Source organism: Acipenser ruthenus, chromosome 3, assembly GCF_902713425.1.
Source record: "Acipenser ruthenus chromosome 3, fAciRut3.2 maternal haplotype, whole genome shotgun sequence".
Classification (NCBI taxonomy): Eukaryota; Metazoa; Chordata; class Actinopteri; order Acipenseriformes; family Acipenseridae; genus Acipenser; species Acipenser ruthenus.
In genome coordinates, this window is record NC_081191.1 from 39,683,254 (window position 1) to 39,755,342 (window position 72,089).

A 72,089-nucleotide genomic window follows, 5' to 3' on the forward strand; every position below is an offset into this window, starting at 1 on the left:
TTTTATACGCCTGCCATAACAGTATACTAAATTGTAAAACCACGTAAGAGCAATTGTTGTACTTGTAAAAAGTAATATATTTCAATGTTTGTAATATTTACTGTACTACAGAAAATTCCGGTATCTAATAGACAAACTGAAACGTGTAATAAACACAACTATGGTATATGTCAGTTTACGTTAATACTAAAAGTCTTTTCGACTATAAGTACTTCTCAATCTGTTCGTGTAATATATGCTGTATGCTGCACAATACATTTATAATAAACTACAGTATTATTCTATTTAATACCAATACAGCTATATATACTTTATTCCATAGTACCACTATATTCCAGAGAATACCGTGGTACTCAATTGGGTGTGCACAGAGTTTACAATATTTTGTGAGGTTGTCGAGCTTGCATTAGGTTCTTTTATCAGCTTCCAAAGTAACAGCTCCTCCTTCCTGATCTATATCATATGTTTGCTAGACTCACACATGAACAAAGTCGCTGCCTTCCTGAACTGGTCAGTTTATCAGAATACAAGCTGAGTGAAGTGGATATAGTTGCTGGAGTTGTGAAAACCTTGCCTGCACCAGTCGAACAGAAGCGCGAGCAGGATTTCTTAAAACATGCAATAAAAAAACCAAAGCATATCTATTAAAAAACAAAACAAAACGTAAACTACTAAATAAAAACCGACCCGTCACTGAACTAAAGTGTGCCCATTGTTTGTGTGTGTCGAAAACAGTAATTAAATAAGCAAGACGCTTAACTTTTTTTCCTCTTTGGAAGACGAGTTTAATGAAGTAAAAAGAAAAGATAAACATAAAAAGCAGCCCATTCCAGTGGCGGTGTGAGCGTCTCTCCGCCCAAGAGAGCAGACTTCTGAAGTGGGTAGGGAATTTCATCTTAAGTGAGATGCTTTCGGGTTTGACGGCATTGGGACTCAGCAGTTAAACCTGGTACAGTACTGAACTGTTGGAACAACCACAATGTAATATAAAAAGGGCAGAACCACGTGGACGTTTAAGAAGGTGAGGCATTAAAGAACGGTCGGTGTGGTGATTGGGTTTTGTCTTTCAAAAATCCAAAAATGATTCCACCAAGCAACACGTTAGAAGATGCAGACACCATAGAAAAAAACGAACATGAGCAGACGGAGCAGCCACAGTCACCGACATCAACGGTAAGTAAACTGGAATCTATTCAGGACACACTGATTCCCTTTTGACGTAAAACATATTTAATACTAATTATTTATTCCATGTACCGATAAACAAACTGTGTTTAATTACAAATACAGAAGGGTATATCGTAGGATTTGTGCTTTCCAATGTAGTACAGAGTACAAACACGATGCTTATAAATGATTACACATATTGTAATTAATTTAAAGGTACCAATTCCTGATAACATATTATATAATATAGTTTAAGGACCACTCAATGGTCCTTATTATACAATATACACGCGGTCTATTGAGCTGGTGTAGAATAGATTTTATGTTATGTACTTGTGAAAGCACGGTGTCAGATTTTGTTTTGCAAATATGTTTAAAGGTTCCAGAGATGGTGGAGTTTTGCAAAGATGCAGTTTTTAAAATAGCTTATACGAATTTAAAATAGCTTTTACATATTGAGGGTGTGCTGTATACCCCATGTTGAAAATACTGACTATATATGGCAGATGTTTTCTATACAATAGTATTAGTATAACGATATTTTTCTCCACCAAACTTTATAAAGATGTAATATACTTAATGAATAAGTTAAACTCAATAATGAAATCTGTATAAAAAATAGTAAGTATTTTTATGTGTCAATGGTAAAATGGTAATCAAGCTCCTCAGAGTGCTGCTCACAGATTTTAAGGTGGGAGGAAACTGTTGCACCTACTGCCAATAAGGACTTTGAAGATTGTAAACAAACTGAACTGCTGTCTGGATTCTGATACCATAGCAGGGCTGTCCAAATAATAGCTCTTGAGCTCTATATGGCTCATTGAGCTCCACAAAAAAAGCTCTTTTGAAGTATGGATTTAATGGGTTTGAACTGCGAGGATAATCTGTAGCCTTGAGTAATAGCAAGTAAAGTCAAAATGCAGCAAAACTGATGTTTAAACATGCAGTGTTTAGTGAGAGGAAAACTGCTGAAGCTGTGTATTTTTGTTTGTCATTGAGGCCATTTTTAAAATGTATTGATCAAGAACCTGTTCTTAAACCAATCATTTTTGGTATGTGTCTGCTATGTTTGTTCTTCAATCAATAATCGTTATTTCCATATTACTGTGAAACATTGTTTTAGTTTTTTCATAAATTTATCCTATTTCACTGTTATGATATACAGTCATGAGTTTATAGGCTGGTGAAAATGAACTATAATCCACATGACAAACACATGTCTTAATCTTTAATGGATTGCATCAAAATATTTTAGCTTTCTTCTAATTGGTAATGTGATATTAGATTGCATTTACTTTAGTGTTTAAATTAACTCCTCTTTTTTTCGAAAATTAAATGGTTGCTACATACACTTTGGATTATATTAGTTGTTTGTTTCTAGTTTTGTAAGTATTTTTTCTCCTTTAAAAAATAGGTTAATTAAAGATTGTTAAGTAAATGCTTTGAAAATATGGCCCATTGTTTACTGATGCCACAAAAACTGTGGTAGTAGCCTCCTTAACACGCAAATCAGATGTTTTAATAGTTCAGTTTTGATGAAGAGAATCTAGTCCAGGACTGAAGCATTTCAATAGATTAAGGTTTAATTACCTAAAAAAAAATGTGCATGTCTCTTTTGTAGCTTTTAGTCTTTTTTGTGTTATTTAATGATATAATGGGGGTTATTTTCAAAGGAGATCCGCTGGAGGATCACATTATTTCGATCGTTTTTTTTTTTGTCTGCACCCATGTTTTTCCCACCGATTTCAGTATTTTCTAAAGCGTCAGAAAACACGACGGGACTCTGTCTGCTAGTTTGGTTCATTAGTTATTATGACGGTTTCTTTTGGTGGAATATGTAATGATCTAAGAATCCATGTCTATTTTCTAAAGATGAAAGGGGTGGATAATGTAAACTTCAACCAGTTAGTTTGCCAGCATCAGCACAGTCAATACGACTATCCACCAGTAAAAAATAGTGACAGCAAGTCGGACCGAGTCTCCCTGGCATTCAGCTTCTTATTCGCATCCCATGTTCTTATTCGCTAATATGCACAAATGTAACTAAAATTGAATAAGTAAATGGGGTATTTCAGGGGATAAATCGCCTCAGGCTGCTCATTTAAAAGTTAATGCAAACACAGGGGAGCCCCTCTATGGCAAAGTGGTTTATTGTGTACAGGTGCAGGAGTCATGCAGTGCGTAATTAACAGACAGAGAAGTTTGTAATCCAGTTTGAAATGGTTTATTTTATAATCCAGGTCTGGTGACCAAATAATAACCCCCACAATACACAACAATGTGTAGTGCACGGAGTAAATAATAACAGGGTTGCAGTCCCACACAATAAATACAAATATCCATCCCACAATATACTAACACAGTCACAGTCCTGGGTGCGTGCAGTAGTGCTCGTGGTGGGTGATACAGGTTTATAAGTGACAATACTGCAGTGCTGTTCCGCGTTTTGGTGCTGGCCCTTGTCGACAGCTCCGGAACATGTTAGCCGTCTAATAATAACAAACAAGAACAATTATAGACAGACAAACAAACAAACACTCACGATACTTTATATCACTGGTTCTCTCACGGGTCCTTTCAGGTTCAACTCGGAAACCAAAGCGAAGGAACAGATTGATTCTCTCCGTCCCCTTTTATGCCGTCACACATGACCCCTTGGTAAACAAGTGCAGCCTCCCCACCAATCCGTGACTACTGGAACTGAGTTAATGCACCGGAGTTCTGCCCCCTTTCTAAATGTCCGACTTCCCTTGAACCCTGGGAAAGAACTGTCAGGCCAACCCGTCCAAGGTACTCTGTTCTCGCTGCTTAGCGCCCTCACAGGTCGGGAGGGAGATTTACTACCAAGAATCACTGTATTTCTGTCACAGTCATCCATATGTATTTATACCCCGCCCAAAACAGAATTTGGTACAACAACAGCATGCAAACATGGCACACATAGGAATAATAACATTGGGTGTGTGTGATCCGTATGTATTCTTCCCTGTCTAACATGGAATTTGCTTTCCTTTGTTATCTTGTCTAATAACCCATTCTGGACCCAGATAAACAGAGATATAACTAGGCATTTTAGCGCCCGTGGCAGGCAATCATATTTGCACCCCACCCATTTTGTTTCTTTTTGGGTGTTAGGAGTTAGAATGGTATATTTGCTTGCGTTTCATCATTTTGATTAACTTAGTGTTATTTCCAAATCTCTCCTTTAACATGTTTGAAGGGAACAAGATATTACTTAAAACGGAAATTGACTTCTTAAAATGTGTTAACCCCGTGCCTCGGCAGGGCTGTCGCCTACCACACTGCCACACAATGATAATGAGTTTATTTTAGGTATGGTCATTTTTTGTTAGTCAGGGCTGGAGTTTAGTTTTTGACTCTACAGTAAAAGCTAAGACAGAGTGCTTATAATAAGGACGATTAAGTTTTGGATTTGTGAAATTTTAGCAGTGTCGCTGTCAACAATTTCCATCTTTATAGTAAACAAAAAGAAAATTCTTCCATTTTCCCTAAAGCAATTTAGAATTTGGCAAGAGCCATGCAGGTTTGCATGCTATTTTTAAACTAAAAATTAAAGTCAGATTAGATATTGCTGTACGATGTTTGCTGTAGTACATGGCTAGATTTTGTGTTTCTTTATACATACATATTTTAACACATTATAATATCAATGTAAATATCAATTAAACTTGTTTTATATTGGAGCTTTTAAAAATAAGCTGGGTCATTTGTTCTTGATTTTATTCAAATAAATAAGGCTGGTACCACACTTAACATCTTGTAGTTCAGGATGGTGAATTTTTAGGGCTGTTTATCTATCCTATCATAATGTTTTGGTTTACCTTTATTACATAGGTGCTTAATATGTGTTATGAAACGTGCTTTTACATTTCAGACGCTAAATAAGCGTTTATAGTAGTGCTGGTCCTGAAGGCTGCAGGAGCGAATAAATAAATAAACAATCCTGCACGCTGCAGGGGAAGTGAACAACACAGATATGTCATAATAACGAACTGGCGACGCCATCTTGTTGTTTGTTTAGAACCAGGTTTGTGGTCGTTAAGTCCATTACTAAGGATATGAAACATTCCCTTGTCCAGTATAGAGGTGCATGCAATCTTCAGACTATGCTTGGGGGGGGGGCGCTGACAGGTGAAAACATTGAGAACAGCAAAACAAAATGATTACTGGAGTGGTAATGCATTTCAGTCATTTTTCCACCCCTCGTGGCTTCCACTACTTAGGGCTCTGCGAATAAATACTTATGGGTGACGTAGAGGGGTTCCCCCTGTGTTTGTTTTAACTTTGAAATGAGCAGCAGAGGCGATTTATCCCCTGAAATACCCCAGGGCCCAGTTACTTATTAAATGTGAGTTACATTAGTGCATATTAGCGAATAAGAAGCTGGGATGCATGTTTTAATACTTTTTCCACACCTGAGTATACAGCAATAGAGCAGTACATCCCACAATTCATCTCTGCATGCTTCAGGGTGTTCATATTCCTCAGTGCGCTCACAACAAACAAGCGTATATGCATCATATAATAATAATGTGCATGTTATTATTTACAGAAAGTTTTTTGTGATCTTCACAAATCTTACATGTTTTCCTGTTTTTATTCTTCAGAAATCTTTTGTATGTATTTGTGGCAAAGTGGTTCGTAGTGCTCCGGTGTACAGGTGATCTAGGTGCTCCGAGTGCTGGTGCTCTTGTGCGTTCAGGTCCGGGCTGGCTTCTCGCTGCAGCTCCCGGCTTCGTATCAGCCGCCTGGCAAAACAAACACAACCGTTTTATCAATGGAACCACACTTCATTCAAGGTTCCGTCCTTGTTTCCTCCCATTAACCACAACAAAAGGAACCGATTACGGCGTCACGTCCCCCTAAAGTACCCTAAGTCCCGCCCCCCGATAGCTAGTTCAATCACGTCTCCTCCAATTCATGACTGAAACTTCGTTCACCGTACTAGGGCGATGACTCCAGGTACCATAACGCCGCCCTCTTCCTGAATGGCTGGCTTCCGACTGTCCCCGGAATGAACTGCCCAACCATTCAGTACGAAGCCCGCAGTTCCTGTTGTACAGTGCCCTCACCGGTCGAGAGGGAGATTGTTGATTCGGATTCATTCGCTCTTCGTCACAGTATTATACTGTTTACAAATATATTGTTTATTTTATTGTTAATTGTATGTGTTTCCATTTACAAAAAATGTTTTATTTTGTACTGTGTATGATGTTTGTAGTATTCTTTTCTAAAGTAAATATTAGTTATTGTTCATAAAAAATAAAAAGTACATACCTATTTTACTGGCACACAAGGGCTTAAAAGGTTAACAGAAATGTTATTATATAATATATAGGTAACAAGGCAGGGATGGTGTATTTGTTTATTTGTTTAATTGTTGTTTAATTATTATTTATTGTTTAATTATCACCTGCACCTGTCTACCATTGTAAATTAGAGCCAGGTGCAAGGTATTTATAGAGAGCAAGCAGTCTGCTCGGGGCTCCTGCTGTGTGAAGGAGCCCGATTGAAGGTGTGCTCGGTCGCAGAAAAAAAAAGGGTATTGTGTAAAGCCTTTTTTGTATTTGTTAAAAAACTGTGTGTTTTTGTTTTGTTTGTTTGGTGTTTGTTTTAACAGGTAAACAGCTTAGCTGTCCTGTTTGTTAGTTAGATTCCTGTGTTTAGTCAGCGCTCCAAAACGGAGTTAGGTTTTTATTTTTGTTTTGTTTATTTTGTTTATTAAAAATAGCGCATCAGCACTGAAACTGCAATTCTGTGTGTAGGGTCTCAGTTTAAAAGGGGCAAACAAACGTGACTGAGTGAAGCTCTTTTACAATATATACAGTTGTAGTCAAAAGTTTACTCACCCCAATGGAAATGTACAATTTCTAGAAATTTCTCGAAAACAAAGAATTTTAGGAAAAATCTTTTGCAGCAAAAGATTTGCTTTTGTGGATAAGGAAGTAAAAGTTACAAGAAATAGATGTCTACAATTATTTATTTCAGCAATTTTGTTGCAAAACTCCAAAAATGCTAATTCAAAAGTATTCATACCCTTTGATGCTATGATAGTATTGTCTACAAGGTACTAGTAATTTCAATATGATAATGTATAGCCTAATTCTAGAAAAGTCTAAAAAATGCTGGATTGTAGGTGAACATTCTTATAGAGTTAAAAGGGTTAGGCATAGGATGATTGCTTTCATTATCAATAAGTCAATATGGAAAAAAGTAAAGAGCTATCTGACCTTCGGCAAAAAATTATGTATTGTCATAAAGCTCTAGAAGGGTACAAGAAGATTTTCAAGCATTTCAGTATCCCAATTTCAACTATTGTTTCAAATCAACAGTACGAAGGTCACTCTTGAAATCAGGACTTAAAGGATGTGTTGCAGTAAGAATACCTCTGTTAAGAAAGGGGAACAAGACTAAAAGGCTAAAATATGCACAAGAACACAGAAATTGGACTATGGAAAGTGGTCAAAGGTGCTTTGGACTGTTGATGGATGGACAATGACACCTGTGCCTTCTGCCAGTTCTTTTGTCAATTCAAAGCTTGTCTTCTTTCTATTCCTTAAGGATATTATCTTCAAGTATTGCTCATCCTTGTTAGACAGCTTTTTGGGTCTTCCAGTCCTGGGTTTGTCAATTACAGATGATGTTTCTCTGTACTTGTTGATTATGCTTCGGATACCACACCTTTGAAAATCGAGTGATGAGAGCTATTTCACTCAATGTTTTTCCTTCATTATGCAAGTCAAGGTTGTTATAATAGTAGAAAACACTAGTGGAGACTTTGAATAAATTGTTGATGCTCATAATGCATCAGAGTAGAAAAATGCAACATGTCTAAGACTTTTGCACAGCAATGTATATATATATATATATATATATATATATATATATATATATATATATATATATATATATATATAATGTGTCATTGCTTTAGGTTTTATTTTCTTTCTAATAGTATTTTATACCCATTTCAGGGGTAAAAACAGCAGTTAAAATTATTTCAAAATCTGGTACTGGCATGCACCTTCATTTTTACATCTGGAGGTGAAGGGGTTAATAGTGGGTAGTGCTACATAGTTGTCTCCATTGGCACTGGCAGGGATCGCCAATATTATTCGACTTCATACCATACTCAGATTGTAACACCAGACAGCTGCTTCTTTCAGGGATGATAACCCTGTCAATAATGAGGATATTTACACAGCCTAAAAACATGCTCTGACACGGAGTGGGTTGAACATCCACTGGAACTTGTTATCAAGCATCTGCCAGCATGGGTGCTGGACAGGAGGGTAAGCAAGCAGCCAGCACCCTCTGCCAGTGATGAGAAGCCAGTAAACTACCACCAATGCTCTATAATGATTGGGTTGGGTGAACATCCTCTTTTGATGACCTTTTTTTTTTATCTGTTAGCATTCTGCATGAAAAGAAAATGCCTTTTTTATTGCTTTATATTTCCCTTTCTGTGGTATGGTGTTTGCAGTGATTTTGAGTGGCTCTTGGATCTGTTGCTCCAATATTGAGCGATTACAATTTTTCTTTAAATCAGTTTTGAGCTTGAGCATCTGGAGAATTTTACGTGCTTGGACTAACAGCCTTCCTCATTCCATTCAAATCTTATGACAATGTAACCTTTCAACTCTTGACAGCTCCACCTACTCTCTCTATTTATTTATATGTAGAGTGCCTAACAGAGTTGAAGTGACATTATCATGAATTTTCAAACCCAGGAAATGACAGTTTTAGAGACAAATGATATTGGGACTGATTTCAGTAAAAATAGGGGTGTGTAGATACTTGGATTTTCGAAGTAATTCCCTTTAAGATGTTTTATGTTTTTAGATTATCAAACTAACTGTTTAATTCCTAATATTAACCTAGCTGCATAATTCCTAATATTAACCTCTAATGTTTATGCTTTTGAAAAAACAAAAAGCACATTTACAAAGTTTGACAAAATAGGTTCCAGTATATCCAAGTCTGGTCTATGTTTCATAGTCACCTGGAAACGAGAAGGCTATTTAAAGACCCAAACCTGTGTCTAAGCTGTTTTTTACTAGTTTTAGTTACAAGTTGCACTTTATAGTAGGATCAAAACTACATGGTAATGAGTCATAATTTATGGCAGTGACATTAAAACAGGATCAGGCTGACTTTTATTTAATCATTGCACTGATTAACAAGTGAACTATTAAGCATGGATAAGCGTTCTATAAATAAATTGGGGGAAACCAACAGGAAGTAATAAAGTTGTCATGAATAAACAGGTTGATAATTCATGGATTGATGATGAGTAAAATGTTCTCTCAATCAGTATGTTAACACAGCTTCAAGGAAGCAGATTTCTTAGTCAGATTCCACACAATTCCATCTGGAAATCCAAACAACGCATTTAGTGTTTTTTCAAACCCTGGTTGAGTTCACCATGATGATGTAATGATGGGCAGGCAGATTTGATATTAATCCAGGCTAGAAGGCAGTATAGACGGTTCAGACATGGATTGTGGGTACAAGCAGAGAAGATTTATTTCAGTAGTCAAATGTTGTAGTTCCTCAGTTCTATTCTGTAACATACATATATTTAGTTTTTTAGTCATTTAGCAGACGCTTTTATCCAAAGTGACTTACAAAGACCTGGGGGTGAACTATTCAGAGTCAGGTACTTCTATCATTTATCCCACTAGTTAACCCATGTTACTCCAGATACACCCGAGTCTACACAGCCTTCTTCGAGATTTTTTTTTAGGCAGGGTCATTGAAAGTGTACCGTACCGCCCCTAAAAAACACAATTTATTTGAATCTAGCTCAGAAGTATTTTTTTTCTTGAATCAAATCATAATTAGGACTAACTTATTTTCTGTATGTACCACCCCTTCCATCTTACTTCTGTTGATTCAGGTTTGTCTGTATGTCTTTCATTTTTTAATTTTACTAAGGAACACCTGCTGTTGAAAATAAAAAATACAAATCAAGTAGCCTACGCTAATACTTTTAATTAAATACTATATATCAGAATCTCTTTATGGACAAATTCTTAGGTAAAAAAAAGTAGGTTGTATAAAGGAAGAGAGAGAGAAAGGAACAAAACATCTCTCAGTAGCAGTGCTTCTTCTCTTTTGCAGCTCAAGATGACAGTATGCCAGAAAAATGAAGATCGAAAATATATTTTCAGTACAATAAATAATTCAGACAAATAAAATCAACAATATTGCCATATTAAATTAGTCTCAGTTTAAAACATCTTTCCTCAAGTAGAAATATCGGTCTTTTTTGTTGTTTTTTTTCTCATATTTCTGTGGTTTCCAAGACACCCACCTCATTGACTTCCTCCTACAGTGGCCTTTGCTTATAAATAATGTTTTGTCTAGGTCCTGAAATGTTCATGTGGAGAGCATATTTACCTCCTGTACCTTTGACTCTTATTACAGAGAGAAGTATGAGACAGCCTTGACATTTTTATCCCCTTGTCTATCAAAATGTCTTACCGAACAAGCAGTGTACCAATGCAGTATGCTGTGGCAATTCCAGTAATTTCCAGTAATTTGCATTAAGCTGCATCTCATTTTTTAAGACAAAAATCTAACATTCCTCAGCAGTCATTACCTGTAGATAACTGACTTTGTTAAATGTCTTCGGATTAGGACACCTGACTGACGCAGCTGTCATTTATCTAGCAGGTTAGAAAAGTCACATTGTCACATGATTCGAATGGATGAATGCTTTGTAAAGGATGAGCAGGATTACAATATATGTATATGGAATATGTATTTCCAACGCTTTATTCCATAAATTAATGGTACATTTAGGTCAGAAAAAGATGTACTGCTTGTTTTGATAAGCTGAGAGGGACTAAATAATTTATAAGAATCAACTAAACTCATGATACCCCAGGGTATTGTGTTTTTTTAAAACTTCTTAAATTTGAAAATTTGCTCAGTTTGTTCTTTGATTTACTTCAGTGGACATGCATTTTTTGAATCTTATGATTACTAATTAGGTTTTAGACTGAATTAGAATTACTTTAGACTGTTTGTTTTTTTTCAAACTTGGCAAAGAATATTTGTTGTTTACCAGTTCCCAAATTATCCTCATATTTGGACTTCATAGAAATTTGAAAACATTTATATGAAGCCCAGATTGTGGAATGCACTGCCACCTCATATCAGAAGTGCTAGATCAGATCCGACATTACAATTTTTCCTTTCTGATCCGATGTCGGACCCTGTCCGACATCATCAAAAAGACGTCAAGCACAGGTCTTTGGTTGTTTTTTTCACCGGAAGAAGCAGAGAAAACCTTTTAATGGCCTAGTGAGACTGATAGAAGCCTAGAGAAGCCGGAAAAAAAGGAGGCGGAGCTGAGCAATACACATAGTCCCTTCGCCACAGACATAAACAAACAAGATAGCTGCTTCCGCATCCAGTGCTCAAAGAATGTCACAGACATTTGCCAAGCTTTTTGAGATGTTATAGTAATAAAATACTGGCTTGGATCACATTATTGAGGAGTATGGTGATAAAACAAGTGATCAGGAAATTATTTATAAGTACTAGTATAAGATGCAGTACTTAGTGTCCTGTTGATATGCAGGACACTCAGTACTACATCTCCAGCCCCGCCCTACCCTTGTTTGCTATATTTTTCAAATATCTCTTAATAATAGTACATACCGATAAATCATCTCTTGATCACTCGTTTTATCACCAAACTCCTCAACAATACGATCCAAGTCATTATTTTATTACTATAACATCTAAAAAAAGCTCTGCAAATGTCTGTGATATTCTTTGAGCGCTGGATGCAGAAGCAGCTATCTTGTTTGTTTATGTCCGTGTTATCTATGTGGTGTCGGAGCTATTAGTATTCATGAGATACGCCCTTTTTTTTCGGCTTCTCTCGGGTCCTATCAGTCTCACTCGGCCATTGAATGGTTTTCTCTGCTTTTTCCACAGAAAAAAACGACTAGAGACCTGTTTTTTGCGTCTTTTTGATGATGTCGGACAGGGTCCATCTTGCTCGTTTGGTTGTTAGTAGCTTATTGATCCCAGAATCTCATCAAGCAGATTCTTGAAGGATCCCAGCGTGTCAGCTTCAACAACATTACTGGGGAGTTGGTTCCAGACCCTCACAATTCTCTGTGTAAAAAAGTGCCTCCTATTTTCTGTTCTGAATGCTCCTTTATTTAATCTCCATTTGGTCCTTGTTTCTTTTTTCAGGTCGAAAAATTCTCATGGGTCGACATTGTCAATACCTTTTAGAATTTTGAATGCTTGAATCAGATCACCGCGTAGTCTTTTTTGTTCAAGATTGAATAGATTTAATTCTTTCAGCCTGTATGCATAAGACATGCCTTTCAAACCCAGGATAATTATGGTCGCTCTTCTTTGCACTGCTTTCTAGAGCAGCAATATCCTTTTTATAACGAGGTGACCAGAACTGAACACAATATTCTAGATGAGGTCTTACTAATGCATTGTAAGTTTTAACATTACTTCCCTTGATTTAAATTCAACACTTTTCACAATATATCCGAGCATCTTGTTGGGCTTTTTTTATAGCTACCCCACATTGAAGATTTAGATGAAGACATTTCTGAGTCAACATAAACTCCTAGGTCTTTTTCCTTCTTTAATTTCAGTATCTCCTATATGATATTTATAATACACATTTTTATTGCCTGCGTGCAGTACCTTACACTTTTCTCTATTAAATGTCATTCGCCATGTGTCTGCCCAGTTCTGAATGCTGTCTAGATCATTTTGAATGACCTTTGCTGCTGCAACAGTGTTTGCCACTCCTCCTATTTCTGTGTCGTCTGCAAATGTAACACGTTTATTTACTATACCGGAATCTAAATCATTAATGTAGATTAGGAATAGCAGAGGACCTAATACTGATCCCTGTGGTACACCACTGGTTACCTCGCTCCATTTTGAGGTTTCTCCTCTAATCAGTACTTTCTGTTTTCTACACGTTAACCACTCCCTAATCCATGTGCATGCATTTCCTTGAATCCCTACTGCGTTCAGTTTGAGAATGAATCTTTTATGCGGGACTTTGTCAAAAGCTTTCTGGAAATCTAAATAAACCATGCCGTATGCTTTGCAATTATCCATTGTCGATGTTGCATCCTCAAAAAAATCAAGCAGGTTAGTTAGACACGATCTCCCTTTCCTAAAACCATGCTGACTGTCTCCCAGGATATTGTTACCATATAGGTAATTTTCCATTTTGGATCTTATTATAGTTTCCATAAGTTTACATATAATAGAAGTCAGGCTTATTGGTCTGTAGTTACCTGATTCAGTTTTGTCTTCCTTTTTGTGGATCGGTATTACGTTTGCAATTCTCCAGTCTGTCGGTACAACCCCTGTGTCAAGAGACTGTTGCATGATCTTGGTTAGTGGTTTGTAAATAGTACTGTATGCATACATGCTTATTGCCTTATCATGGGCAAGCTGAAAGATAGTATTAGTGATTTGAATAATCTAGTGCTGTGCAATTATATTTTTCATAAACATTTGTGTTTTCAATAAAGTTGCCTCTGTTGTCTTGATTGACTGTTCCTCGTTAAATTGTTGCAGGATAAAAGTCTTGCTTGACTGTTTAGCCGATTCAAGGAATTTCATCCATCACTTTTGCCAGATAGTCCTTTTGATTTTCTAATTCCACGTTTCCTTCAAGTGCTTTACCAGGTGTTCCCTTCGTTCTGAATCATCTGCCCAGCTCAGTGCATCCGTTCTTCTATAAATAAATTAAAAAAGGACCATCCACAAGCGTGACTTAATAGGTATTTCAGAAATGGTACTGCCTTTTGTTGTTGTTGTACTGGAATGGTGAAGCAGGTTCAAACACCCAGAATTAGGCATACTGTATTTAGTAATAAATGTCCTTAAAACAACAGAAGTGTAACTGATGACTGTTTCATGCAGCTCTATTGGACAGTTGGTAGCACAGAGCATGGATAGCTGTGTAATTACATTGTAATAACTGGGTAATTACCAATGGACCCTGCTCTTACACAGTAACCTGTTTTACCTGATGTAATTACAGGCCTTTAAGCGGTGTTAGTCATTGTTAATCTGGTGATATTCAAGACTTATTTGTGATTCCTCAACAGCTCCAGAAGCTGAAGAGATCCCTATCCTTCAGAACCAAGAGCCTGAGGAGTAAGAGTGTTGAAAACTTTTTTCAAAGAACCAACAGTGACATGAAGCTGCAGGTGGACTTGTTATCGAAAGTGAGCACCAGTACTGGGCAGCTGTCCACCTTGGGGAGCCTGACCTCTTCACCCACCAAGAGCCAGAAGCAGGTGGACACCAGGGCACACAGTTTCATGGAGCACGTATTCAAGAAGCCCACCTTCTGTGACGTATGCAACCACATGATTGTCGGTAAGATAGTAGCCCCCTGAACCAATGGTCTATAGAAACTGTAGTATATATAAAAATATGTGTGTGTGTGTGTGTGTGTGTGTGTGTGTGTGTTTGTAACTAGTGTATATAGGTTATATAGTTTATTTAGATATTGTTCACCTTAATAAAACTTAAATGATGTGCCACATTACCTTTCTAATGATGTCCGACCTGAAGACATATTTGATATTTAGCCGAGCTGAAATTTAGGCAGAATTTCAACATTTTATTGGAAAAAAGCACAATATATATATATATATTTTTTTTAATAAAGATTGTTTGGCAAAATACCAGAAATTGTTTATTTTGGTCTTTGCCATATTAATTAGTTGCTAAATGCTTGTATTTAACATGTTTTCTTGAATTATCTTAGATTAAGTGTAGGGTGCCAATACTTTTGTTTGTGGCTGTATTTGCATTGACACATCCACATCTACACAAGGGAATCGCCACAGCTCAGGTGTGGACCCAGCTTGATTTTCTAGGCCGACAGTTAAACATCCCAAGCCGGTAGTATTTTATTTCTGGGGCAGAAGATCATACATTTTATTATAACCAGGAATTAACCATCTATGAAAACACTGGCATTCTTTGGATGAACTGCCAGGAACATCTGTTTGCTGATTTTAAAAAGCTGCTTGTATTTATTCCCTGTGAATAGCTTTAGAATATTGGCAGTATTCTTGTGTTGTTCACAGCACTGCGCTGACATTGTGCACAGGTAATCAAACCGAATGAACATGTCTGTGTTTTAAATGTTTTTTTTTGTATATACAGACTACACTGGGACTATAGAAGGTATACCACGTTTGTTAAAAAATACATTTATTTATTTATGCATTTATTTATTTTTTTTAGCCCGAATGAACAGACATATGTTTATATATAGAGTGTACCAGCATACAAAAGAAAGGAATTCAATTGCTTTATCATTAATGGTAAACCACATCTCCAGCATCAATATACAAATAATGAATGGTTTGCTTTGATGTCGAGTTCAACCAATGTAGAAGCTAAAATTCTGAATAAGGTGGTTTGAAAAACTATGGATGTGCAGCTGGAATTACTCTCTCCTTTAAAACTGTGAATTTGTATAACGATTTCCCATGACTTAACTAACTGTTGCCACAGTTGCAGGGGGGGCAGAATGACTGTTGCACACCTCTAGTGGGTTCATTAAAAAAAAAGAAATCTTCTGAATTTCAGCTTTTTCGGGGGTTAAAAAAGTGTCTGTGGCAAGAAGGTAAACACGCAAGTCAGAGAAGGTAAGTTGGGGTTTTCTGCGCCAGTGCACGTATTTATTTAAATAAATCAAATAATAAAGCTCACAAAGCAAAGCAAATAGTCAAACAAAACAATCTTGTAACACAAAACAGTCCAAACGTCCAGCACAAGTAGCAATTGTTGTTTTAAATTTCTTTCTCTCCGCTCTATCTCGTTCTTTCTCCTTTTCTCCACCCTGGTCAGTAAAAGCTGCTGGTTTTTATAGTGGTCAAGGGATTAACTGGCTATCAGTTACCAAGTTTATCCCTCAACCACATTCTGCACACGATTTCTAATATGCGTGGTCGACAGCCAATTTGTCAAAAAATCATCAGCTGCCGACCACGCATTCTCACAGGATGTAGTTTGGCAGAGACGAGAAGCAAACATTGTCCCTGCCAAACTACATTGAACTAAAATAAACACAAATACATTAAAGAATAACAGTAATAATAATACAAATACACACAGGGGTGGGGTGTACCCTGTCACAGTGTCATGATCTACAAAGAAACAAAAAATAGTGAATGATATGGAAAACACCTAACAGGATATGTATCAGGTGATAAATAAAATATATAAAAAAAAAAATTTTAAAAAGAATTTTAAAAAAAACTTTCCATTTCAAGCTTGGTCACCAGAGCCTTTATCAACGTCCCTATGAAGGTCCTCAAATTAATAGTTTTCAGAACTTCATTGAGCGAGGCGTTGATACACAGAGGAATAGACTACTGCAGCTTCATAAATATAAGATCAATTCATTTGATACATTTTAATCCCAGATGATTTCCCAAACATAAAAGCTCTGGGTGTTGAATGCACACCATAACTTATTCAACTTATGCGGTCGGTTGAAGGAAATGGTCGATACAATAAATAAGGCAGCTTTTGTCTTGTAAATTAGTAAAACAGATTTTGCCAGTTGGGTTTTTGAAGCTGTCCCTGTTGCAGTAATAAACCCTCCTGAGGTCTGAGACATGGCACATTAGCTTTTCTTCACAAGCAGGAAAACAAAAACAAAGGTAGAACACAGTTTAACTAAATGTCATGTTGGCAGTAATTTGTGGAGCACTTCCCCTTGGTTTAAGGACTTTGTTCAGTAGGATAAATAAAATGATCAATTCCCTGGTTGTGGCAATCAAGGTGATTTATTCACCAACAGGAACCAACAAGGCTACGCAGAGGACTTTCGTACTTGTTTGACTCTAAAGTTTTTTTTTTTAGTAAACATGCTACAATTAGTGCAGCACTGAAGTCAGATGTTTTAAAGATACCGTACATTTTAAGTAGGGGGATTTAGAGGCTCATTACAAATTTGCATGGCTTATTAAAAGCCAGTTTTCATCCAAGTACTGAATTCTCTCCACATGTCATGAAGAGGAAATACCATCCCAGGGGTGCAAATTCGGCGCTATGGTGCTAGATTCTAGCACCAAGGTACCTCATATAGCGCCAGCAACATAAAAGTCTGGTACCAGTAAACATGTTTATTTTTTTTTTTTGTATTATTCCTTAGCAACCATAGATGATGACAGTTTCTCATTGGGTCAGGACTAGTCACATGATCCACCCACACTCATCCACATACACAGGAGAGAAGGTTTGTGTCGTGTGGGAAGTTTAACTGCAGAAACTGGTTGCAAGTCTTCGCAGCGCACTTTTTGCCTAATTCTAACACTAAAAACTCATTGAAGAGAATGGGGAGGGGGGCTTGATTAAAGTGGGGTTTGAGAATTTAGCACCAGCAGGCTCTCTGGTGCTAAACTTTCAAAACAGTTTAGCACCAATTTTCAAAATGATTTGCACCCCTGCATCCTGACAGTGATATAATGATCACAAAACAGCATGAAGTAGATGCAAGTCTGTTCACCCTATTTTTGCTTAACTATCCAATTAAGAAATGAACATTCAATCTCCCCTGGCCTGACACTCTACATTTGCTAAACCAGCTCATATTTATTTTTGGCTTCAAAGTTTAGCTTTTTGTTTAGGCCTGATTTGAATTAGTGGTGCAGATTCAACCAGCATTAGGAAAGCACTGACGACCAAGAGGTCTATTTAATTGATCTAAACAGCAGTGCATCTATATACTCTTGCCCTTCATGAAAACCAACTTCTTTGTATTTGTATTTCTTGTCTTTAAAAGTATATAAAGTACCACAGTTGGTCATATAATTAATAAGAAAAAAGTGAAGCGGTATCCAAAATGATGGAGGAAACAATAATACTTGCTGTTGAAAAAATACCCAGAGCTTTATGACAAAGTCATCACAATTATAAAGATACAGATTTGAAAGACAATATATTGGAGTCCATTTCGATGGAACTGGATAAGCCTGGTATGTATGATGTATTGCCATATGTGTTGAAATACCATCAGAGACGACACTAATAATTTCCACATCATGTTGACAAATATGTACCATAGTTTTGTTAATAACAATTTTTAAAAGTTCTATAGATCTGGCAGTTTTCAAACCTGTCACATCGCCGCTGTGTCACTTCTGGTGTGTATGGTCATGTCGCTTTGAAGTATCACGTTGCCAATTAAAAAATCACATTGCGTCTGGTGTGTGGCAGCCTTAAGAGTCGTATGCGGATGTCAGTATTATCATCTCCATTATGCGTAGTTACAGTTTCTTTCATCGGTGTTAAAAAAGAGCTGTTCAGATTTTCACAATAAAATAAAGGATTCTATATTAATTATGTAGACATAGGTATCTATCTGAATGATGTTGTTTTAAAGCTGTGCTGCAGTTATATTGTATTGAGTGATGTTAATGAAGGTGTTAATATAGCAGCTGCAGACTAATTAATATATCATGTTATGAACCTGATTATACATTGTTGTTTTTATAATGCAGCTGACACTCAGCTCTGTTAATTTTACAATCCGGTTGCCTAATTAATGCTTGGTGTAATGCCAGAAATTTTGCCAAAGCAAAATGTACATTAATTACCTCATTATTTTCGGTTTTGCATTTCCTAATGCAATTCAGTATAATTGACCTTCATTCACTGGAAGGTAAATATAAGATGATTAGAGAAATGTCTACCAGAGAGAATCAAAATAGGGACATAAACCTAGCTAAAAAAAGGCATGCGTATTATAAAATACTATTATAACGGCGCAATAGTGCTGTTATAGGTAAGTGTAAGTGTGGCTTGCAGAGCCTTGTTTAAACTCGATTTTGAGAGGTATGTTTTCTTGGCCATTTCAAAACGGATCGGGATGGCATTTCATATGCTCTGTGTCCATGTGATGGAGAATTTTTTTTTTGTCCAAGTTTCGTGAAAATCAGTAAGGTAATGTGGCTATGTGCCCCGCCCCTGTGTGTATTTTTGTGTTTTATGTTGTATGTAGTGTGTTAATGTTGGTGTATTGTAGTTGGTACACAGGATATAATGTGGGTAATGAGCATGAGTGTTTAAAATGTATAATTGTATTTAGGCACAGGGATTGCACATCACTTCACATGCATTTAAAGTATGTAGTAATATGTGAGCACTGGGTTGCACAGAATCAGTTCACGTGCTGGGATTCAAGTGAATAATTAATTAGTAATTGAATCCCGGCACAACAGTATATATAGATGCACAAAGCACTCTCAGGGTTGTGTGTTCGTGAGTGGAGAACGGGTGTGGAGAGGAGGTAAAAACTATTTAAAACTAAAGAAAATAATAATTGCTACAACATGCTGGAAGCACCAGCATTATACTTGTTTGTCCACTGTTTGTTTAGTGTTAGTCTGTTTTTGTTTGTCTATTTATTTTGGTGTAAAGTGCCATGTCCTGTGTTTTGTTCAAACTGTTTATTTTCTGTCTGTTGAATATTAAACAGCGCATCAGCGCATTCATTTACCATTTCACCGTCCTGTCTGTGTTTCCTTTCCTGGGTCTGACGTCACCACTCAGCGAGCCTTGTGACAGGTAGTTTTTAAGTTACAGAATCACGAAAAAATGTATTTGCGCTACAATAACTAAAGAATGTCTGTGTGTTTAAACACCATATCTGGCAGGCAGATAGTACCCATTGACTAGATGTTCCTTTTTTTGAGCAGTTGAGTTTTGACTGAAAAGCCCACAAGGTCTGATTTCAACAAAGTAGTGTACATATAAGGATGAACGATGGGAGAATATTGTAAACAATCCAATGGGATTGTACTATACAGTTACACATGATTGTGTTGCTCTCAACTCTACAACCAAAATAAAATGCCACACACCCTCTGAGCTAGAAATGTTATTTAAGCTTATGTTGTTTACCAGTCACTGCCCTGTTTCGTGTTCAAACCTTAGGTCCTTTTTTGCCTTACAGCAGTGGCCCAGGCATGAATTCTAAGTTAACCCTTCTATAACATTGACTAAAAGGAAAAACTGCCAAGCAGGATTGACTACCAAGGATATCCAAATCTAAGGCCAGTTTTGTGATGGTTTTCAGTGGATAATTAATAATAATTTTCTGAGGAAAGACATTCAGTAACCAATCCAATGTCTCTTGTTGGTTATGTCTTCCAGTGGTTATGTCTTTGTTTATTAATTCAATGTCGTGATCATGGCTGCTTTATGGGTATGGTAAGCGGTGATTATGGACTATTTGGCCATCTGTTAAGGGGAGAAGAAGAAACCACCGCCCTCTGTAAGAGGAACTGATCTGACAGTGCCAGGATCAGCAGGGTGGACCGTGACAAAGCCACGTCCTTCCCCCAAAAAAGTCAACACCGAGTGGATCCACCGACTCCACTTAAGTGCAGGAATAAACAAAATAAATGAATAAAATATACCGAACCCCCCAAACTCTATTAGCTCATGGCTAGTTGAGCAAAAGCTGTGTCTTCTGGAGCAGTTCTAAAGTACTGTTCTACAGCACTGGAGTCCCATCTGAGTTTGATCATGGATGGGAAAGTCCGGCTTTGGCTACTAAAGGGGCTGCTCCAATCCTAAAAGAATGGCCTTAAAAAATTGTTGAAGACAAACCTGCGCAAAGTAATAGCATGGATAGGTAGACTGAAAACCATGATCGAGTTACTGGTTAATTTGTTTGTTACAAACAAAGGATCTTGGGGAGCATTACTGAAAGTCCTGGCTAAGGTGTATTTGAGTTATAGGGGCAACAGGTCGAAGGACTCTTAACCCTTTGCGGTCCATTTTATTCAGCGCGTGTCAGGTGCGTCAGGTCCAATTTATTTTCACACGCGCAGTTTATTTTAGACGCGCTGTTTAAAAGTATTTTTTTCACAGTAAAACCGGTTTAAAAGGCACTGCATATCAACAGGACACTCAGTACTGCATCTCCAGCCCCGCCTCACCCCTTGTTCGCTATATTTTTTACATACGTCGTAATAATAGTACATACCGATAAATCATCTCTTGATCGCTCGTTTTATCACCAAACTCCTCAATATAATCCAAGTTGTTATTTTATTACTATAACATCTAAAAAAAGCTCTGCAAATGTCTGTGATGTTCTCTGAATGCTAGATGTGGAAGCAGCTATCTTTATGTCTGTGTTATCTATGTGGTGTCGGGTCTATCAGTATTCATGAGATACGCCCCTATTTTTTTCCGGCTTCTCTCGGCTCCTATCGGTCTCACTCGGCCATTGAATGGTTTTATTGGCTTTTTCCAGAGAAAAAACTACTAGAGACCTGTTTTTTTGCATCTTTTTGATGATTGGACCAGAAAGGGAAAATTGCGATGTCGGACCAGGTCCGACATAGGACCGCAAGGGGTTAATACAGTGAATATGGACTCCTTGTTGAATCCACTTTTGGTAGGATTGGGTGAGGATTTTTGAATTCCACGTAATAAAGATGCTTACAGTAGTCCAGTGATAGAAGGACAGTTGATTCCATTTAGTCTTAGGTTGAATTGGGTGCTTGATAGGTATGTTTTGATTGTAGACAGCTGGAGTTGGAGTTTTCATGTGTGTGATGAAGACCAGGAAGACTCGGTGTGGCAGGATAGATGGTAAACTGAATAGAAATGGAGATAGAATTTCCAACCTGTATTGTATGAATATGAAGCAAGGGTCCAGGGGGCTAAGGAATTGATCATGAGTTTATGGGCTGAAGAGAGTAGATGGCTGGGAAGGTCACTTATAGGATAAGGCTGTGGAAGTCTGGAACTGGTAGGCTGACTGGATCGGTGATTGGGACCAAGTTCATGAAGCGTTGGATCTTGGAGAATGTTGCTTCTTATGGTTGGAGCCGGGGATGAGGCTGGAAGGTAGGAAACCGGGCGGAGCGGAGAGATGGCCCCCACTCCGGGCATACTAGCAATATTCTGTTTGGCCGAATAGATATCAGAGAGGCTGGTGAAACTCAGATAATGACTGCTGCCGAGGATTTTACTCACCAAACTCACTACTTCTTTTATAAACCAGACTCAGGTATTGACCGCTGCCGAGGGTATCACTGACCAAACTCGGGTAATGGCCGCTGCCGAGGGTATTACTGAACAAACTCATTACTTCTGTTATAAACCAAACTCAGGTGATGACCCTGCTGAGGGTACCACCGACCAAACTCATTACTTCTGTTATAAACCAAGTGAGGTAAAGACCGCTGCCGAGGGTATCGCTGACCAAAAACTCAGGTAATGACCCTTCCGAGGATATCACTGATTATAAAGTATTATAAATGGCAAGCACAAAGAAACAAGGTGTAACAGAGCGTCAAAACAAATTCCCCCAAATTAGAACTCTAACCAAAATATACATATACACGCACGCACGCACGCACACACACACATATATATGGAGGGCATGCATAAGACAGACAGCACATCTCTAATTAATGCAGACAAAACAAACTTAATGTGTTGCTACCAATTCTGGAGCCTCAATGGGTCAGCGGGACCGAGGCAACAGGCATGGGACTGTATAAGCAAGTAAAAGCATAGCAAAACACAGAGCACGGCGGAGGACAAGCGGGCACTGTGAAGCTCAAAGAGGCATGGTGAGCCCCCCAAGCAACACGCCCCAAGCAAAACGCACATAGACAACCAGCACATAAACAAACCAAGGCACACTGCTCACGCACGACCAAAGAACAGAAAATGTAACAATGCAGTAAACAAAATATCCTTCTAGATGAAGAGTTGAAGATATGCACTACTGTGCATAAACCAAATTATTCCAAAAAAGCTTTCATTTATGAAAATGTGTCTTTCATTTATAAAAATAGTGAGATCTGCTAAAAATGAATTCCTTTTTACACTGGAAACAGTTCCCCCATAACCTTGGAACTGTAGTTCAGTCTTTTCCATTAAACCCTTGAGGGACTGGCTTTGGTTAAAAGGATACTACTAAGTTTTTCTGTTCCCCAAAAAAAAAAAAAAACAGCAGTAAGTACTTTGCCAGACCTTGCAACAGTATGTTAAGTAAAACAAAAACAATGAATTTAAAATTCCAAACGTTGGCACCTTCCAGCTGAACATTTTGTTTTCAAAAGTTTTTTGCCTTTTCTACCATAAGGTTTATTTTCACTGTGATCTCCTAATTTTTGCTTCTGGGCACACATTTGAAAAGTGGTTTTAATTGTGTTGCTTTAAACACTTGCCATAAGTAAAGGCATTGATTACATAATTGAATTGTGTTTTCCTGAAGAGCCATAACGTAAATGTGCAGGAAACAGTATTATCTGAGCAAAAGACAAATTAAACCAATAACTGAATTTGGAGCTACTGTATATTATACCACCACATTATCAGCAGCAGTAAAGTGCAGATAGAGCCATTTATGTTAGTAACTGGAAAATTCAGAACTTGGTGATTTTTACTTTCAACCACAATGTCACCAAATTGAAGCCGTGTACTGTAGATCCTTTGTGAATGCAGTCCTGTATGTGTTTTTTTGGTTGTAAACCAAAGAAAAGAAAATTAAACTGGGTTGAGACAATACGGTTTGGAAAATGTTGTATAAACTAGTATTAGATTTTGCACTATTGAGCAGTGCTCTTGGTAAAGACAATGTAATTGACTAGTCTTACAAAACAAACGCAAGTTTTGTGGGAAACTATACATCTTGTTACAAACTGGCATAGTGACTAAAATCAATACCAAAATATGAGAGGTACTAGAAAGATAAAAGTCAGAAGATGGAGGTCCAATTGTTGCTATAACAATTGCCTTTGTCTGTTTTGCCCTAACAAAAACATTTTGAAAAATGTTGGTATTGGGATACCATTATAATACCAGTATTTTACAATGAAGAAATGCTAGCAGACCATTTGTGGACCACTGTGTTACCAGCAATGGCAGCAAAAGGAATTTGGAACAAATATTGTACAATGATCTCAGTACAGTAGCTATCCAGAACTGATACCATTGGTCATAATTTGAAAATGTTACCACTTTAGTACTGTAATGGATTACCCCTTGCAGTTGATAATAGATTGACATAAGGGCTGCATACTGTATCACTTGACTGCAGAGCTATCTCTTTAGTCCATTACAACACTATTCTACCAATGGTACATACTGTTTTACCTGACTTTGTGTAACAGTGAAACTTTTGCAATATCATTTTGTAGTTTCTTTGATTACATGATGTTAATAAAATATCTAAGTTATGTGCATATAGTTTTAAATTATGTCTCAGTCTATAGCTGTACCTATGAAATGCATTAAGAGTGGTAACCAATTTATAATTGATATGAGTTAAGTGAACATCTTTGATATTTTAGAGTAAGTGCAGAATGTGGAAAATATTGATCACTTGCATTTCAATGTGTATGTTTTTGGCAGGCACCAATGCCAAACATGGACTGCGCTGCAAGGCATGCAAAATGAGCATCCATTACAAATGTGCAGACGGTATGGGGCAACAGCGCTGCATGGGCAAACTGGTAAGCGATTGACTGCTTATTTTCTCTAGCTGTGTGCTGTCTGAAAATAAGGTTAAGCCTCACTGTATGAAACCTTTTTTACTATTGGATTGAGAATGTATTTCAGTTTCAACAGAACATCTTTCTTTTTTTATGTAAAGATGATCTTCCAAACCAATTATATGTTTTTATTACTGGTGGAATTTTGCAAGATTTAATTGAAATGCAGCATTAATTGGTTTAGAGTTACACATGTTTACCATAGCAGTCATATCAATGCCCTCCCGACAAAGCCTTAGATCACAATGTCTTGTATGACAAACCACCGCTGATATTGTAAATATGTGCATTGACTGATCTACAGTACAGTATGTATGATCTCACACATTCTTTACCATTGATCCTATGTAATTCTATCAGTGCACATTGCACAGTATCAATAGTGGACTGCCACACATCAAAGTAGTAAGAACATATAATTAATAGTTTAGTAATGTTTAGACATCAATTACATATTCCTATTTTTTTTTACATTGCAATACTATTTATTCAATTTAAGAAGTGTAGATTACATCAATTAAAATATGTTAATACAGATTTCCCATTTTATTGTAAAACATCATTTTAATTATTTGAATGGAATTTTTTTTAACGTATTTCCAATAATTGTACTGGTATCAAAACAGGTTGCACAGTAAGCATAGCCAAGCCTGGTAAAATCATTGCAAAGTGTAGCACAGATATGGTAAAATCATTATATGTATGGTCAAATAGATTTCAAGAACGATTAAGCAGGTTGTGGAATTAACACTTTATTCCTTGTAAATTCCCTATGGAAAATGCATAATGCTTGAAAATATAATGTTTACTATGGAATGGCTGTATCCTGTTTGCAAGTCAGATAGAACAATGGTAATATTATTCAAAACATATGTGCACAGCCATGACATGACATTGTCAGTATCATTAGGGCTATTGCATTATTAAATCTCTGTCTTGCACCCGTCCCTCTGCATTTTGATCTATATATGTCCCTGTTCATCTTTCTCACTCTTTCTTCGTGTATGCCGATGCATTTTGATCAGTAGTCTAGGAAATTGTTCGCAAACATGCCAGACTTTGTACATCATTTATCAATCTACAGCACATCTCTGGGGAGGTTGTCAGTCACGACTCTGCCACTTTAATAACTTCAAGAATTTCATTATGGAAAAAAAAAATCCTTGTTTTTTTCAGCAATTTTTCTACTTGTCATCCAAGAGGTTATAAACCTCCTGGTATTATTGTGATTTTTTTTATCTGAATATACATACCACCGGTCAACATACATCACTGCTGAAATCCATCAGTCTATAAATAGTAACAAGCAAGCTGTGTTGTTGTCCTGCTGAAGCTCTTCAAAGGATGAAATGACCTATAATAAGATGCATACTATTGGCTACCTTCATGAAACGACGTGACAGAAATGCAATTCCCAAAGCAGGGGCCTGTGTGTACACATGCATAGTGTCATTTGCATCAGTCACAATTCATATTGCTTGTTATTCATTAAAAGAAACATTGAGTAAATGCAATCGTAAAAAAAAAAAACTAAAATGTTTATAAGAAAATGACTAGGATTCAGTTTTAACAGGAGGCCTGGTTGTTAATGTGTGGTATGAGTTTGGTGGTCGCTCAACATAGTCCTCATTTTACACACCACAGAGCCACTAAACAATTGAGTCTCCCTGAATATTGACAACAGCAGCAAATATACACATATGTACTGTATATATAGACAGGCACACATAGTGTGTCAACAAGCTACTATTTCTGTTGCACCAAAACATTGTTGTTGTTAAAATCCCAGTTGCCATTAACTGCTGGAAAAATAATGTTTGAACCGATTACCCTAGTGGGCTATCCCTTCTTGCAAGAGGATTGAGGTTCTTTTCAATACTGGGCTTCAATCATAAGAGACTCAGGATTACTCTCTTCTGTGAGATAAAAAAAAAATAAAAATTCCTGGTAAAGGAGCTGAAACAAACAAACAAACAAACAAACAAACAAACAAATAAATAAATAAATAAATACTGTGGCAGAAAGTGCAGCTTCTCGCTGAAATGCAGCTCTAAAGAGCACTGGTTAACTCTAAGGCTGTATTTCACGAGTGGTTAGAACTGCTATGTCACTGTAAATGAAAAATAATGTTTAAATAAATACATACTATGTGCTAATAAATTAAATGCAACGGAGGACTGATACTTGGTTTAAACTCGCTGTTGTAGGCAATCACAACGTAATGTATAAGATAATAAAAACTACAGGTCCCAGAATTCTGTGCACGCTTACTGGGTCTTGACGCAGGCGCTGTGATCTAAAAAGAAAAAAAGAAGGAAGAAGCACACCGACTGTTTGATGTAGAAGGGGGTCAAACTCAAATGTGCCCTAACAGCCATTTGAAGCTGGCTGATACTAGGACTTGTGTTTAAAGGGCCAGGCCTGCAAGGACAGCAGGCATTAAAAACACAGAGCCTGGACATTATGTTGGACTGATTGTTTTATTGCACACCAAGACAACTACATCTGCAGTGGCAGTGGAGACCTGAAGGAGGAGCTACACCTGTGGGAGGAAAAACATACATCAAAGCCTTGTCCGTAAAGTCTGCACTGCACTACTGTGAGCACACTAAAGGACTTGTATCTGTTCTTACCTGCAACACCATTTGCAACCTCTAGCACTGTTTTCTAACACTCCTTCCATTCCCTGTGTTGCCAGAACTGCCCACTGGAGGGCAGTCCCTATACTTACCTGTGTCACTGAGGACGTCACAGTGACCCTTGCTAGAAGAAGAGAATAAAAGAGTTACGTACAGTGTATTAAACAAACAGTACTGAAGCATTATTTTAACTGTGTCACTTACCATTATATGTTGACCCGAACTGACCCAGGAGGGTGTTTCATTTAACTTTGACACAGTTCAGCTTTTGATTTCAGAGACTTTATGTTCATGTCCAAGTTAGTGAATTTTTGTTGAAAGTAATAAAACCTGCCCTCAAGTGGCCAAACTCAGTACTGTGTCGCTGCCAAATTATTCATACTGCACGCTCTGTTACCCGTTATTCAAACAAAAGGATCACAATACATACATGCATACATACATACATACAGTGGCTCTCAAAAGTATTCACCCCCCTTGGACTTTTCCACATTTTATTGTGTTACAACATGGAATCAAAATGGATTGAATTAGGAGTTTTTGCCACTGATCAACACAAAAATAGTCCATAATGTCAAAGTGAAAAATAAAATCTACAAATTGTTCTCAATTAATTACAAATATAAAACAGAAAATAATTGATTGCCTAAGTATTCACCCCCTTGAGTCAATATTTGGTAGAGGCACCTTTGGCAGCAATTACAGCCATGAGTCTATTTGGATAAGTCTCTACCAGCTTTGCACATCTGGACACTGCAATTTTTGCCCATTCTTCTTTGCAAAATTGCTCAAGCACCGTCAAGTTTGATGGGTACCTTTGGTGGACAGCAATTTTCAACTCTTTCCACATATTCTCAATTGGATTGAGGTCCGGGCTTTGACTGGGCCACTCCAGGACATTGACCTTTTTGTTTTTAAGCGACTCCAGTGTGGCTTTGGCTGTATGTTTGGGGTCATTGTGCTGCTGGAAGATGAATCTTCTCCCAAGTCCCAGGTCTCTTGCAGACTTCAGCAGGTTTTCCTCCAGGATTTCTCTGTACTTTACTGCATCCATTTTGCCCGCTATCTTCACAAGCTTTCCAGGCCCTGATGCAGAGAAGCATCCCATAGCATGATGCTGCCACCACCATGCTTCACGGTAGGGATGGTGTTCTCAGGATGATGTGCAGTGTTAGGCTTGTGCCAAACAGAGCGCTTAGCGTTGAGGCCAAAAAGCTCTATTTTGGTCTCATCAAACCATAGAATCTTTTTCCACTTGGTCTCAGAGTCTCCCACATGCCTTCTGGCAAACTCTAGCCGAGATTTGATGTGAGTTTTTTTCAAATGGCTTTCTTTTTGCCACTCTCCCATAAAGGCCAGTTTTGTGAAGCACCCGGCTATTGTTGCCGTATGCACAGTGTCCCCCAGCGCAGCCATGGAAGACTGTAACTCCTTTAGAGTCACCATAGGCCTTTTGGTGGCCTCCCTGACTAGTGCCCTACTCAGTTTTTGAGGATGGCCTGTTCTAGACAGATTCACAGTTGTGCCATATTCTCTCCATTTCTTAATAATGGACTTTACTGTGCTCCAGGGGATATTCAATGCCTTGGAAATGTTCTTATATCCTACCCCTGATTGGTGCTTTTGAAGAACCTTATTCCGGATTTGCTTTGAATGTTCCTTCTTCTCCATGATGTAGTTTTTGTTAGGAAATGTACTAGCCAACTGTGGGACCACCCAGAGACAGGTATATTTAACTTGAAATCATGTGAAACACATTAATTGCACACAGGTGGACTCCATTCAACTAATTTTGTGACTTCTAAAGACAATTGGTTGCACCAGAGCTTATTTAGGTGTGTCATAGCAAAGGGGGTGAATACTTATGCAATCAATTATTTTCTGTTTAATATTTGTAATTAATTTAGAACAATTTGTAGATTTTATTTTTCACTTTGACATTATGGACTTCTTTGTGTTGATCAGTGGCAAAAACTCCTAATTCAATCCATTTTGATTCCATGTTGTAACACAATAAAATATGGAATAGTCCAAGGGGGGTGAATACTTTTGAGAGCCACTGTACATACATACTGTGGTAGAGTGGCCGGAATAATAATAGATGGGAGGTATGTCAGGGCCAGCATAGTATTTTTCCCTTCTGATTGAGACTGGCAACACCAGTGCTGATTGAGTTAACAGGGTGAAAATTGATCATTACTGGGATTGCCAGCTGTATATAAGCTCTCCTTGGTTCACAATCATGTGGTGTGTGAGGCTATGGTCAGAAGGCAGTAAAAACTGCTTAAAAGAAAAGAAAGGATTGTGTGTGGAGAAACCTTCAGAGAAGATACTGTGTGAATACATGGAAAATATATGTGTGTTTGTTTAACCGGTAAACAGGGTAGCTGTCCGGTGATAGTTTTAAAAACCTTGGGAAAAGTTTTGTTAGCACTCCTGGAAGGAGTCAGGTTTTTGTTTTGTATATTTTAGTTTTGTGTCTACAATAAACATACAGATACCACCGTGTTTAAACACATCTGCTGTTGTGAGTTCAGTTTTTACACCAGAAGCCGGAAGGAAAAAATCCTGAAAGTGGCAAAACAACCCCGCTTTGTCACAATACATACATACAAGTAAATAAACAGCCAGTATACCTCCTTGCCTGTTTAAGTGTTGGCTTCACCACAGCTGTTGCTTTTTACGAGAAACCAACAAAAATAGTTTCTATTCGAGTTACTGTTTAGTGTAAAAAGGTTGATTTAGAGGGGTTCTAACTTTTACCTTTAATGGAACTACCATAGGGTATCTTTTAGGGCTGGGACAATGTATCGATGCATCGAATCATTGGAATAACCATCGATGGTTGAAAAAAACAAAAAAAACACATCTATCAGTTCATTAATATTGTTCATTACGAGGACTGGCAAAATTTAAATCTACACTCTTATTCCTTGCCTTTCCTTTGGTTCCTTTAAATAATAATAATAAAAAAAAACCCTCCCCGCCCACTACACAGCACATACTTTTTCAGAGTAAGCGTGACAAAAAAAAAACTAGAGAAGAGACTAGAGGTAGGCCACATTTCAGAATAAGATTTTGCTAGTTAAATTGTCGATTTAATTTAATTTTAAATAATGCCGTCAGACGTTTGGAAGTTCTTTTTTACGAAAGAACAAAATGGAAAGGTAAAATTCTCTGTTTGTGGAGTTTTAATGAGCTTCTGTGGCAATATCACCAACCTGCGGGATCATTTAGTAAGACAGCACCCGACAAAATATTACAGCGGGAACACAAGTAAAAAACAACAGGAAGCAACACCTTCAGTGACAGCTTATTTTGGAAAGAAAGTTGATCCAATAAGCGTCAGAGCAAAAGAAATAACAGGCCTGATGTTGTCACACAAGATATCAGACCTGTTAGTATAGTAGAGGGAGCTGCATTTAAAAATCTGATTGCGAATCTTGCTCCGGGCTATGAAATGCCCTGTCGAAAGACAATCTCCAAATTCAATACTCTGGATCACGAACGTGAAAAGGAAAATCTTTGACAGGATTTAAGCCAGGAGTGTAATTCAATGCCCATCACTACCGACGTTTGGACAAGCACAAGAAGAGTTTTTAACAGTCACTTGCCATTACATGAAGCAAAACTGGGAACTCGAGTCAAAAGTATCAGTGACACGAAAATAACACAAGAGTTTGAAGTGGCTACAAAAGTAAATCTTGTGTTCATGACAGCCAACTTGTGCACAGTAATGTCTTGGCTTTTTGCAAGCGAGCGTGCTGTGTTATGTTTTGGTAGCGTGGCAAGTGTGAGCTGTGCAGGGCACAATATAAATCTCTGTATTCAGAAAAGCTTGGAGGATGTACGACAAGTCCATACGTTAGTGACAGCAGCAAGGAGACTGGTTGCACATTTTAAAAAGAGTGAGATGGCAAGTGCTTTAAATACGAAACAAAAAGTCTGACGCAGCTACTTTAGATCTCACGACTGAGCAGTGGAAGCTTATGGCTGAGATACTACCTCTACTACATCGATTCGAACTGGCTACAGTACTTTTGAGTGCAGAGAAAAACATTACGGCTAGTTCTTTGTACCCACTTGCAACAGGAATAAAACACAGACTGACTGAAGTTCTATTCGAGTTACTGTTTACTGTAAAAAGGTTGATTTAGAGGGGTTCTAACTTTTACCTTTAATGGAACTACCATAGGGTATCTTTTAGGGCTGGGACAATGCATCGATGCATCGAATCATTGGAATAACCATCGATGGATAAAAAACCATCGATGGTTGAAAAAAACAAAAAAAACGCATCTATCAGTTCATTAATATTGTTTATTACGAGGACTGGCAAAATTTAAATCTACACTCTTATTTAGAGATAAGCTAACGCGTAATTTGTCTCAGCGATTTTGTTTACATCAGCTGAATGACCCAAGTAATGAGGTTATGCCACTGCTTTTTGTGTCATTTCTTGACCCCACAATTTCGCAAATCTGGATTTCAAAGCCTGCGTGTCTGAAGCACTGTCTTCCAAACTAGTGAGGCTGGTGGAGGACAACCTCGAAAATGACGGAAATCTAGTGAGTGCAGCACAGGGGACTTACCTGTTAAAAAGAAAACGAAGACCGAACAAGCAATGGAATTGTTACTTTGTGGATGGCAACAAACACACACTACTTCCAAGGAAACCTTAATCCAACAAGAGATGACCATTTATGCTTCTGAAACTCCATTAAATATCAGCAATATCAGTTCCCCTGATTTGTTGGAAAAATAACCAGACACGCTTTCCCAACTTAGCAGCCTTGGCAAAGAGCATGTTAAGTATCCTTGCAACATCGGCCCAGAGGGAGCGTGTATTCAGCAAAGCAGGGATGCTTGTGAACAAACTGCGTTCTCCTTTGAAACCGGAGAATGTGGCTGCCATAATATTTCTGAATAAAAACAGAAAATAAGCTCTAGAGAGAGCACAGACTTTGTTACTTTGGACTTGTAAATAGTTATTCTTGTGTTCCCCGTTGGAGTTTTTTTTTTCTGTAATCCGGTTGCTGTCAAGACATCTTAAGGTAAGACAGTAAAATTTTTAATGTTTTATTAACTTTTTGTGGGGAACCTCGCTGACAGTGTGACTAGACATAAATAATTAGAAATGTGTAGTTTTAAGTTCAACTGGAGAAACGTTTACTTTTCGTGATTAGATTTGATGAAAATATATGTACTTACTATTTACACGTTTCTTTTGCGTTATGAAAAAACGATGAATCGATGCATCGGGTCTTTATGAAAAACACTATCGTCCCAGCCCTAGTATCTTTGCAGGAATTAACTTTGCTATTGCCACATTCCTATTTTCCCCATGTGTATCGCATCCTTTGTAGGCCCGCATGTGCAATTTTCTGAAAATATAATCAATGGTATGGTATGTCCATTCTTACCTCTGAGCACTATTATCAATGCTCCCCTTTACAATGTTGAAGATCTTTTTTTTGTTTTGTATGTTTTGTTTTTTATTCTGTAATTCAGGATATCCTGACTTATCTATACAACTTCCTGTCCAGTACGGCACATGGCCTCATTGCAGCTAGACAATTGGCATGAATCTGAGCTACATGACGTCTGTACCATGAAGCAGCAGCCAGTTTGATTTCTATAGTGTTGTCTTCTAGATATTTTCTCAACCCAAATTTGAGTAGAAAAATCAAGTAAAGATTCATATCCTGCAACCTGAAAAAAGAGAGAACCAGTGATAATGTTTCTAGTGTTCTAGTGGTACGTAGAGGTAGTAACATTGTTATTCAAACTTTGGTCCCATAAAAATAATTTCTAAGATAATAAACAAATGCATGTATGATGTTTAAAAACAGAGAATGAAGACACAAGCAGTGTGTTTTGATGTGTTCAGTTAGCATTATGCTGTCTGTGTTGTCGTTGCATTGATCTTGCCTTTGATGTGCCCCCCCCCCCCCATCTTCCCTGCAAGCCGAAGGGATTTCAGCGTTACTACAGCTCCCCGCTGCTCATCCAGGAACAGTTTGGCTGCATCAAAGAGGTGATGCCCATGGGTGAGTATCGATTATGATCTGCGCTCCCTTGTGCATTCCCAGTGCGACATTTAATAGAGAAAAGTGTAAGGTACTGCACGCAGGCAATACAAATGTGCATTATAAATATCATATGGGAGATACTGAAATTGAAGAAGGAATCTGTGAAAAAGACCTAGAAGTTTATGTTGACTCAGAAATGTCTTCATCTAGACAATGTGGGGAAGCTATAAAAAAGGCCAACAAGATGCTCGGATATATTATGAAAAGTGTTGAACTTAAATCAAGGGAAGTAATGTTAAAACTTTACAATGCATTAGTAAGACCTCATCTAGAATATTGTGTTCAGTTCTGGTCACTTCGTTACAAAAAGGATATTGCTGCTCTAGAAAGCAGTGCAAAGAAGAGCGACCAGAATTATCCCGGGTTTAAAAGGCATGTCGTATGCAGACAGGCTACAAGAATTGAATCTATTCAGTCTTGAACAAAGAAGACTACGCAGTGATCTGATTCAAGCATTCAAAATTCTAAAAGGTATTGACAATGTCGACCCAGGGGACTTTTTCGACCTGAAAAAAGAAACAAGGACCAGAGGTCACAAATGGAGATTAGATAAAGGGGCATTCAGAACAGAAAATAGGAGGCAGTTTTTTACACAGAATTGTGAGGGTCTGGAACCAACTCCCCAGTAACGTTGTTGAATCCGACACCCTGGGATCCTTTAAGAAGCAGCTTGATGAGATTCTGGAATCTATAAGCTACTAACAACCAAACGAGCAAGATGGGCCGAATGGCCTCCTCTCATTTGTAAACTTTCTTATGTTCTTATGTTCTTATGTGCACGTCTCATTGCTCCCAGCAATTCCCTGCTCACTTGTCTGTTCTGATTTGTCTCTCCCCTTGCCCACCCCCTCACTCCCCACTGACAGCCTGCAGTAGTAAGGTTGACCCAGTGTATGAGACTCTGCGCTTTGGGACCTCACTGGCACAGAAAACGAAGAGGACTGGGAGCATTGGGAGCGGGTCTGAATCCCCCCAGCGCAACTCTGTTAGTGAATCTGTATTTTACCTTTATTTATAAATGTTTTGATATCCTTGTTAATGTAGTTTGTACTGCTTAAGGTCAGACACAGTATATTACAGTATAGTATATTACTTTGACACTATACTAATCCTATTAAACTATGTAAAATCCTGTTAAACTATGTAAAACTACAGTATGGTAAATACAAAGCACATTGCTTCCTAGTTATTTCACAATCTAATATATGTTAACTTTACAGTGGGGTTCAGGGGCAGGAGCTGGCACTCCTCTCCTCCTATTTTCTGACATAGAACATGGATTTACCAACATCGTCTTCTTCCGAACCCGAGGATTCACGGAACATTCCGATACCTCCAGAACCATCTTGCTCCTTTGTTGCAGCCCCTGACCTAGAGCTTTCCCAGCCGTGTCGCTCAAAAAAGAAACGCTGTCAGAATCCCAACCCGGCGACTTCAAAGACTGGCCAATATCCAAACTGCTCAAAGCCCTTTTCAACAAAGGGAATCCATATTCCATCCGCATCCAGTAGAACTGATCTTTTTTATTTGCTTTGTGAGTCTCTTTCAGTCGAGCCTGTTTTTCCACCCTGCTCTGCCCAGTCTCGCTCTACAGCGCTAGCCTCACCTCAAGCTGCCAGCTCTGATGGCCAATTCGCAACTAAATAAAATAAAAAAGTAAACTAATAATAAAATACATGGCAGATTAATAATAACTACAACTAAATAATGCCTCACTGTTCTTTGCACAAACAAAATAAAATATACATGGCTAAATAATACACAAATAAAGTAAATCATGATAAACTACGTGGGTAAATAATAACTAACTTACAGCTAAATCATGCGTATCTCTCTTCTTTACACACATATACACAAAGTAAAAAAAAAAACCCTAATAAAATACGAAATAATTACCGAAAGTTAAAATAAATTAAAACAGCTAAATAATAATATTGACTAACGTTACAGCTAAGAATGATCCTAAAAAAAATAAAATAAAAAAAAAACAACAACAAACAAAACATATCGAAAGAATATTCAACATGTACTGCTGATGTAGTTTCGCATCGACACAGTATGTCTATTTTCTCCTGAGGAGAAACAACTTAAAAAAAGGTGGAAAAGAAACTAAAATGAACATGAACAGAAGTGAAACTAACTTAAATATTTTTATTTTATTTTTGTTATATTCTAGTACAGTAGTTGCTCTTGTTTGGATCTTACAAAGTTAGCTCTGCCTAGCAAGCAAGCAAGCACACACAGACAGACATGACACAGCGATTTTTTTTTTTAAACCCAACAAATATAAAGTTTTAAAAACAAAATAAGGAAAAAAAACAATACGACATAAGTATTTACCTTTTAGATTATGTGCTGATTATCAGTCCTGGAATTGTAGAATTGTAGATCAAGAACTTCGAGTCTGCTGTCCACTCAGTCGTAATGGTTCTGGCAGTGAGACTCGTATTCAAACTCAAAATAATATATGCCACACCCATCCTAGCCTTAAACCAATGGTATAATGACATGGCCCGTGGTCATGGCAATGACCCAAACACAAAAAAAACAAGATAGCTGGTTTGGGCGGCTGAGAAAAGACCTTTTTGTCATTCTGAATTTTTCAATGAAATTAGAGCGCGTCGGCTGGAAAGGGTTAATCCAAGCCGAAGTTGACAAAGGTTTCATGGTTGGCCCCTTCTCCGCTCCACCCTTCCCTTCCTTCAGAATCAACCCCATTGGAATTGCCACCTGGAAAATCTCTGGAAAAAAGTGTTTAATTATCAACCTCTCAGCCCCAAGAGGCAGCTCTACAAGCAGAATCAACGCCCTAATTCCCCAGGAGCAATTCTCCCTTCATTATATTACAGTTTTAGATGCCATCAAGCTATCTCAGGACTTTCATTTCTTGCCTTCTCGCTCTTTTCACAACAGCAAAAAAACTGGATTCCCATGTAAAAATCCAGCCGGGAAAGACATCAAAATGTCTACTCTTCTGCAGCACTGGAACGGACTCTCACTATTCTACGATGACAATCTCTGCCCCTCACGATTTATGTCTGTATACCGACGCTTCATCCCTAGGATACGGAGGTGTCCAAGGCAATGAATGGTTTTATGACAGCTGGCCTCATGAAATTCAAATCATCAGCTCTCCTCGAAATCTACCATATAGTCGTAGCAGCTCACCTCTGGGGGTGCTCCTGGTCTAGGAAATCAATTTTATTTTTCAGTGACAATCAATTTACTGTGCATATCATCAACGAAGGCAGATCCTCCTCCCCCATACAACTTCTCCGCTGTCTCATATGGATTTCAGTTTCTTACAACTTCATAATTCAAGCTAGTCATCTTCCAGGTATTTTCAATAATGCAGCCGATGCTTTATCTCGTTTACAGATCACCAAGTTTCGCAGTCTGGTTCCTTCAGCAGCTCCAATCCCTCTTCAGGTTCCCCATTTCCACCATCTCATATTCAACTAAACCCATCGCTCTCCAATCTACTCTCATCTGCAAGAGAATGCATGTCATCAGCCCTCTCTCCATCTACCAGGTCCTCCTGTGCTACAGGTTGGTCGTCATTCTCTTCATTCTGCGCCCAGAACCGAATATCCCCTACCCCATTCAATGAAAATTGCATTGTAGCATTCATCGTCCAAACATGAGACATTCTTCTTTCAGCATCCATAAAATCCTACATCTCAGGTATTCAATTTCATTATCGTAGCTTGTCCATCCCCTCGCTGACACTTCTTTCCATCCCCACAGTGCACCTCACACTCAGAGGAATTTCCAAGAGCCTTCCCCCGTCATTTCCATCCAGACTACCCATATCTACAGACGTCCTTTCCCATTAATTTCAATTTTTTGCTCAGGATGTTTCAACCCATTTGACGACTTGTTGATGGAAGCTACATGCCTGTCAGCTTTCTTCAGATTTCTAAGAAGTGCAGAATTCACAGTACCATCACTATCCAGTTTCCCAGCCATAGGTATTCGTTCTTGTGATCTTTCAATAATTCCTGATAATCATTTCATTCTGTCCTTCACTCATCCAAGACTGACCAGCTTCGTCAAGGACAATTTATTTAATTATCCAAGATAAACTCCCATCTCTGCCTTTACGCTTCCTTGTCCAGGTTCCTATCTGTCAAAAAACCCTTCAGTCCCCTTGATCCCATGTGTATCGATTGTTCCCGTAATGTCATTACAAGACACTGGTTCACAACTCCAAAGCAGGTCTCTCTCCCCAGTTCTATACTCTGCACTAATTTAGGATCGGCACAGTCTCATCAGCAGCAAAAGCCAACGTTAGTCCTCACCTTATAAAAACTGTGGGTCGCTGGTCATCAGCAGCAGTCCACTACTGCATTCGTTCTCTTTCTGCAGACATCTCAGAAGCTCACCAATCAATTGCTGGTATGTCCGGCACCCTTTCCGCCGGGACCAGAGGTTTCAGTGGGATTTTTTCCTCTCCACCGAGCAGAGGGTTTCACATAGCCTGTTTTACTAATCATCTCTCTCTTTGTCCTCGTTTGTCCCTCTTCTCTGTTTTATGTTGCGCATTGGCACACTGTCTTTTGTTTGTCTTTACAGGTGCGGTTCTTGCTGGGAGCCGGTGGTCGATCCATGTTCTTTCGCAGCTCATGCGCTGTTCTTTTTTTAAATTATTTTATTTTATTTTAAAAATGTAGTAGTCGCCATTTTTTTTTGTATAATTTTCTCCCAATTTAGAATATCCCATTTTTTTAGGCTCAGCTCACCACTACCACCCCTGCGCTGACTCGGGAGGGCAAAGACGAACACACGCTGTCCTCCGAAGCGTGTGCCATCAGCTGAACACTTTTTTTTCGCACTGCAGACCCACCATGTAGCCACCTCAGAGCTACAGCGTCGGAAGACAACGCAGCTCTGGGCAGCTTACAGGCAAGCCCGCAGGCGCCCGGCTAGACTACAGGGGTCGCTGGTGCGCGGTGAGCCGAGGACACCCTGGCCGACCTCCCCCCCTCCCCCCGGGCTACGCCCAACCAATTGTACACCGCCCCCTGGGAGCTCCCGTCCCGAATAGCCTGGACTCGAACTCGCGACGTCCAGACTATAGGGCGCATCCTGCACTCTACGCAAGTGCTTTTACTGGATGCGCCACTCGGGAGCCCCTACATATTGTAGTTCTGCTTGTGATATAGTCTTTTCACCACCCCACTGAAACCTTTCAGCGACCGCTCAAGGAGTCCCAACCACTAGTTTGAGTTCCACTTCTAGAAAATGTCACCCTGACAATTCTGGAAGCCAGGAGAGACTGTTGTTATTGACTTCCCAGTGTTATGCTATTTACTGCACAGGTTATCACCAGTTGCCAGAATGCCAGAAATATAATTTCTCAAAGTCTAGGGCAACTGAGACTGAATTAAAAAATATGTAATATGTAAGGTCTGCTGACTTATTAATCTTAGTTTAATAGCTCACTTTGATAGCACAAGTAGTGGATATTTATCATACAAGCTTATAATTATGTGATGGAAGAGAGCAGCAGCAATCCTAGCAGCCCTGATTACTGCTTTTAATGTAGGAAACAAGGAAACTGTTTTGTGTGTGTATGTGTGTGTTTTCTTTCAGTTCTCATCTGAAATGTAGAAACTGATTAGCTAATATAAGAGGCAAAACTACTTGAATCCTTTCAGGAGGATTGTCCCCTGTATGATCTGTGTGTAAATGTCCATTAATAACGATAGATCATTGTTATCAGTGCAATGGGCTAGAATAATGCATTCCTGTATATGCAGCTGTACTATCATCCAAATAGGAGCATCGGTTCTACTCTTCTCGAGCCAAAACAAAAGTAGGAAATAATTACAATATTATACAGCCCTTTTTGTGTTCCCATTAAGCATTAATGTCTGAAGCAGCAGTCAATATGGTCTAGATAATCAATATCAGCTAATTGACCATGGCGATAGTTAGGTGCCCTCAGCCGAAGGCAAGAAATGTTTTTGTGTTGGAAGAGTTAAAAGTGAATGAGATTATGACTGCTCTGGAACCCGACTGGCTGAGATGATCCGTGAAGTTGATTATACTGATTATTTTGAAGTCTCAGCACCACCGATTGGTTAATTAACTCCTCGGTGTCCCTACAGACCTCTGACCTGGCTGAAGTACCTGAGGAAACAGATGCTCATGGCAGCCTTGTAGGCCCCACCAGGAAACGCTGCGACAGTGACAGTGGTGAGTTGGTGTGTCATTGATATTTAAGATATTTTAACAAGATGTGCAACATTTCAGCTTCAGGGATGTTCTGTCTCCCTTTCAGGAGTAGAGGAATTACAGGCTGAAAATCAGACAGAGTATGAAGAATTTAACAAGGATAAAATCTGTGTAATTGAAATTTATACTTCTTTTGCCCATGAGGTTCCATCAGGATTGTATCAAACCAATACAAGACATATCATCTCTCAACAAGGTGCATGATTTTAGGTTCTTTTCTGAGGGGTCAATTGGAAAAGCTCCTCCAATGTTGAACAATGATATGCCATTGGCTGAGTTTCTCAGGTTTTACTCAGTTGAGAAATAATTAGCAAATGAGTCAGCAGTGTTCACAAGCACACAGAAGACAAATAAAAACAAAAACTTAGCTCCAAAAAACTTAGTTTTTTATTCAGCCACCCAAGCACAGACTTTTATCACCATATCACCATGGAGGGGACCGATGAAGACGAGGTGCGACAAGAGACATAAGATGCAGCCATACCCCAAGAATGGTCACCAGGAGCCAGTAATTAATCTTTCAAGATATGAACATACTAAAGCACAATTGTCTATATTAAATAAAGGTTTATTTTTTGTTCCAACTAATAAGGTGAATCCATTAAAGTTAAAAGTGGACTGTTTTGTAGACGGCAGCATTTGAAATATAAAATTTTGACTAAAAAACATATTGCTGTATGTAATAGGGGGATGTTACCTGTGTGGGTCATCACTGAATAATAAATGAGTCAGACACAGAGCAGTGGGTGCTAACACGCCACACAGGCGTGCAGATTTAATTAACACACAGGCCCCGATGCTAGGGTACCAACAGTGGTAATCATAGCGTCGGATTTAATAAAGAAAACAAAACAAAGGCAAAACATTTTCCACAGATGGCGAGCACTAGTCCCACTAAAAGGAACGTCCAGTTCCAGGAACCTAATGCACTACAAAACTCTCTATACTTTCCGACGGCCCTGACTGGGCAGCGCATTCATAGGACATGTCTGGCAGGTGAAGGGTTCCGTAGTAGTTATAAATATGGGAGGTCAGCACAGCTGAGTCTTTGGGACTATGGCCTTGCAACAGCCTCAAACTCTGACGTAGGCTCCCTGGGCATGCCCCCTAACCAATCAGAACCTCCCGATCAGCTCAGCTCCGAGCAATCCTGTTTACCAAAGCAGCAACACAGCTGAACCAGCAACAAGGTCCTCCCTGTCACGGTGTAGAATACAACCCACTTGATAAATTTAAGAAAAAAACTACCTTTTTCCAGCAGGTATATTGAATCCAACATTAGGTACTTTTAGTAAACTAGTGAAAAGTGATACAGAAAAAAATATTACAAAGCATTCTGTCCCTAAACTTAAGTCAACTAGAGAGAGAAGCTATTAAGGAGCTTAATGACAATAAGAACATAATAATTAAATCAACAAACAAATGAGGCTCTGTAGTTATCCAGAATAGTGAGGATTATGTAGCTGAAGCTTTGACAATTTAATAACAAGGACTTTTACGAGCCTCTGGCTAAAGATCCAACACTAAGATTTAAACGAGAGAGATGTTATCTTGGATAAGGCTGTGGAAAGTAACTTGATCACACAGTCAATACAATTTTTTAAAAGTTTAATTTCCTATAACACCTGTTTTTTTATATATATGTTACCAAAAATACATAAGGATCAGTTTATTTCTTATTTAAAGATAAATACTGTTTACAAATCCAAGGCATTGCAATGGGTGCAGCATTTGCCCCCAAATTATGCAAATGGGTATATGGATATTGAGAAAATAGTATATTAATGACACTGCCTCTAACCCCTTTTATGGAATGTTTAGTTTTGAAAAGATATATTGATGATGTGCTATTAATATGGAAGGGATCTGATTTATTTTTGTTGATTACATAAACAACACAAACCAGAATTTAAAATGTAGTATGGAATTTAGTCAGACTAAGATACATTACCTAGATTTGTTAATTCAGTAAACAATGAGGGTTCCCTTAGTGAACCTCTTCTGTAAACCAACAGATAGGAAAACAATTTTGCATGCAGTTACCACCCAAAACATTTGATCATAAATATACCATATGGTCAATTTTTACGTCTGAAAAGAATATGTAGTGCTAGGTCTGACTTTGAAACCAAAGCTAAAGACATACAAGATTGCTTTCTATTTAGGAGTTATAACAAGAATTAAATTGATACTGCTTTTAATAGGTGTAATAGGGGAGATCTGTGCTGACTATCTGGTGTATCCGTGGTTCTGCAGGATGAGGGCAGCAGTCTCGCAGGATCCGCCGGTCAGTCATGGCGATGACACGGAGAGGTGGGGAAGAGGGTGTGTTGGCTTTTCCTCTCTCTGAGTGGCTGAGAGGCAGGCCTTGGCAGATTGCTCGCCCCTTAAGAACTGCGCTTGGTTGTGCATTCAGGTTGCTGGAGAGAGGATACCCAGTGACCCAATAATTACGTACCCGAGGGGACATGTGTAGTTATACGGGGAACTCTGGCCACCCCAGTGTGTAGAAAATAGCGTAGCATAGGCCTGTATTGACCGGCTTAGCGGCAGAGGGGGCACTGCGTAAGCAGCACTTTTGTTTTGTAGTTTTATTACTGTGTTTTATTTTCCCTTTTTCTTTCGCCTTTTGTTTTCATTATTATTTTTTAGCACTTGTATGTGCACTGGACTGTATACCAGTATTGGTAACCCCGTGGTCCGGCTTACTGTTGCCAGTATTCAGGCCATGGACAACAGCAGCCTCTGCGGGTTACAAATAAAATCAGTCTTTCTTTAAGAATTTTTCTAGAAATTCATAGGTTTATGTTTTTGTAAATAGTTTTTAAACATTTTTTTTTTTCTTTCATTTGTTTTATAACCAGTTACATTTGTCAAAGTAAAACAACAAGTTTTACTTTGCAAAAACTGTTAAGACTTTTGAACTGGTTTTATGTAAGCACCTTTGCAAAAGTGCAGGCTTTAATGTTGAACAAGTTGAAACATACTATAAATCTCACCAATTTACAATGTAAAAATATTTCCTACCATCACATAGTGCTTTGGCCTAAGAAACTCTAGCATCGAAAATACCCTTTCTATAAATAGGATCTCATGGGTTTAGACTAGTTAGGAACCAAACCATCTTTGGCAACGAATGTTATGATTATTTTAGTATGGCTCAGATGAGCCAGAGACCAATGTATTATTAGCAGTCGTAGTTGTAGAAAAGCAGAACTGTACACATTTTATGGACAAGTATAGAATGAAATAAGTGCTTATTTTATAGAAATTCAAGACTCATGGAGAAGGCTTTTTTTAATTTAATTTCATTAATTTTCATTTATTTATTTTTTTAAATAGATAATGTTTTAATGTTTAATGTTTAAACCAACTTCTTACAACAACAGATAACATATATTTAGTTTCCTGGCACAGCAAAAGAAAAGATTTTAGTAGTGATGGTGGATTATTTTACAACCCTGTACAATTTTCCTTGTCATAAATAATTTCTGAATCTGTTTCAGAAAGCTTCAGGTGCTATTCGTTACAGGGTTAGCAAGATCTTATATTTCACCAGAAAGTCACAAATAGTCCTTGAGAGAAATAACAGCGGTTATCTTTTTCAAGAAATAGTGGCACATTGCAGTTTGAGTGAACATTAGTGATATCTAAACAGTAAAAAGCAGCTTTTTACAATTTTTTGACAGAATATCGCATTCTGGGGTGGTACATGAGAATAATAAATACTAGTGTTGCCTCAGGTATGCCTTTAGTGATTAAAATAAGGATCTTTCAAAGGCCACAGGGTCAAAGGCAATTTTTTGCCTGTCATATTTTGTGTTTTTATCATTGTGGCTGGTGCTAGCACCCAAGAACGTCACATAAGCGACTGAAACGTCTGTTTTGCACAATGTTTATTTTTTACTTAGCACTGACTCGCATTATAAATGTGCGTGCTTCAGCAATCAAATAATGAGTAAGTCTTGAATATGATTTACTGGTGTGCATGTCCACCTAAACTTTTTTGGTTTCAGCTTTCAGTATTTAGCATTCAGTATATAGCATTCATTATTTGGTCTACATCACTGGTGGCAATTCTGTCGTTATACAGCATTTTGCACTCACCTGGACCTTTGTGATGTAGACAGTGGCGGCAAAAGCTTGTTTAACCTTGGTTAAGTTTCTATTTATTTAATAGTTCTTCCTGCGTCACACAGTCTCGCGCCAATCAGAGAAATACAGCAAATCAGCAAGCTGTATAGGTCTGATTGATGGAAACAATCTTCACAGGAAGTAATTCCCGCCCCCAGACAGGTGTGTGCTATTAGTAACTAGTTAGCAAAACAATTAAATTCCTTTAGCGACAGTTCACGCAATTCACACTCACTTTACATGTTCATAAAATCAATTAATTTGCGGTTAGAGAGGTCAGCTGAAGTGTCCCAGAATTATGCGGCCAGTTGGCAACACTACCTCTGAATGTTGTCTGTCAATGTTAGCAGCAATACAGTAATAACAGGAATAACAACTTGTTTCTGGTTTGAATGACATGTTGTAGAAATCAAACAACTGGATGCAGACTGATTACTTGAATAAACTTTATGAACACACTGTGAACAAGTTACTGAACAAACAGCATGATCAACACTAACACATGTAGTCTACTAGATATGTTTAATTACTACAACTTTTTTCTTACTTTCATTAATACATTTTAGCACATGTTGGTAGTTTAAATACTTTCACAAATACACAAACGTTCACAAAATCCGAATTAAAAAATTAAAAAGTTACCAGTACTTTTATTCTTTTACATGTTTTACATTTTTTAAGAGGTGTATAAAAACAAGCAGTTCACAAACCATGTTCGCTTTCATGTAGGATGTACCTGAAGTGGAGAACAGTTTTCCATGGTAAAGCCCTATTGAATGCTCACTTGATCACGTGTTCCTGTGCAGACTGTACAGCATGAATTCAAGCAAAAGCAAACAGTTTCAAAAGAGGTATGTTTGTCATTGCTATAGACTTCTGTGTCTTCTGGTTTTCATTCCATCTGAGCTCACAATTACTTAACTAAACCCTTAATTTAACTCATAATTAGCTTAGTTAGACCTTTTTAATTGTTTTCAGCTCTTAAATAGTTGCAGATTTCAAGTTATTTCTAACATTTTATAGTTAAGTTGAAATCTCCAACGGTTTAAAGAATTATAAAAGGCCTAATTAAGCTAATTATTAGTTCAATTAAGGGTTTAGTTAAGTAATTGAGAACTCAGTTGGAATGAAAACCAGAAGACACAGGAGCCCCCAAGGACCGGGGTTGAAAGCCACTGCTATAGACCGTGCTTGGCGGTATGTGAAAAATGTTGCGAGCGCATTTTTGTTTGACTGCTTGTAAACTGTAAATATACAGGTATGTCTGGGCTCGCTTTTGTGTTCCAACTTTATTTACTGTGAAATACAGTCTACAAAGTTTGCTGGTTTTTTTGGTTTTAGCAATTTAATGTATAGCATTTCTACTTATACATCTATATAAAATTGCCATTAAAAAAGAATGCTAGTTATTTCACGTTTCTGCCATTTAGATCAATATTTTTTATGAAATAAGAAAATGAAACAAGGTTTGTATGGATTTTTTAAAGTTCATAATTAAGTCACTAGAACTAAATTTCTGCAATTGTTCATGATTTGGTCACAATTGAGCTGCATATTTTGAAGAGCTCGTCGCGATTTATGTGGGACCTTAATTATTTTCAATATTAACTTATGAATTGTGTTTCGGTGGGAACACTAAAAATAGCACTCCAATCGTAAAAAGTGTCCTCCGCCACTGGTCTACATCACAAAACAGCCATCCTATTCAGCACAGCTGGCACTGGATATTTTTACTTGACAACAAGGTCTCCATGTCTGTTATGTTGGATTGCTTTGCAGACATAAAACATGTGTCAGCTTCTATGGTTTCTTGGCAACTTGGTTACTACCTAAAGGCAATTACATTTTTAATAGTACTAAGTGAAACGTGTTTAATTAGACTAAAATTATGCAAATTCGTAAATGCCCATGCAAGGCATTTCAAATGATGCAGTGCATGGACATCGAAGACTTCCACAGATTATAAATCAGATTTTTTTTTTTCAAAAGCAAGTTTTTTTTATTATTAGAAACACACAGACAAAACATTTGTCTACTTGATTGTAATGCATTTTCAATTTATTTTTCTTTCCTTTAGTATTTACTTCACCAGAAAATGGAACAGAACACTTTCACACTGAACAAAAGAAGCAGGAAGACTCCCCGGTAAGACCTCAGAGTTCTATGATTCAGCTTCATGCAGCAAAGTGGTTTAATATCCCCAATGAAGGTCCTAATTAGATAGCTGTCGATTTCATTTACCAAGCTAAAGGAATAACTTCCATCTGCCTTACTTGTTTTGGTGGCACGGGCACCTTGTATGTCTATAGAGAAGTCATGTTAAAAATAAAAAGACCAAAATTAGACTAAAATTATGCAAATTTGTATAAAAAAGTTCAGCGGTAATTGGTGAATATTGAATTCAACTCAGCTTTATATAAAACTAATATTCCTTGTAATTTCCTACATTTAGATCCAGTTAGTTATTTGGCCAGAATTTCTGTACAGTTAAAAATCACTTGCAAAATCATGTGTGCTGGGTGTTTAAAATCCCCTAGTGCTGGTAATGTATATGTGAATTGATCCATAAGAAAGAGAAACTCCATATATGCAGTCAGCAGTGTTTCCTTAAAAATAAAAACTTTTCATACCCAAGATAAACCCCCTATAATAAATAATACATTGTCAATAATAAATAATACATTCAGGAGAAGAAACAGATACTAATCCTGATTGTGCACGTGAAGTTAAATGCAGCGTCTTTCTTTAGGAATAAATATCTGACGCAGGCAACCTGGTTCTGTTGTTTGTTAAAGCCTTCCTGGGGTGTACAAAACTATGGCTGAAAGTTGTGACAATACTATAGAATTTTTTTAATGAACTGGTAAACAATGCTGAATAAAAAGTAAGTTATTAAAAATGGTCATCTTAGTGAAAGTACAGAGTTTATTAATGCAGTGCATCGTTAACATTGTGTAACACTCTCTTACAGGCAAAAAGACAACAACATAAGGATTTATTACAGCTGAACACCTATGTTGCCTTGTTCAAATTTGTACCGCAGGACAACGAAGACTTAGAAATGAGGTCAGTCCAAATGTCCCTGTAAATACTATGTAATGACAAGGTCATAGACTACAATCTCTCATTCTCAGGCAGCAAAAAGAAAAAAACTGACTGTCGTTTATCCAGAATAAAAAAACAAGGGTATAACAGAGATCTGACACAGAAGAGGCGGTTTGTGTTCTTATTTCTTAATCGCAGGCTTATCTTGGCTGACCAGCTTCCATGGAACACAATACGTTTTTGTGTGACAAATGAATGTCTGATTTAAGGTACGGTATCAAATAGCCTAATAATACAGGCCACTTCTTTAGAAAACCTGCTATAGCCACACGAGTCAATGCTTATCCAAAGTCTCAAAAGCAACGCTGAGAGAATGGGTTTTGTCCTGAGCATTATAGCATGCCTCATTGGCTGTGAACATACTGTATATAAATAATTGAGACAGCAGTTATTTGACCTTGTGCTCATTAAGTTGTTCCCTCTTACTTGCAGTGAAAAGTTTTTTGTAACTTATCTTTTTCTGGTTTTTATCCCTTCGCTTTTCGCTATTATTATTACTATTTATTTCTTAGCAGACACACTTATCCAGGGCGACTTACAATTGTTACAAGATATCACATTATTTTTACATACAATTACCCATTTATACAGTTGGGTTTTACTGGAGCAATCTAGGTAAAGTACCTTGCTCAAGGGTACAGCAGCAGTGTCCTCCACCTGGGATTGAACCCACAACCCTCTGGTCAAGAGTCCAAAGCCCTAACCACTACTCCACACTGCTGCCCCATATATTTACAACATAGTGTGAATCCCAGTTTCTAGAATGATATCCACACAACTCAGAATCAACACTGCATAAATGTGCATTTGAAGCGGTGACCATGATAAGCTATGGTGCTTGCATATTTCCTCTTATTAACATTGACAACATAAACACTAGGCTTGCTAGTTGACTGCAAAAAAAACAAAAAATACAATAAACTTTAAAAAGATAGAAAGTTTTTTTTCTCCATTATTCTGCATCAAATGGATTCACAGCATCCCTGATTAATCCCCTAATCTGTGTGATAAATAAATGTTAATTATTTGCTTTATTTTAACTTTAATAAGTATGCTGGGTTTTATTTTCAACAACTTAGCTTTGGAACATCCTGGTACATTTGTATTTCCTGTGAAATAAAAACAAGAGTGGGGGATACTGCAGGAGGTGGTTTACCATGTGGATTGACCTCAGGAAGGGATAAGAACCAGAATGAAGGAAGCCTAGACCTTATTTTGCTACAGTGTGGTGTATCTGCATATCCCTAAATAACAAAAAAGATATTCAGCATAGGGATAAGGTTTTTAATGCTAACACGAGAAAATCATTTTATTTACAAAAAAAACTATCTCATAAACATAACAAAATTGCATCATTTTTTCCTTCAGACTTTCACTTTGTCCATTTTTTTCTGCCAAACAGTTTATTTTCTTCCTAAATTACAAGTAATAGGACCACATATCTTACATCTGATGGTCCTGCTGTTTGTAAGAAACTATGTGGGCCCAATAACCAGTAAAATTAATTATGTATCAAACTTGCAGTTTTACTATAGGTTAAGCTTCATCTGAGGCAAAGTGGGGAACAAAATCAAAAAGACCATTCTGTTATGATGAATTTACAGTTCCAAAGTTCAATCTGAAGAGTTGGAGTGATGGACTTACAGATATACTATTGCAACCAAATTACTGAGTTAAACTACCCTGTTTTCTATAACAGGGGTGCTGTATAGACCCCCACCTTGTCAAACACACAGATAGACCCAAGCCCATTAATCACATTGCATATAAAGAGCTCATTCAATATTTCCTAGGCAGAGCAAGGTGCCTGGGAGTGGTGTGAAATGCTTTAGTCATACGTTGTTTCTTAATAGTTTTAGAATTGCAGTAAAAACTAACTGTCCCTAGGATTACATCCCTAGCAAACCCAGAACCACACAAATTGATTTAAAAAAATCGAGGGCTCCCGAGTGGCACATCCAATAAAGGTGCCCCGCGTGGAATGCAGGATGCACTCTATAGCCTGGACGTCGCCAGTTCGAGTCCTGGCTATTCCACAGCCAACCGTGGACGGAAGCTCCCAGGGGGCGGTGCACAATTGGCCGAGCATCGCCCGGGGGGAGGGAGGGTTAGGTCAGCCAGGGTGTCCTCGGCTCACCGCGCACCAGCGACCTCTGTAGTCTGGCCGGGCGCCTGCGGGCTTGCCTGTAAGCTGCCTGAGAGCTGCGTTGTCCTCCGACGCTGTAGCTCTTGGATGGCTGCATTGTGAGTCCGCAGTGTGAAAAAAGCGGTCGCCTGACGGCACACGCATCGGAGGACAGCGTGTGTTTGTCTTCGCCCTCCCGAGTCAGCGCAGGGGTGGTTGCGGTGAGCCGAGCCTAAAAAATAATTGGCCATTCCAAACTGGGAGAAAATAATAAAAAATAATTGGCAACGACTACATTTTTTATAAAAAAATTAAAAGGTAAGGAAACATTAAATGCCATTTTTATACAATAAGCCCCTGGCTGGCACAGAACTTATATATACAAAGACAACATCTCTAAATCCATGGCTACGTAATGTTCCACCATGAGTGGGAGGTACAATAATTGAATTCTCTTCTTTAGGTCAGGATTTGCCTTACAGTAGCTGGGTCACATCAAATAGCATCTGTCTCAAAATGTAGCTGCATAAGATAAAATTAGTCTGACCTTTGTGCTTTCATGCACACATTATTTTCAATGCAATCATTGTCAAATATTTCAGCAAAACATTAAATGTACCTAGCTTTAAAATTGTCCTTTATACGACAGGCGGCTGAACTGCGGGGACAGAGGGGGGGTGGGCGGAAATAGGTTTTCTCTTTAAAGAGTGAGTAGCAGGGTTCTGAAAAATATAGCATTATACGTCCCCACGTGTTCCTTCAACTCTTTCAATAACGTACCTGTAATTTTCCTGCCAAGTTTTTACACTTATAAATTTAAACGCTCTCTGAAAGGTATTTTCAAGATGTCTGCTTATTGGACTTGATTTGAGATCAGAGGTGTTTGACACAATTGGGGCTACCCTGGAGAATAATTCCAACTAGTCTACATGAAGGGATGCAAACTTAATTAACATGGTCTATGGATTTTATACTTTTATGTCAGATTTATAGCTGAGTGTTTAAAGTTGTGGAAGAGCATACGAAATACAATACAGTACGTCCCTTTAAAGTACTAAGATTAATTTCTCTTCATACAGGATCATCTTCAGTTTCATACTATATTAATACATAAATAAATAAATCAGATGGTTTGATAATTGTATTTAAAAGCATAGGCATGCAATATACCTATTTATTACCGCATTAACTTTTTTTTTCTTCCCCAAGGTAGATTAGTTTGACACTCTTGGGGCTACCCTGTGAATAATACAAGCTCAGATCGGTAATTCAAAGTAGTCTCACTTTGACATGAAGCAATTTATTTATTTATGTATTTATTTATGTTTTAATATTGTAGTGTTTCAGCAAGGAGGCAGAGAACAGAGAGACGCTGGTTCCTTTTTAAAATCCTTTCTCTTTATTTATTTTCACTGCTGGACGCTCTCTCTGTGCACCCAAACCAGAGTCCACAGCTCTGTTACAGCAACACAGGATTGACTTCACTGGACGGTCTCTCAGTACCCAAAAACCAGAGTCCACAGCTCTGTCAGCACACAGGATGCAATACAGCAGTACAGGAACACGGCAACCAGAACAGCAACAACAGCTCAGCACCTTTTTATAACCTTAGCCCCACTCCTTTATGCAAATAGGGTACCAGAGCTTACACACATTCCATTGGTCCTCAGCCCCACACTAGGACCAATGGGCACATACAAACAACAGCCAATAAGGACAGACGAACAACAACCAATCACAGGGTAGACACAAGGCACTACACGCAGGCTAAGACTACACACAGATAGGTAAACAAAACCAGTGGCGGGAAATACAGAGCGGGAAGAGAACACAATTACAACAGGAATTACAGTACAAACAGCACAAATGCATGGATCGCTACATTGCCCCCACTTCCTGTCCCCAAAAAGTCAGCAGGCCGCAATGCAGCACATGGCCGCAATAGGCCACTTGCCCCCTTGAAGCTCAACCCCACTCCCCTCATGTCTGGTTTTTCCCCTCCGGATTCTTGTGGGTGGGTTGGCGGACGGTTCTGAGATGGAGGCGGTCTCCTCTCCTCCTTCTGCCAAGGTGATCCTGGGTCTTCTGTCAGGGGAGTCCATTTAACCCCTCTGATGACCCCTGGGCTTCTGTAAGGGGGTGCCCGTTTAACCCCATTTCTACCCCCAAAGCCTGAGTGACTTTTGCCCAATTGGGGTTCCCTTACAGAGGGTGGCAATGCTGCGCTCTCCGGTGGTGGCGGCGCTGGCAGCAGCAACGCTGATAATGGCACCCCTGGCAGCAGCACGGGGCAATCCTCGGACATGCAGCTAGCAGTGGCAACGTCGCTGGGCACACCAGCCGTGACCACCCTGGGAACGGTGCAGGGCACTCCAGCAGTGACGATGCTGGCAGTAGCAATGCTGACGGTGGAGTGGGGGACTCCGGCGCTGGTGGTGGGCACTTAGGCGGCAGTGCTGGATAGTCTGGCCACGTTGCTGGGAGCGGCAAGACTGACATCAGCACGGGGCACTCCGGTGCTTGCGGTTAGCAGTCAGGTGGCGGCGCTGGGCAATCAGGCCGTGGCGGTGGTGCTGGCAGCGGCAGCTGGGGTTCGGGTAGTGGTACTGGCGGCTGTCGCCGCTCCAGCTCTCCACTGGTGCCCTGCTCTTGGCTCATGCCCTTTGCAGGAGCCCTTGGAAGGGCTGGCGCTTGCCAGGGGACAGGGTTGTACTGGCAGCCAACACCACTCCTGCTCTCTGGTCACGCCCTTTGCAGGAGCCCTTTAACCCTTTCCGGTCCATTGTCGGACTGGGTCCGACATTGCAATTATTCCTCACAGGTCCTTTGTCGGACTAGGTCCGACATCATTATAGCAATGCAAAAAACGGGTTTCTAGTCGTTTTTTCTCCGGAAAAAGCTGAGAAAACCATTCATTTGCCGAGTGGGAGCGACAAGAGCCGAGACAAGTCGAAAAAAACAAAAAAAAACAAAATAAGGCATATCTCATGAATAGTCATACATGGTATCTGGTATCAGATAACGGGGCAGGTCGTAAGTAAACAAGTTGGCTGACTGAATCAGCGCACAGAAAACACGGACATTTGCAGAGCTTTTTTGAGATGTTATAGTAATAAAATAATGACTTGGATCGCATTATTGAGGAGTTTGGTGATAAAACGAGTGATCCGGAGATGATCGATCGGTATGTACGACTATTATTATTATTATTATTTATTTCTTACATAGATGAACGCTATAGCAAACGAAAGGGTGGGGCGGGGCTGGAGATGCCTAGTGAGTGCTTTGTTGATATGCAGGGCCATTTAAACCCGTTTGACTGTGGAAAAAAATACTTTTAAACAGTGCGTCTAAAATTAACTGCGCGTGTGAAAATTAATTAGACCTGACGTGACTGACACACGATTAATAAATGGACCGCAAAGGGTTAAAGGGCTGGTGCTTGCAGCTGCTCCTCTCTCTGGCAGTCGGGCAGACAGCAACTCCCTCTCAGTTACTCAGGCAGGCAGCACCTCCCTCTCTGACGCTGGAGATGGCACCAGCTCCCTTGCTTTCCTTTGGGAATGGCCGCCCCTCCTCCGCTTTCGTTTTCGGGCAGGCAGCTCTTCTCCCACTTGGAAGGAACAGCACCCCACTACTTCATGGCTGACCTCCCCACAGACAAGGCACCAATCCCGGTCCTCAAGGTCCCTGAAGAGGTCCTCCCATCCGCCATCCCACCAGATCCAGGACAGGTAGGGGGGTTCCAGCGGCTCCGCTGGTCCTTCAGGACAGGCAGTACCTCTTCCTCCTGGAAGGGGCAGCATACTACCTTGTAGACTCCTGCATGTGTCCAATTTTCATGACCGCTTCTGACTCGGACCCGCTACAACGGGACCCGACCCGAACCCGCTGCAGCACTGTCTTCTTTCCTGCGACCCGACCCGCTTTAATAAGATCTGCAACCCAACCCGATCTTGCAAGTTTTTGTCCTTTACCTACTGCCTGCGTCAACTGACTCTCTCACACTCTTAAATTCACACACATATCTCTACCATTCTCCACAGATTGAGTTTATACAATAGACTGTACAGCATGGTAGCTTTCTCTAGTGGTCTGCGTATATTTTAACATTGTAACATTAACTCTAATTACTTTACTATAAAATACCTGTCTATTCCTTTCGTGCCACCAGTCGAAATGGAGCTACACCTGTGCTTTCGCAGAGATCTACCAGTTTTGTGGCTGTCATTCACAAAAACATAATGACAGGTTTTACAAGCAACGAATCCAGTCACGTTCATTATTTTCATTCACTATGATTCCAAAAGAATTCCACACTTCTGATTTACCTCTTGAACTATTATTCACTACATGATATAAACCCTGCGCTATCTTTTGTTTCACCTCATCCACAGACATTTTTAATATCACCAAGCAGACGTGATAAAAGGATATTGCGACGTATCAAACAAGCGGCGATACAAACCGAGAACACTACTTAGTCAGCTGACTCCTCCCTAATCGCCTCCTGCTTTAGCGCAGTAAATACCGGTACATTTACCTTCTAATACATTATTTGGGAAAGGGTTACAAACAAGTACACTGAAAGGACAGAAAACATTTTTGGTGATTTCAAATTCAAACCTGAAAATTACATTTTTTTGACCCGCACCTTTAAATGATTTTCTGACACGTATTTCTAATTCAGATACTTCAATATTGCAGTCTCTTTTATAAATTGTAATTTTATTTTATTCCGTTGGTATACACAGAAGGCAAGAGATTAATTTTAATTAGCCACCTGCTTGGCAGCAAATGCAACCTTGAATATTAAAACTTAGGACTGCTATACTTTGATACGGACTAACATCCTCATGCATTTACTAAAGTTATTATATTAAGTTTTTTATTTTAAAATCTCACAGTTTTCTGAGTTTGCCATCTGTTTCGAGTTTTCTGTTTCGCTGGATCAGAATGTTTGAGGTTCTGAGTCTAATTAAAAAATATGTTTTTGCCTGATAAGGGAGGTTTGGAACTTTCAGCAGGTCTGCTTGACCTTTTGATACAAGGAGCTCACTTTTCAGACCTTACACATTCACTAATAATATAATATTTTTCTACTGTTATACTACAATGAACAGGAATATAGAGTTCTTCAACATAACTATAGATTAATACAGAGTATATTATAACATTTTTCTGAACAGTGTGTTTTAACAATTTGTTTAGTATTTCTGCTGGCTTTAAATTATTTAAAATACAGCAGAGTCATTACAATATTTGTTGCAGTTTCACAAATGTTCAATTTGTATCTCAAAGATCAGCCTGCTTTAAAAAAAAAAAACACAAAAGCGAGCCTACTGGTATATTTACAGTTCACACCACAGGCATTACATTTCAAACAAAAATGCACTTGTTAAATTTCAGATATTGCCAAGTGTGGTCTATAGCACTGACAAACATACTTTTTTTTTTTAAAAAAAATTGTTGCAGACTTTTGTTTTTGTGATTTTTTTTTTCATGCTTTGGCTACAATTGAGCTGCATTTTTGGAAGATCTCAACATGATTTAGTTAAGGCCTTAATTATTTTCAATATTAACTCACAAATTGTGTTTAGGTGGGAACCCCCCCCCCCCCCCCAATCGTAAAAACTTCTGCCGCCAGTGCTTTATACTAACATCTTATAATCCATAAAATTGGGTACAATAAATTACACACTTGACACATTGACATTCTGCAGTTAAATATTGAAGGAAGAAATGTCACTCCCACGGAAAACATTGCATTAGCATTTTAATGCATTACCTAATGTCTCATCTAAAGGAACACTATCCGCCCATTACAGCTTTAAATGAAACTAGAAACAATGTCCAGTGTGGGCTGATGATGAAATGCTCTTACTCATTAGCCCTGATGAGTGACATCTGTGACTTTCTATTTCAGGAATCTGTGTCACACAACGTGCCAGCTTCCACCAGGATTGTAATCTAAAACAGTTTTACATTACAAATGTGCCGGGTCTAGTGTAATCAAACCAAATCGTCTTTGAATTAAATAGTGTGTTTCCTTCAATTACAGACCAGGGGACAGCATTATTCTACTAGATGACTCTAATGAAGACTGGTGGAAGGTAAGAGAGGGAAATTCTTTTAGGTAATTGACTTGTTTTATAGATGGGGCATTTGTGTCTTATTTAAGTCCCTCATTCTTATTCACTTGTACTGAAAAAAAGAGTTCTGTACTGTTGGTAAGAGCAAGCGACTGCTTAATACAGGAGACTGTAAATGCATACTGCATGTCCTTTATATGTAAATCAATTAGTCTTGGTTCAAATGTTTTAAGAATTGTATATACTGCACATACAAAAAGTTGCCATTTTATGATGTGAAATATAGTCTTATCGTCTTTCAATCTCTATAGGGTACAATTGAAGACCGGGTTGGATATTTCCCAGCAAACTTTGCGCACCAGGTGAAGGCAGGCGAGAAAGTTTATAGATGCACAAGAACGTTCATCGGCTGCAAAGAACAAGGCCAGATCATACTGAAAGAGGGCCAGGTGTGTACTTCATATGCTTACAGGACAGTACATGTACTGGAGTAGGACACAAGTGCTAATAACACAGTTAATAGGGTCACCATGTGCAGCCAGGACACAACTGATCTGATTGAGTCCGCAAGGTGTTTAAATTGCTCTAGACCATGTGACTTAACCTGCCCTCCATGCAGTAGTGCCTTTACTGAATGAACAACCTGGTATTGATTTTTGTGATCTCCAGAAAAGTTAAGTACACCACTGCAAACAGCACATCTAAAAGTATTGCTAATGCTGTGAGAGATAAACATCAAAAGACTTTAGTTTGCAGTAGAATGGGATCAGAGTACAAGCATCAAAGTCTAAATTCAACAAAAGAATAAATCACTGTGTAGGAGTTACAGGGCTACTGTGTGGGTTACCTTGAGTGCTTCCTAAATGTTCCAGATTAAATTGAAAAGCCCTCAGAATCTCAGAATTTGAAGAGCTGTGATCCTAATGGAAAAAAAAATTGTACTAGCAGGTCTGTTTTATGAACAGAGTTTCACCACAGCAAATTGAAACAGTTTTTTTCAAGCCATTAGTAATTACACATTTAAAGGTAAATCTGGAAAGGGTAACTGCAGTAACTACAGTAGGCATAATGAATTACAGTATGTGCATATTTTGTATCATTTAGTATGATGGTGGGTTTTGTGATGTTGAGCATTTGAATCATTATAAGACCTGTCATTTACTTGTTTCTGTTTGGTTTGCTCAATGGTTTCTTTGCTCAGTTCTTTGCTATATTGTTAAACACAGAAGTGTTGATACAACAAACATGCTCATTTTGTTACTAGTACTACAGTAGGTATTGCATTGACATAAAAATAGCAATTTATTAAAAAATGTACAGTCTATTACACATATTTTTCATAATTAAAAACAGAAGAAAAGTGTAAACACATAGAACTCTTTGCAGTGTAAGTAGGTTTTACTGTAGTTCCCACCTCCTGTAGTATCACCCACTCCTGTTTTTAAGCAGAGACCCGTTCTCCAAAGAGGAAATTACAAGTGACATCCAGGGGTCAGAAGTTGTGACATCCTGTGGCAATGATGGCTTGTGGGTGGCTTCAGACCAGAACGTGAATGGATCCACACACACACACACAGTACTGCGAGTGAAGCTCTGCTGGATGTGTTTATTTCAAATAAAAAGGTTTAAACACAAAACAAAACACTGATACAAAATAAACGACATGATGGCCAAAATAAACAGACAAAACAAACAATTTACAAATCCCAAAACAAGTAGCAATTGTTTACTTTCCTTATTTTACTTTCTCCCGTCTCTCTCACGTTCTCTCCTCTGCACACCCAGTCCTGAGTGAGAGATTTGTGCCTGTTTTATGCAGCTGTGCCGGGACTCGATTGCTAATTAGTCATTCAGTTGAGTCCAGGCACAATCTGCACTATTTGTGAAACACCTGTGCCCCAATACAAATATACATTTTAAATCACCCAAACATAAAATACGCACACGTCGTTTCTGACATCACTGTACGCTCTTTACCTGCTCTCAGGACTCATTAACAAGAGTCGTTAATAAAGCATTCTAAGTAAACCCTCATGCAGCCGTAGGGGTGGGCATTGTGTGCTCATTGAGAATGGTTTCACACATTTCTCCTGGCTGTAAATAAACTAAACCACAAAGGTAAGGGCTAGTGTCATGTTGAAGAACATACCAACTGTGCCCATCTTGTTAGCTGTAAGACTCATCTCAGGTACACTACAGTTTTAAAATGGTGAAAACTTTGAGGCTTCCCATTAACGTGATTGACTTTGTCCCTAAAATTATTTCTAAAAGCTTAGGGTATATAAAGTAGAGATAGATTCACTGGTAGTTTATTATTAGGTCGCTGCTTCGTTAGTGTGTTAACATACATTGAGCTAGAAACAATGATCATTACTAATAACTGGTCCCAACTGATTTCTTTATTGCTATTTTTTCTTTAATGTTTCAGATTTGCGTGGCCAACAAGGAAGAAACCAATGGCTTTATCAAAGTGTCCAATGGGAAGAAGAAGGGATTTGTGCCTTTTGATGTCTTAGAAAACGTTTGATCTCATGAAGCAGATCCTTGTGCAGAAGAAATCATTGCCCTCATTTTTCACACTGTGTCGGCAGTTCTGCAGAAAAGAACGAATATTGAGGAACATAAAAAAGGCAACCAAAAGACATTGCTTGTAAAATCCTCTGATCAAAGAGAAAATCTGAAACAGAAGATGGACTTTGAAAACCTCCACTTATTAGTGGTGGCTACTGTATTGTACTGTGCTGTACTGCATTATTTAGGAATTGTTTACTTATTTCTTAACTATCAATAACATTGCTTTTTGGAAAGCCAAGCACAGATGAATGTGTCCAAAGTCTGACTATGTCTTGTTTATCGATAGTTCCTTACCTGTGTAGAAACATACAGTATGTGTCTGTCGTACAGTTTCTACTGAAGCGTGTGAGAATATGAACAAAGTGTGTCTCTCTTGTCTGTCTACATTGTATGAAGCTTTACAGTTCTGAGGCAGCTCTTGACACCCCCTATTGAAAATACCATCTGTCTGGGAATTTTTGTAAGGTATAGCACTGTTTTAAATGTGAGTTGTTGAGGTCTTGCCTAGTGGTTTCTAGCCTGGTGTTTTTGTGTAGAGCAATTTGTATGTTTACATGTTACAGTTTAGAAGTTAGATTTTAGATTTGACTACTTTAATAAGGGCCGAAATTATCTGAGCAAGCTTTTTGAATGGCCTCTCATGTAATGCACACTCTTACATGCACATAAATGCCAGTTATAATGTATTTAGAGTCTCTCCTTTGAATCGAAATTACTACCTCTGATCGAAATTTGGAGTCAACAGTTAATTGGTAATATTTTCCTTATTATATAAAGATATAGAAGTTATGAAATATATAATTAGGTTTAGAAAGATGAGGAATAAGGAGATAGATCTCTGCAAAAAAAAACATATACTATAAATGTTTAAAAATCTTTTTTTTGATCGGCAATCCACATTTAGATTTAAAGGAATATAAGCACTATTGCTTCATGGCCTTGGAGCTTGAAGAAAGCAAATAAAATACAAGACAAGAAAACAATTATTTAGTATGGTGTTTTTTAGAAAATAATAATAATAATAATAATAATAATAATAATAATAATAGACTTCTATTTGGGAACCCTAATCTGTAGAGCATATCTAAATATTCCAAATGTACAGTAAATGTGTTTTCTGATTTACGCCAGAAATAGTGACAGAACCTGTCTTACTCTGCATTTCTAAAACAACATTTTATCAGAATATTTTCTGAGTTTAATGTGTTAGCTGTATAACTGGTACTGAGTTATTTGTAATGTGCTTAATTTACAAAACTGCAAAATCCTAATTCACAGTTCTCTATAATACACTTGTTAGATTTAGGATCACATTTATAAGTGGTCTGCATTGCATTTAACAATGAAATATTTTCTATATTGAGTTTGTTATTTGGGACATCTGAAATCGAGTGCCCTAATCACAAAGCTTTAACTTTAATTTTAAAAAAAAACTGCTCTAATGTCTTGTTCCATGCCATAGATATGATGTAGGCTAGATCATCCAAGATCATCCAGCATCATCCAATATTAGTAAGTGCCACTACCACCTATCAAACAGCAGAGTATTGACAACAAAAACAAAGGAAATGTTTTTTCCAAAGTGGCAGATCACTAGATGGCGTCGGCTCTTACTTCTATAAAGACACTTTGCCTGATCTAGGCTAGGTTACTTATATCTATACTTATATCTTATATCTATGGCAGGAAACTAGAACTGAAAAGTACATCCTGAACTCAGATAAAGGAATGTATTCCATTCAAATAGACTTCTTTAAATAACTCCTGGGTTAGAGCTTTGTGACTAGGGCCCAATGCTAGGTTTCATTACAAGCTATTGTAATTAAAAGCATTGATAGGAGTTAGATTGTTTTGCCTAGGTCCTAGAATTGATTTGTGTTTCATTTTGAATCTAACTCTTACACTGTATTTTTCTAGATTGTCAGTGTCTTTAGTCTGCAATTATTTTAGTTATACATAAAAAACTTCTCAGTCAGAAGGCACAAGTGTCATTGTCCATCCATTAACAGTCCAAAGCACCTTTGACCATTGTTCCATAGACCAATTTCTGTGTTCTTGTGCATAATTTAGCCTTTTAGTCTTGTTCCCCTTTCTTACTGCAAGACATCCTTTAAGTCCTGATTTCAAGAGTGACCTTCGTACTGTTGATTTGACGGACAACGACACCTGTGCCTTCTGCCAGTTCTGTTGTCAATTCAATGCTTGTCTTCTTTCTATTCCTTAAGGATATTATCTTCAGGTATTGCTCATCCTTGTTAGACAGTTGTTTTATGTCTTCCAGTCCTGGGTTTGTCAATTACAGATGATGTTTCTCTGTACTTGTTGATTATGCTTCGGATACCACACCTTGAAAATCGAGTGATGAGAGCTATTTCACTCAATGTTTTTCCTTCTTTATGCAAGTCAAGGTTGTTATAATAGTAGAAAACACTACTGGAGGCTTTGGGTAAATTGTTGATGCTCATAATGCATCAGAGTAGAAAAATGCAACATGTCCAAGACTTTTGCACAGCAGTATATATATATATATATATATATATATATATATATATATATATACCTGATCAACCTCTTCAGCAACGTCAGTTTATTATTGAACGAAGAATATTAGTTCAGAGATTGTAGATTCTACCAATGTTGATATGTAAGTAAGTCCTGTTCGCCTTATGGCATGTCAACTTCAACCTCTGTCTCGATCTCCTGCCTGTCACTCAGCAGCGAATGATCGCATCCACACAGCTACTCTGTCACAAGGATTAATACCCTGTATCTTTCTAAACAAGTGATTTAGGGGAGCACTGTAATAAAAGCTGAATCTCAAAACAACAATTGTGTGAATATAGTAATTGTTACAGCTGTGTATAATGGTATTTAAAACATGATCCATTCATCTGACTTTTTACATATCTGCCTTTACTCTGGTCCCGCCACAGTTGGATATGTGACAGATTACTGTATATATACACTGCTGTGCAAAAGTCTTAGACATTTATGTATTATGAGTAGGGGTCTACTTAAATCGCGGTAAATTTACGTATTTTTCACGGGTATGTTGCGGGAATAAAATTAGGATTTCGCGGACATGTTTAAACATTAAATAAACCTAAGTAGACAGTATTTCAGAACACTATAGAGCCTAAAAATAGCGGTACTTGCTTCCTTACTAAAACAGTGCTGGCATTTGTTAAAGGCGAGTATGCAGCATCCCCCTGCAGTTGACTTGCCCGTGCATTGAGACTGCACGTCTGCATCCACTGAATTGGTTGGAAGTTAAGGCAAAGCTTTGCCAAGTTATACAGATGTGGAAATCGATTAGAAACAGCCCAAAAACTCGGTTACACAATGGCATCTGGCATACTTTAATAAAGTCAATGTATGCAGCACGTTCGTTGTCATGTTATTTGTCCCATCCAATGATTTATTTTATTAGTACCGAGTCAAAACAAAGAAGACGTGACTATTCGGGTCTGAAATTCCAACTGTAAAAGCAGCAGGTTGAAGCGAGGTGGCTGTGCTTGGTCGTTTTAGTACTGATTTAACTTGCAGACAGGAATACTTCTTGTCTGCACTGACTTTCCAGTTTGGTTTCTGAAAGCTGTTTATTTTACGTTCTGTTTAGCAGCCTCTGTAGCCTTTTGTTTAATGTGTGATTCTGAAGCTAAATAGCGATCGATCGTATTTTCTCCAAATACACATTAAGATATGGAAAACAATTACCTCAGGCTGCCTGCAGCCTATTTAGGAAATATCTTGAAACAATCATCAGCCGAAATATAGTTTGCTTTCTTTGTCGTCCATTTCTACTATTTTACCTCCAATGCTGAAAACTAGGTTTTAGCAACCTAAATCAAAACAATGCAGCACCAACTTTGACCCGCCCTCTCCTGCACAGTACAGGTCACATTAAAGCAGTACAGATGCACTGATAGGCTGATTAAAACTTTGTCATTTGAATAGTAAACAAGAACGTTAACTGCTTTGGAGAATTTATTTTGTAAATGTTACTTGTGGACATTTTTTGTTTGTTTTTTGCTTAAGTGCAGTGCACACGGGACGGCGAAGGAATAAAAATGGTCTATCTACAGAAGGAAGATACATAGTTTGCGTCACTTGCATTGTGCAGTCGTTTATTTAAACCAGTTTTCTTTTTTTTTCCTCTCCGTACTTGTTTGTATGTATTGGCCCCTAAGTGACCCCTCAATTTCACGATTTCCGCGAAATCGCGATTTAGGTAGGTCCCTAATTATGAGCATCAACAATGTACTCAAAGCCTCCACTAGTGTTTTCTACTATTATAACAACCTTGACTTGCGTAAAGAAGGAAAAACATTGAGTGAAGTAGCTTGGTGTGGCATCTGAAACGTAATCAACAAGTACAGAGAAACATCATCTGTAATTGACAAACCCAGGACTGGAAGATCCAAAACGCTGTCTAACAAGGATGAGATCAAATCCTTAAGGAATAGAAAGAAGACAATCATTGCATTGACAACAGAACTGGCAGAAAGCACAGGTGTCGTTGTCCATCCGTCAACAGTCCAAAGCACCTTTGACCATTGTTCTATAGTCCAATTTCTGTGTTCATGTGCATATTTTAGCCTTTTAGCCTTGTTCCCCTTCCTTAACAGAGGTATTCTTGCTGCAACACATCCTTTAAGTTCTGATTTCAAGAGTGACCTTTGTACTGTTGATTTGGTGGACAACGACACAGTTTTGATGTTCCCTACTGTGGCAAAGTGCCCCCTGTGTATGTTATATGTTACGTGTTGTGTGTAAATGTTGGTGTATAGGCATTGGTACACGGCATATAAGCGGGTCTGTGTTTCACGTGTGTGTAAATTGTATATTTGTATTTAGGCACGGGGATGGCACATCACATCACGTGCAAGTAAAAAGTAATAATATGTGAGCACGGGGAATTGCACTTTAATTAATTCACGTGCAGTTGTACCGAGATTCCAATTGAATGATTGACTAGCAATCGAGTCTCGGTACAACTGCATAAAAGCTGCATGTTTTCACTCACTGGGGGTGGGGTGTTCGGTGAGTGGAGAACGGGTGTGGAGAAGAGTAAAATAAAATAAAGTAAATTGATAGTTGTTTCACTCACCGTGTTTGTGTGTCTGTCCGTGTCCGTTTGTCTGTATAGTCTGTTTTGTTTATCTGTTTTATTTTGGTCTAAAGTGCCGTGTCCTGTGTTTTTGTTACAACCGTTTATTTTCTGTCTGTTTATTCATTAAATGCTGAGCGAAAGCATTCGCTCAGCTCCACCAAACTCCACCTCTCTCTGTCGTTTGTGTTCCTGTTTCTGCCGTGACGTCACCGCCCAGTCAACCTGTGACACCTACCAATAATATAACAGATCGTTCACACATGGTGGCAGGGGTGGGATGCCAAACTGAAGACATTTTTAAAGCTACAGTACCTATAGCTTCGTTGTACAGCGAGAGAGTGACACCAACACCAGCAATGGTAATCGGCAAGCTGGATCTCAGACCCGAAGGCCCCCTTGTAGTTAAAAACCTAAGGGAAGAAACACCTACGAACCGACCATAGGAAGAAGCTCCTGGACTTCCTAAAGCAAATGCCACAAGTGCAGTTGCAGGCTGTGCAACACAGTAGTTCCGCGCTGTGGGAGGCTCTCAACACCATGACCGAAGTAGTCAGGAGGCTACCTGAAGAGCAATGGGAAGAAGAGCAGTCCAGGCTGGCCCAGGAGGGTGCCCCACAATGTTTCTCTTGTCTCGAGTATGGGCATGAGGTGGCAACATGTCCACAACATGAGTGGGAGATGAACTGGGGAGAGCCTGAGGTGATTAAAGGGCTAGAGCGTGCGTGACCTTCAGCAGCCACCAGAGGCACTGCTGAGGGAAGAAAAAGAAGAGCAACTGTTTCCAATGGCAGATGCTAGTTGCCAGGAGGAAGTATGGGGTTACCTAGAGCAGCCAGAGGAAGTGCTACTGGTAAGAGGAAAAGAATCCCTGCAGCAACAGATCCAGACCCTACACGAGGATGAATGTCGGGAGGCAAGGAAACAGAGGATGGCGGAGCAGATCAGGCTAGTGGAACGCAGAACACTCTTTTGTCTCACCTGTGGAAGGTACATGGAGGATGAGACAAAGTGTCACTTCCAAAGTCAACCACCTACCCCAGCCAGAACGAGTAGGACAAAGTGGGTGTGACCTGCAGCAGCCACAAGAGGAGCTGCTGAGGAAAAAGAAGCAGTTTCCTGCCCAAAAGACAGAACCGGAGCAGCTTCCAGCCCAAAAGCCAGAGTAGGGGGAACTAACAACCCAAGGGTTAGAAGGGGAGGAGTCGACACCCTGCAGAAGGTGACGTCTGAAGTGCCTGTGAGGGAGGAGCTCTGCCTGTGACCCTGTAAGGGACGAGCGGACATCCTACGTACCTGGGGGGAAAGAGTTGCCGGCTGGCGGGCCCAAGGAGGAGGAGCCCGAGTATCAAGTGCCCAGGAAGGGGGCGCACCAGTCTCCAATGACCGAAGGAGAGCTGCACCAGTCTCTAGAGCTAGGGGGAGAGTACCTGCTGCTCCCACCTTTCCCACCAGAGGGAGGCTGCCTGTCTCTCCCGCCTCCACCGCCAAAGAAGCAGGAACTGCCTACTCAAGAGCCAGAGAAGGAGGAGCTGCCTACCAAAAAGTCAGAGCAGGAGGAACGACCACTCCGAGAGACTCCTGCGTGTCTGTGAGGGCGGATCCCCTGGAAAAGGAGCAGGGATTTCCAACAGCTGGAAAAAGCTTGGGGACAAGAGAGGAAGCTCCTAGCCTATGTGCTCAAGGAGCAGAAGCTACCATCTCAGCGGTCAGAGACCCCAGTAATTGAAGGAGAGGAACCCCTTCAGAAAGAGTCCCAAAAGTCTGGACATTTTGGGGGGGGGGGGCGCAAGGGCGGAAGTGTCCGACATGCATGCTCAGAACCATAGCAAAAGGGGAGCTGTGGCAATCTCCAGCAACTGGAGGAGATTCCACACTATCTCTAGAAATCGAAGGATCCTCACAACAAGCTCTAGCGACTGGAGGAGAGCTACACCAGTTGCTAGAATTAAAAGGTAGTCAACCTGCTACTCCTGCTTCCGCATCTGGGGGCAGGAGGGCTACCACTAGTTCTACCACCAGAGGAGCTACTTCCCTGTGAACCAAAAAGAGAAGAGCTGCCCGCTGGTGAACCTAAGGAACCAGGATCCATCTGTCCTGAAGGCTCTATACAACTAGCAGCATTAGAGCAGCCAGTACAAGCAATGGAGCAACACCCTGAAGTAGAGACAACGGAACCAGCAGCAAACCAGGGTCATGTGCTTTGGACAGAGAGGCCCTCAGGAGTGGAGTCCCAAGAAGGGACAACAGGGAGAATTGGTTTGAGGACAAAACCAAATGGCCAAGAAGACTGGGAGCTACTGTGGAGACCCGCAATCCGCCTGGTGGGAGGATGAAAAGGAAACTAGCGGTAGTAAGGGGAGAGGCATGCAGTGACGGTTTTCACAGCCTGCATGAACAGAAAAACTGTAAGTCCAGTGAAGGTGTTTGTCCAGCCTGGACAAAGGTCAAAGGACATCCAGACTGGATAAAGTATGGTGGACTGGAGGTGCTACGGTCCAGCGGAAGTGTGTGGCTGTACGAGCGTCTGGTGGCGTAGCAGCGCGGGTGCAGCAAAGCAAAGCACAGGAAAGAATGGAGTTTGCAAGCAGAGATGGAAAGGAACCTAAATCGAGTTGTGCTTACGAGGTTGGTGGCGTTACATTCCTTATTCCATGGCACCCATGTGGATATACTGGAACAGGGCGAGTAGTGCTGTGTTACTGTTTGACCGAAGGAATATCTGTGTGTTTACCTCCGCTGTGGACTCGTAATATACAACAGAAAAGGAAGCACAAGCAGTTATATGTGAGTACTAAAACATACCAACAATTATTCTGTGTGAATTAATTGAGTGGATTTGAAAACTGAGCTCTGTGTGACAAGGTTTTTAAGAAGACCATTTTGTTGGGGTGGATGTTTTTACTCATGGCTGTGTATACGATACTGCATAAGTACGCTCACTGTTTATGGTTATCTGGACTGTTTTCAATGCTGCATGGTTTAAAGTTGTGCTTCAGCATTTCCACGGTCTGTTTGGACCGTGAACTTTGTTGTTTGTCATCTGTTTACGGAGTGTATCCACATTGGTTTCTGTGTAAAACTTTGTGATAAAAGTATACATCTTTTGTGTAAACAATTAAGTGCAATTTAAGTGTGCTTGTTGGTTTGGAACGAAGCAACCCAGACCCCTTCCCAATGGACTGTGTGTTTTAAAAAGGGGAACAACATCACAGCAGTAAATAAATACCCGACTGTGACAGAGAGCGAATGAATCCGAGTCAACAATCTCCTTCCCGACCTGTGAGGGCACGGTATAACAGGAACAGTGTGCCCCAGACTGGATGGTTTGACAGTTCATTCCAGGGTCAGTTGGAAGTTGGCCATCCAAGAAGGGGGTGGAGCCCCAATACCAGACGTTATCGCCTTAATGCTGTAGGCGATGTGTCAGTCATGGATTGGAGGATATGTGATTGCAATCGCTACCGAAGGGGGTTGTGACTGAGGGTATATCAGGGGATGTGGCTGAGCAATCTGTTCCTATGTTATGGTTACGGACGGACCTGTAAAAGAGTACAGAGATAAAATAACAGTGAGTGTTTTGTGTTTTGTTTGTTTTGTTGTTCTGTCATTGTTTGTCATTGTTTGACAGCTAACACTAGCCGGGAGCTGTCGCTAAAGGCCAGCACTGCACTACTGTTCACTAATAAATTGTATTTCACCACTTGCACCAAAGCACTCACTCTGGACTTGTGATAGTGTTTGTGTTCTGTGTGTGTTTATACCGTGTTTATTATTTCGGGACTGAACCCGTGTGTATTGCCAGGGATTATTATTTACGGTCGCCAAACGACCGGGATTATAAAAAAAAAAAAAAAAATAAAGAATTGTTTGGACCGTGAACTTTGTTGTTTGTCATCTGTTTACGCATTGCATCACCTCTACACTGTTTTTAGTTTTTATTAAGTCGGGGTGTTGCAAGTCAGCCAGGACGCTGCAACCAGGGCTGAGCTGTGTTTCCAGCTCTTCACCAGCAGTGGTCTCCAAAACACCTGCCATGGAAAACAAAAGTGAATTATTCAAGTAAAGGACTGTAACAATAAGTGGACCTAAACTTACCTGTTGCTCCTGTTCAGACCAGAGGGGCGCCAGCGTCTCTTGTGGAAATAGATCAAAAACCTGGACTGGACTCAAACAATTTCTGTTTAGTAAGTTTGTGTTTTTACTTACATTGAGATCAGCTCATGCAAGGCAGAGCATAGGGCCTGCAACATAGGGCTTAAGTGGGCAGGTTTTCTTTTGTTTATTTTTATTGTCCAACGACGTATTGCTGTGTGCTTACGGCATAAAAAAATAAAAGTGCCCACCTGAACTGCATTTATTTTTTTATCAGAAGCGTCCTCTTTCATACTGATAGTTTGGTGTCCCCTACCAACAAATATAACAGATATTTCACTATATATATATATATATATATATATATATATATATATATATATATATAGATATATATATATATATATATATATAGATATAGATATATAGATATATATATATAGATATAGATATATAGATATAGATATAGATAGATAGATAGATAGATAGATAGATAGATAGATAGATAGATAGATATTGTTATGAAATTATTCTTTTTTATATTATTATAAACACCTAAAGACAGTGGTCCCTCCCTGTTTTTAATCACATGAAAAAATTGTGAAAAAATGGTTTGCTTGTGAAAGTACAACTTTTTGAACAGTAGAAGACTAGCTCATTTAATTATACAGATTTTTTTTTTACATTTTCTTTAAAAAGAAAAATTGGGACAAGCATTTAACTACCTGGTGTTGATCCTAGAGCGGGGTTAATGATCGATACATACACTTTGACATGGTCTTCATCAAGCTCCAATACAGAGTAACCATATCAGTTAATGTTTTGAACATTTCAATCAGGGATGCCTTTATTTCCACAAATATGCTTTGTTTTTGTTCATTTCTGTTAATACTTTCATGTAGCTTTTTTAGGCAAGCTCAAAGTAGCTCAAAGCCAGGTTAATTATAATAATAACAAGCCAGAACCACTCTGAATAATTGCCTGCTCCATAAAATAGTTAAGAAAATACAAAAAAGATATAAAAATCTAATTTGAAGCTACTTACTCTTTAACAGCAAAAAATAATTCTTATTCATGGACTACATGAAAAAAAAATTAGTTTGCCGGCATGTTTTTGTCAGCAGGAGGTGAGATACTCTTTAGCTGAAAATAGTTAGGGTGAGGCCTTGATTAGCAATTTCTTGTAATGGTGACACACAGGGCTATTTTTCAAAATAGTGTGTTTGTGTTAATGTAAGCCGGGCTTTGTGCGACAGTACTGTCTGTAGTAAAACACTGCCTAATGCCGACAATCTTAATTGTAAATATTTGACAGAAAATGGTGATGCTTTGATTGTCAATTTTTTTTTTTATGATTTCAAGGCGAGTAAACCTGGCTTGTTTTGTGCTGATGTCATGTTCATACCTTCTGTAGATACTATTTCCGTCAGCACAGTGATTGCCCAAATGTTCGCAAAGTGCCAGCTAACTTGGGAAAATGTGGCTTTGACTTGCACAGATTCTGCTTCATCATACATGCCAGGGACATTATTAATCAGAAACCAGAACTGCTACTCATCATATTCCACATGTAAAGTGTTTTTTTTCTGAGATTTTTTTCCCCCCGATTTTTACCCATGTGTGATGAGTCAAAGGGGTTTCGGTCTGTAATTCAGCCTCCCGACAGTAGAAGGCATCAAAACAACTCGGGACTTCCCTTACCAAGATCTCGTGACCATGACGAAAGTCATCTTTATGAGGGGCGGAAGTACGAGTATGTAAATTCCAGCCACTGGAGTCAAGTGAGGTTCAAGGACACTTGTTAGTTTGGAATTGGTGTTCCACTGACTACCGGGGCGGGGCTTTGCATACTAAAGGGAACCTGCTACTGTGTCCGGGGTTGGTCCAACAAAGTAAAGGCGGAGGAAAGGCTGGAGGGAGAGAAGCAGTGCCGGGTTCTCTTTGTTTTTATTATCACGGACGGAAGCTTTACTAACGTTCTTTTTGTTCTGATCTTTTGTTTTTATTCAGCATATCAAGAAGAGGACTGAGAAGCTTCCGTTCCTTTCGTTTTGATTTTCCAGCACTCCCTCCCTCACCTCCTTCTTTTGTTTACTTGTTTTTGCATGTAAATATTAATAAAATTTTTATTTTACACATAAATTACTGTCTGGAAATTCCATTGTTATTCACACGCCTCACACCATGTTTCAATTAAAAACTATTTTGTACCGATTTTATCCCTATTTTAATATATGTAAAATAAACCAGATTTTCTTTTTAAAGATAAAAACCGAAAACATGGAACACTACTTATAATGCATGATGGGATACCTAAAACAATACTTTAAAACACCCCCTGAGGAAAAAACTACAATTTTATAAAGCATTGTGTGAAATGAAATGTTTACGGGATAGGTTAGGGAGAACACAATGCTTGCTCAACCTGCTCAGCATGTGCTGCTGATCAGAGACAGAGAAACAGCACATTTATATCTGCTTCTGCGGCTGTATCCCCTTAGGGATTCTTAGGGATTGTTATTAGTATTTTTGGTTTTATTATTTTACATCTCTCTCCTGTGGTTGTTTTGGAAAAGGATCGAACCGCATCACCTTCCAGACCCTTCAGCTGGTTTCGGTTTTTAATATAATCTACTGAAAATCTAGACCAACCATGCCCCCCCCCCCCCCCCCCGGTTGCTGTTATCTGAAGGATTCATAACTAAGCTCCAGGGCAGAAAATAATCTTTATGGATCGAGGTAAATTCACTTTCTGCAGACACACCGTCTATCTCAGCAGTTTAACTCTGAATTTGTCCTGCAGGCAATCTGTTCTGATGGGACTTGAATTAGACAGTAGGAAGCATTTTTTATAGACTTCTAAATCGATTTTATTATTAATCTCCATATCTATTTTTTTCAATCGATGCCTTTTAGCTCAGGGTGATGGGGGTGGGGAAGGAAGGGCTTACTTTAGCCAGTATGAATGCAACCTAAAAAAAGAAAAAAGTAACTGGCATTTGCAATGTACAATAGTACCAAGATATCTCAGAGACTTTTTTAGGGTACTTTTTTCAACAATCTTGACTTGAGAAACATGGTGAAAATTGCTTGAACGTGTCATATCACTCAACTTTTTCACAGACTAGCTCAACTAAAGCTTGCTGTTGGTTAACATTGCTTAAAATGGCCCTGAAAGTTTCATTATTGTGTTTAAAAAAAAAAAAAAATAGTGTAAAGGACTCTGGCAGGGCAGAAGGCCTGCTTGTGTAAATAGTGTGAGTAGGGAATGTAAGGTTGGCAGGGATGGGGTCAATTCTGTCCCTGCAAACAATCACAGGTGTGGCCATTCTTCAATTAGGTAAGTGAGTGCTAATTGGAGAATGTCCACCTGTATAAAAGCAATGAGAAATCATTTGTTTGGTGAAGGGATTATTGTGATGTGTGTTTTGACTATTTCTAGTGAAGGTGATTGCCCAGCCTAAATAGTATTGTTTAAACCTTTTATTTTGGCCCTCGAGCCCTGTTTATTTGTTGTTCAATTTAATAAATACAAGACTCTTGTACTAGCCTACAGATGCCTTGACCAGACTGCACCCAGCTACCTCCAGACCCTCATCTCTCCCTACACCCCCACTCGACCTCTCCGCTCCGCCTGCACTAGAAGACTGGCTCTACCTCCGCTACGCTCCCCTGCCTCCCGAGCCCGCTCCTTCTCCACCCTTGCTCCGCAGTGGTGGAACGACCTTCCTACAGATGTCAGGACTGCCCAGTCCCTGACCACATTCCGGCGCCTCCTTAAGACTCACCTCTTCAAACAGCACCTGTAGAACTCCTCTGTTGTATCCTGGGACACTATCACCCTTCATTTAAATGTGCTTTATTTTGCTCTTATCTGCCCCCTATTTTACTGCATTTAATCCTGTACTTCAGAATATTGTAATCTGCCAAGTGTTTAACCTGTAGTATTTTGTACTTAATCATATCCTGATGTAACTATCACTATTTAATCATATCCTGATGTAACTATCACTATTATCTGCTGTATTATTGAATTGTGGTTTGTCACACTTGAACAAAAATTATTGTATTTCTTGCTCTTATTGTATTACTTGTATTGTAACACTTGAATGTATTTGTATTTGCTTGCGGTTGTAAGTCGCCCTGGATAAGGGCGTCTGCTAAGAAATAATAATAATAATAATAATAATAATAATAATAATAATAATAATAATAATAAATGTGCACGCTAGTGCTTGAACTGCAGCTATTCTGCCACAAGTGGTGTCAGTAGCGGGATTAAACAGACGATCCTGACAGAAGACCAAGGACCACCATGGTCGAAGGAGGTGAGCGGACCACCTTCCGAGAAGCCCAGGGGTCATAAAGGTGGTTAAACGGGCGCCCCCTTACAAAAGCCCAGGGGTTACAAGAGGGGTTAAATGGGCACCCCCTCACAGAAGCTCAGGGCTTTTGTAAGGGGGAGCCTGTTTAACCTCCTTGGTTACCCCTGGGCTTTTGGAAAGGGGTGTCCATTTACCCCCTTTGTGACTCCTGGGGCTGTGAGGGGTTGTCCATTTAACCCATCCCTGCTAACCTTACATTTCCCACACACTATTCACACCGGCAAGGATTCTGCATGGTCACAAGGACCATAACATTTTAACAAGTGGATCAAGAAATCACCCCTGGAGGAAAACAGCAGCAAGATTAATAGCATAAGCCACAGCTAATTTCTTAGAGCATTAAGTGGGTAATGCAATACAGGGGCATCCCCTGGTGCTGCAAAATGCTCTAAAAATTCTATAAAACCATTCAGATTATATCAACCTTGAAATCTTGAAATAGTGCCCTTTTTGGGTAAAAATAAAACTTTCATTTACATTTTCTAGTAAGACTCACAGGTTAGGTTAGCTAAGTGTTTTTCACTTGTATATAAGATACAATGAAATAGATTAACACAAGCAGTAATAAACAGTACCGTATATAAACTATGTCTGTGTAAACTGATAGGCAACCAGTATCTGTTTTTTATTTTGTTGTTGTTGCAGATACGGTTATATTGTATGCACAGAACGTGTGTGTGTTATTTAAATGTAGATTCATTATTGCCAATTTATTTGAACAAGGATTGTTTATACATTAAATA

The 72,089-nt window shown here is 39.0% G+C and overlaps 1 protein-coding gene across 1 annotated transcript; it reads left to right on the forward strand.

Annotated features, from left to right (window-relative positions):
- The first annotated feature begins 536 nt into the window (after positions 1-536).
- Positions 537-60,263, forward strand: LOC117435283 (SH3 and cysteine-rich domain-containing protein-like). The gene is made up of 11 exons (XM_034058329.3): positions 537-1,173; positions 14,310-14,583; positions 24,616-24,716; positions 33,363-33,444; positions 34,353-34,471; positions 39,600-39,687; positions 45,938-46,005; positions 46,832-46,926; positions 55,152-55,203; positions 55,494-55,631; positions 57,611-60,263. The coding sequence occupies exons 1-11, from the start codon at positions 1,081-1,083 to the stop codon at positions 57,707-57,709; spliced, it is 1,209 nt and encodes a 402-aa protein (XP_033914220.3). The 5' UTR covers positions 537-1,080; the 3' UTR covers positions 57,710-60,263.
- Positions 60,264-72,089: the final 11,826 nt, after the last annotated feature.

Bases quoted from the DNA above. Each gene is read 5' to 3' on its own strand.
- LOC117435283 (XM_034058329.3), top strand. From the start codon at position 1,081: ATGATTCCACCAAGCAACACGTTAGAAGATGCAGACACCATAGAAAAA. The intron at 1,174-14,309 runs GTAAGTAAACTG...ATTCCTCAACAG, and splicing joins CACAGTCACCGACATCAACG to CTCCAGAAGCTGAAGAGATC. The intron at 34,472-39,599 runs GTTAGTGAATCT...GTGTCCCTACAG, and splicing joins AATCCCCCCAGCGCAACTCT to ACCTCTGACCTGGCTGAAGT.